This window comes from Cornus florida, unplaced genomic scaffold (assembly GCF_030987335.1).
Source record: "Cornus florida cultivar Cherokee Brave unplaced genomic scaffold, ASM3098733v1 CherokeeBrave_3.0.0_Hap2_Chr11, whole genome shotgun sequence".
Lineage (NCBI taxonomy): Eukaryota > Viridiplantae > Streptophyta > Magnoliopsida > Cornales > Cornaceae > Cornus > Cornus florida.
In genome coordinates this window covers 98392648-98461684 of record NW_026775581.1, presented here as the reverse complement: position 1 = coordinate 98461684, position 69037 = coordinate 98392648, and the positions used below count along the sequence as shown (strand labels likewise).

Below are 69037 nucleotides of genomic sequence, written 5' to 3'. Positions count from 1 at the left end.
GTTTTAGGAGACATTGGACTTCCATTCTGCACATCATCACCACCAGATCTGGAATCGTCTTTGCCAATTATATCAACTTGATTTCCATTCAAATCGTCATTTGGCACAGCTTTCTGGACCTCAGGTGCTTCTTGGCAGTACTTCTCATATTGGGCAGCACAGAAACTGCCTGTCTGGTTTTCTCTCTCAATTTGTACATTGATGGAACCATTTTTGTCTAGGAACAATGAATACAAAACTAAAATAAAAAATCCCATTTGAGTTCAATATCCATTACATTGTCTATTGAAACAGCTTAAAAAACCTCGCAAAATGATGAACAAAATCGCATGAAAAACCCAAGTAGAGCATTACAGTTGGATTGAAGGACATGCTTAAAAGTGCAATGAACAGAAGAATTCAAAGAGCCTTATTACTCAGATAAAATCAGAAAATAATTTAAGGAATATCACATAGAAATGGCGTGGTTAAGATAGTTAGTATTGAGTTTTACATTTAGGTTTAGTTAATTAAACCAGACAAACTTCTTGATGCATGCGCAGATACAAAGATATACAAGTTTAGATACGAGGGAAAAGAATAGATGAGAAAAGTACTTTCATGAATTTTGAAAATCTCAACCCATTTGAAGGATTGGCCCTCACCACTATGTATAAAGTTTTGACGAAGTGTAAATTCTGATTCCATAAAGCAATGAGAGGGGCATGGTTATGAAAATTCAAAACCTGCAAGGTATTATAAGCCACCAAATGTTTGTATATTATCTATATCGTACTATACCTACAAGAACCTTAGCAGCTTCTGATACTGCCAGCAAAATTGAACAAAGCTCTATCATGTCTTGTGGTCGGATGGTCCCAGCTAACACAGACCTTCTGCCATAACTAGCAAAACTAATCAGTTCTTCTGGACAAATGAGCATGGATAGTTCTAATGAAGTGAGTATAAAGTTAGCAAAGATATAAACCTGTAAGTGAACTTCGAAGTGCCCAGTGCTGCAGAAGTAACAGTCTGACAAATCGGGGGTACAGATGAGGGAGAGGAGGAACCAGAAGTGCTGACACGGTTAACCTTATAAACTTATATAACAAAACAATAACAATGCTCATCAGCCAAAAGCAAGAGTGAAACTATGAGCTAAAAGTAAGTGTGCTTTCTTTGGGTTTATCTCCTCAAGAAACACCCAATCCCTTTTTACTTTATCAACATTAGGATAAATAAGGAAAAATATTCGACTGAGTTTTGTTGTGAGAGAATTTTTCTATGCAAGAAACAAAATGACAGAGAGAAATTAAGTGATCTTTGGCAGTGTGCCACATATCTGAGACTGGGAATGGTAGTCTAATTAAGCTATTAATAAACTCCCTTACTTGAACTGAATTAGTATGCATTTACGACTTGCATTCAAAGAGTTATGGCACTTAAGACTACAAACATCTTGATTGTTTGCACTTGCAATGTCTCAATTCCTTTGGAGCACCATCATTGACTTTGATGATAGTATGTGACGGTATATTTGAGGACTCTGGCTTTCTGTTTTAAAAAAATAAAACATCCATAAAAATTCACTTGATCCACTCAAGAAGTCAAGCATAACTTGGTTCTCCACAAGTTCATCTTAGGCATAGAGACTTCATTTGTGGTGTGGCCCGGCTCAAAATGCACTAAATTGTTGATAGCAGTCCTACTATATAAGAAACATGTTGATAAGTTAATCTAAACGCATAAGAAAATGTAAGGATCTGCCTGACATGACAGCATGAGATTTGAAATCAGAGTAGTATAACATCCATGCAACAAAATTCTAAAAGAAAATCTCCATTTTACCTAATTGTTATACAAAAAGGCAGCTGCTATCTCATAGAAAAAAATAAAAAAAATAAAAAAAATAAAAAATTCCGACTGAAGATCTTTGCAATGCAAGATCATTTTTTTAAAAAAAAATCTACCAAAAAACCTTATTTGGGGTCTCCTTTTTTCGCTCCTAGTCAAATTTGTCTATCTCAAGGACATAATATATACATCTAATATGGTTCCCAAAGACAAATGATTGGATTTACTCCAGTTCTATAGTTCCTTTATTTCTTCCAAAATACTGAAATTAACATGAGAAAATAACAAATTTGAAGGGTTTTACTAGAGAATTCAACAGTACAACATTTCATCATTAATGGGTTAAAAGTAGAATTTGCAAAATTAAAGAATTAATGAATAGTTACAATAATTGTTCAAACAACATATCCCAAATATACATAATCAGAGTATGTGCTAAGTACATTCATCCATAGAGAAGCCACCACTGAGACAAAGCTAGGTCATTCTGTTGGTGGTTGGTGATGGAGGCAACTGGTAGTGAGGGGCCAAATTTCACAAACTCAATTCTCTTTGTTATGGCCTCCAACTTGGAATCTAAGCATCCCTTGAAACCCATCAGTGACTCACTTGATAACCCATTAAGCGAAGCCTCATTCCAATCTGGCATCACCATCTTGAAGCCATCTTTTCTCAGCACATCATCATCAGCACTTTTATGGATCACTTGGCGTTTCTTGCAATTTTCTTTGTAAACATCGATTAACTTCTTCACATTGCTAGGGTTTTCCGGCCACGTCTCGATCTCGCCTTCAGGCCCCACGCAGACCATACACGCATTGATGTCGCACAAAACAGAGAGTTCCATAGTTTTCTTCTTCAAACACTCTCTCCTTTTCTTAAATCTCGCTTTTGCTCTCGAGTCCACCTTCGTCCCCGAACAGACCATGGTTTCTTCAGATTATTACCAAATTTTTCCACAGACCGCACACTCATTCGCGTAGACAGAAGCCCAACTCGATCGGGTCTATATATAGACACACTCGGTCAATTCCCGTAAGACAGAAGCGTTGGCCACACACGCTCGATGTGACTGTATATATAGGCGGCTCGATGTGAATGTATATATAGGCGGCTTGATGTGAAGATAATCGGGTAGAGGTTCCTCTGTTCTGTATATAGACGTATATATACACATATATGTGTATCAAGAAAATCTCAGAAAATCTTTTTGATTCTCCTATTTGTGTAAGAATTATGAAGGGAACTTGGCTTTCAAGTCACAATCTTTTTTATCTAAAAATAAATTAATAAATAAAAAAATTGGGTCATGATGCCCTTTTGTTAAAAAGGCTATGAAGGGAGGCTTTTAAGAAATAAGAAAGGTTTTAGAGTTTTTCAATTAATTCTACATAATTCAAAGTCTCTAATATTTACACCGGTAATGATAAAAAAGAAAAAAATAATAATATTAGTACGATACATATACACAATCTTATTTTTAACAGGGGCGTACAAAAATTCGATCAAACCAAAAATTTAAATCGGATCACATCGGACCGGATAACCGAACGATTTAGTTATATACACACACACACATATATATATAATCCTACAATCCAAATCGCTTAAAAATTTGTAGCAACTATCAATCCTACGGTCCACTCTTAATTTTCTAAGTCTTATAAATTTAATATTAGATGATTCTTATTTTTTATTGATTTACATTAACTAAATTTTGTTGGTTTTTTGAATTGTGGTTAGATGTTTGTTGTTCAATTAGTAAGTCTGAATATATTAGGTTATTAGAAATTATGAATGTATTCACTCTAGTTTCAGAAGTGATAGAGAATAATGAATTAAAAGTTTTAAATATATTAGCAGTTATGAATCTCTTGTTTAACTTGGTTTATTGTTGTGCATTTGGAGTTTGAAATATGAATAATTCTGTAGCAAAAAAAAAAAAAAAAAAAGGAACTGTGAAACCAAACCAAACCGGTTTCTCACGGTTTGGTTTGGTTCATTTGGTCAAATTCGGTTTGGTTCTTGATTTTTTGAAACTGTTAGGATCGGTTTGGTTCTAAAAAATTCTTAAATCGGTCCAAATCGAACTGTGTACACCTGTAATTTTCAGGTGTAAAAAAATTATTTCTCATTTCAAACTAATGAGATCACAATAAAATAATTTTTTCATTGTGTCAAGACCCAAGTAACTTTTTAAAAATAAAACTCACCTTATAATCTTCCTTTACACAAAGTCTTAATTCACTTTATCAAAAATTGTTAGCCCCTTTTATCACACAAAACAATAAAATTTATTTTAAGCAATTTATTGCCCGGGAAAAAAAAAAAAAAAAAAATCACAATTCATCGAACATCTGATGAATGAAAAACTCATACCAAACACCACTAGGATTATAATGTGACATCAGATCAATAAACGAGAAAGGAATGAAACCCCTCTCAATGTTGAACCGCAATATTGACCTTGTCAGTACAGGCGAATCCGCCCCAATGTCTGCCTTCGGCTCCATTGCCGCCACTGCCAACAATGTTTCCCCCTCTTACACGAACCGCTCAAACCAATACCAAAGAAAGTGCCGAATCCCAAAAACGGGGGCCTTGTACCACTCTGTGTTCGGCGGAATCCCCAGTGGCGGTTCATCCTTCTTAATTAATTCGCTTCTAGGTGGCATCTCCTTTAAACCGCTCTGAGTACTCCTGATAACTTCTCTTTCTCTCACTTGCACCCTAAAAAGGAAAAACAAATACACTATGTTCTTAGCAAGTATTTGTTTCTCTAATTTACTGTGTAACTACAATGTTGCAACTTACAGGAATCAGCCTTCTTTTACTGAATTGCCCCTATGCTAGTACGCGAAACAACGTGCCATGATGAACTCTCATTGCGCATGTCTTTGGTCACTTCCAAAATGGCGGCATTAAATGATACATCGTGTCTACAGTTCTCCAACAAATCGACTCCTCAACTTATGCACGCACCCCTTACCAAACGGTAGCGCATGCGTGCAAGGGGACTAAATGTAGGGGACGTATCCTACGATTACACGTGGCACACCCTAACATTTGTCCTAACAACACTAAATAGATGGTTGGGACGTACTCCCGAGTTACACGCAGCACACTTTAGCACTCGTCCCAGTAAGTTTCACCCTCGCTCGAGATTCACACATGGCTCGAGGACAATGATCGCATAATATCTGGACGTTCCCATTAATATCTCGGGATGAGCTTGCGGGGTCCACATACTATGTACACCTAAATCATAGGTCTAACTAGTGAGGCGACAAAGTCACGTGTTCCAACTACAACACTTATAATCATATTAATGGTTCCTAACTACCGCCGTATTTAAAGGGATGTGCATTTAATGCAACATTGCCCAACCTTGAGCTAAACGACCAGAACAATGCTCCACAACCCAATAAGACCACCATGACTACTCTATCAAGGTAGCCCAAGCTCAAAGCCTTACTCTCGAGAGCCAAACCAATGGCTGGGACTACACATTAGGGCACCCGTGCACTGCACCAATGATTTTTTGATCTCCACAGGAAGTCACTGCGAAGACTATCATTCCGCCTCCATCACTTTCTGCTCTGTATTTAGATATTACCCAGTGTTACTTGTATTTATTTATTGTAATAAAGAACCAAACAACATCTTAAATGGATAGGCCTATCGAGTTCCCATCAACGTGGAACCTCTTAAATGGAATTCCATATCTCTCCCAACAACACTCATTTGCCACTTGGCACTCCTAGATCCATGGAAAAATATATTGAAAAATTTAACCATATACTTTCTTAATCAAAGTCAATACCCAAACTGAGGATCAAAGGCTATGGCTTCTCTAGCAACCTTGGCTGCCCTGCAACCCACCACCACCGTCAAGGGCCTTGGTGGAAGTTCCCTCACCGGAACTAAGCTCCATGTCAAGACATCTCGCCAGATCTTGAGACCCACCAACTATAGGTAACAAAATTTAGAGTAAATTATAAAAATATAAAATACATATATAATATATATCCAAACACACACACACACACATATATTATCCATTTGCAATTAGCTTTAGTTGATATTGGATTGTTAAATATGTAGAGCTGGTGCAGTGGTTGCAAAGTATGGTGACAAAAGTGTGTACTTTGATTTGGAGGATTTGGGCAACACCACTGGTCAGTGGGACTTGTATGGATCTGATGCACCTTCACCATACAACTCTCTTCAGGTATGTCACTCGATCTCTGTATTAATTAATTACTTAATTTTGCAAATTCTACTTTTAACCCATTAATTCTGAAATGTTGCACTGTTGAATTCTCTAGTTATACCCTTCAAATTTGTTATTTCCTCATGTTAATTTCAGTGTTATAGAAGAAATTAAGGAACTATAGAACTGGAGTAAATCCAATCATTTGTCTGGTATGGAAATTGGGAACCATATTAGATGTATATATAATGTCCTTGAGATAGACAAATTGTATGAGTGTAGGGCAAACATATGACGTTATGTATACAAAATGTTGGGCACTTAAGAATTAACACCTCCTTTGATTCGAATTGGATGCTAAATGTAAGCCGCTTCAAATCATTAAGAACCGACACAATTGCTCCTTAAGAACAGAGGAAAAAAAATTCTATTGTCTATGACTTGATATAATTATGAGGGGGAGAAGAAAGATTAAAATTTAATATACTGGATCACAATTGGTTAGTAGTAGCAGGCTCTGCTTGATGAGATTTTGTTGGTCGACGAAGATAAAGGTCCATGGCGAAGTCAAAAGCAAATTTTAAGAAAATGCATGGATTCAAATGTATCTGTTTTCTTCTTAGGGACGACAAAGACAAGTAGAGAAGTCACACTATGAGGACTAGGAGCAAAAAACGGAGACCCCAAATAAGGGTTTTGGTAGATTAAAAAAAAAAAAAAATATCTTGCATTGCAAAGATCTTTTAGTCGGATTCTTTTTTCTATGTGATAGCAACTGTCCTTTTTGTATAACAATTAGGTGAAATGGAGATTTTTCTTTTAGAATTTTGTCGCATAGATGTTCTATCATTCTGATTTCAAATCTCATGCACTCATGTCAGGCAGATCCTTACATTTTCTTATGTACTTAGATTAACTTATCAGCATGCTTCTTGAATAATAGGACCGATATCAGCTTCACATCGGCTTAGTTTGATTAATATTAACAATTTAGTGCATTTTGAGCCGGTATTAATGAGAGAGATGGAGAACTAAGATGAACTTGTGGAGAACTAAGTTATGCTTGACTTCTTGATTGGATCAAGTGAATTTTTATTGATGTTTTGGAGCTCAGTGGCTATTATACTTCCGTATGCCCTCGAGTTTTTAACTAGCATGTCCTGTACCTTCTTGAATGTAAGATGAATCTGTATAAGATAATTTTTTTACTTTTTATATTCATATACAATTTCAGAGCAAGTTCTTCGAGACATTTGCAGCGCCTTTCACCAAGAGAGGATTGTTGCTAAAGTTCTTGATATTGGGAGGTGGTTCAACCCTTGCTTACCTCAGTTCCACAGCCACAGGTGACATTCTACCTATCAAGAAGGGCCCGCAACTTCCACCCAAGCTTGGGCCTCGAGGCAAAATCTAAGAATCATGAAGCTCACATCTTTCGATATTTTGATTATGCTAGAAATGTATATTTTCAGAACATGCAAGTATGTTTGAAGCCTACCCAAGACCTCTGCTAATTATTTTGAATATATTTGTTTTAATTGTGATTTGGTGCGTTCCTCTTCAACTTGATTAATTTCTGTTTAAATTATGGGATTCTGGTCTTCTGCTCCAATGAAGCATGTAACCAACTTCTGGTCTTATACGACAACATAACCTTAACGGGTTATTTTTGACTAGAGTCGAGTCACTTGGTAACAATGAGTGTCTCTATTTCAACTCCTCCTGGATTTATCTGATACATTTTAGGATTTCCTAATCCCCTATTATGAAATAGTAGTAATTAATTCTGTCTCTAGAATTACTGACCTTGAAATAAAAGTAAATTACTGACCTTTAGCTGTCTCAACTACGATCTCCATTAGTGGAGATTTCAGAGAATATGGAGTTGAAATGGTCTAAGAATTCTATCTGTGGAAGTATTCAGACTACACAAATTTCTTTAGCTATAGATAAACAAAGTAATTTCTTGTTCTCTTTTGCTCTGGTCTACTAATTCTTTCGTATCTAAAAAAACAAGTAAGGAATCATAATTCTGCATTTCAACAAAAATCTACATGGCTCTGAGTATATGTATATTTGAAAACCAAGCTTCCTCAGTCTCCTTGTTTATTGATTTCTATTAATGGTGCCTTGTTGGACTTTCCATTTTTTCTTTAAGGTAAACTTATTAGTTACAATGTAGTAGTTTTGTTTAGTTGCATTGCATCACTATCTTTGAAGAAGTCCTCGGTTGATTCCTATGAAATGTCAGTCTCTCCTACATCCGAATTCTATGAATTCGAAGTTGTCTCTGCTAGGTTCAACTTCTCTAGCTCTTCTTTGGGGTTCGAAACTTTTCTAGTCCTCCAACCGGTGAAGAGTCTCTTGTTAGGTTCCTCTTTTGTCCTGCAACTGATGAATTTCATGCAAAAAAATTTGCAAGGAGAAAATCTTCTATTTGTTACATGACCACTGTGGAAGGCCAAGTGAAAATATTCTTGGAAGACTTTCCAGAACATCCTGTTTTTATATCCTACACAGCTAGAAAGGGGACAGTTTTTAATTTCAATGTACATGGATGGCCATCAGAGCAAAGGCTGAAAGCTAATGGAGTTGGAAATGATTGATTACAGAAATAACAGGATTGGTGAAACTGTGAAAAAAAAAAAAAAAAAAAAAAAAAATAGTAAAAAAAAAAATATATATATTTAACATCACAACACACAAATATATGTTGTTATCTGCATTCATAAATAGAGTTTATATTCTCAGGCAAAGATATCACACAGAGGTTACAGAGAAGAAAACAAATTAAATTTTCATCTCATAAATTATACTATAAATTTGTAAGTACAAGTGAATATTTCTGTGGGACTTGGTCTTGATGGACTGAGGGATTTTCCACACCAGATAAAGGCAATAGGCTTATAGCAGATAAATAATTTGTTTTAGTTTTTGGGAAGGTGCAGAAGGGTTCAAGTCTATCTAAGATATTGTGAGGCTATTTACCTAGCAGAAAGAAGAAAAAAAATGATAGATTTGGGGTTGAAAGAAAAGGTCATGATCAAAAGTGCCTTGAACTTGTTTTTGTCTGTCTAAGATATTGTGAGACTCGATTTACATTGAAAGGGAAGAATATATCACCAGATTAAAGATTTTGATTTGAAGTCTCTTAAAACACTAGTTCAATAAATAATTGTACATAATGCATGATTTGGCACACACATTATATATATATATTTTCTAGTCGGTATTCACACACTCCGCTTCTATTGAGGTTCGAACTCGGCCGATTTCAACGTGACAATAAATAAATGGTTCTCTCAAACGCCCCCACACCATATTAAATACGCTAAGTTTCTTTAGACAAAAATACCATTTCAACAATTTTCTTCTTGTCTTCACCACCTTTTTCTTTCTTGACTCTCCATATGATTAATTCATTTCCTTTTTTATCGTCTTCATCTTTTTCTCTCTGTATGTTAATTCTCTTTATATTTTTCTTTGAAATTTTGCTCTTTATAAAATATTTTTTCTACTAAAAGACCGGTCACAATGAATGAGATTTTTATCCTAATCTATTGTCTTAATATCATATAAGATTTTCACCTAAGGAAAAACACACAAAAAGAAAAGAGAAGATTTTCGATTTGCGATGGAATAATTCCACTTCCAACTTTAAAGCAATTAAGATCTGGGTTTGTGGAATTTCTATTAATTTTTTTTCTCTCATCTCTCATATATACACACACTGAGAAAGAAGAGTAAAGTAATATAGAAGAGTAAAGCAAGATGAGAGAAAATAATTAACAGAAATTCTACAAACCCAAATCTTTAAAGATTCAATTTCATCGTAATTTGAACAAATTTTGCAAATTGGGCCGTAAATTTGGTGCTCAATCGCGCCGGCTGTAGATATTCACGGTTTTCGCCATATCTTCGATGATGATTGCAGTTTGAACAAATTTTGCAAATTGGGCCGTAAATTTGGTGCTCAATCGCGCCGGCGGTAGATATTCACGGTTTTCGCCATGTCTTTGATGATGATTGCAGTTTTACGGCGTTCCACACAGAGGATGGGTATTATTTCTTTAATGGATAAAGAGAAAAAAAAGATCTTCTAACTTTTGTTAACAGCTATATTAATTTTAATGTATCTCATACAGTAACGTACACGTAAAAAAAAAAAAAAAAAAAAATTTGTAATATATCAGTCGCCATTATATTAATCAGGTAGGACTAATCGGTTGAGTTAATTGAGAAAATATACATTAGCCGGACCGAAGTTATATGATAACCCGTATCTACTTTGGAAGGTTAGTTTTGTTGTACCATAAATGGCTCATATTGCTTCTAATGCGCCACGTGTCGAAATATGACGAACACTAACATCATCCTTGGCATTATCAACTTTAACACACTAGAGAGTACAGACCACTGTGAGCTAATCTTAAACAAAGGCCACCAACTACCGATATCTCCCAAACATATTGGGAGTTTTCACACAAAAGATTCTACCAAACCAAACAGTAGAAAAGGACCAAACAATCGTTGAAGAAGAGACCGACGAAAACCCTAACCCTAATTCTCACTCCTACTTCGTCTTCTACCTTCGTATCTGCAAGAATGGAAGCCATTGGAGTGCTGATGGCGTGCCAGATGTCACCGTACCTCGAGCAAGAGCTCGAAAAGCGATTCAATCTCTTCCGATTCTGGAATTTCCAGCAGAAGAAGGAGTTCTTGAAAGAGAATTCCAATTCGATTCGCGCGATTGTGGGTAATGCCACGGCCGGTGCCGATGCTGAGTTGATCGACTCGCTGCCGCGTCTGGAGATCGTGGCGAGTTACAGTGTGGGGTTGGATAAGATCGATTTGGGGTATTGTAAGGAGAAGGGGATTAGGGTTACCAACACGCCGGACGTGTTGACGGAGGACGTGGCTGACTTGGCAATCGGATTGATTTTGACGGTGCTGAGGCGAATTTGCGAGTGTGATCGGTATGTGAGGAGTGGGTCGTGGAAGAAAGGGGACTTCAAGTTGACTACAAAGGTTCGTTTTTTATTTGTTTTTGGTTTGCTTCATTACGCTTGTTTGGTTGCTTAGAAAGTGTGTGAGAGGAAAAGAATAGAAAATTTGAGTCTTTGTTTCGTTGTTTAGGACTGAGGAAATAAGAGCCTCCACCTTAAGTGACTGCTATATTGTAAAATTGATTTCAATTTTTATTCTTTTTACCCAAAAAATCTTACAGATAAAAAGATAATATGTGTCAAAACTTCATTTCTTGTCATTTCCTCTGAATTTTCACCGATCAAACAACAGCTAGTGATTTCATTTTTGCTTTACCTTGATTTGCTTGATTTGCCTGTAAATAGTGAAACAGTGGCTATCTATTCGCCCATTCTAGTGTTTTTTGAATCAGTGGCAGAGCGGTTAGAAATAATTAGTGTCTGTAATTAGTATTGTTTATCTCTTATTAAAAAAATGTTTTGATAAAGTAAATGAATGTGAATTATTCATTGAGGGTTTGGGTTGAGAAAATCTTTAGGTGAAAAAATTGGCGACTTTCCTTGTGCAGTTTTGGATGTATCTGTATTTTCAGTTCTTGGGTCTTTTGATGTGTTGCAGGCATTTATTTTTCATCAATCTTTCAGACCACAAGCTTAGTGGGCTTGTAGTCATGGTTGTGTTTGGGAGTTTAAGCATCAGTTTCCTTTTTTTGTCATTTTGTTTTTCTAACAACCAAATTGGCGACTTTCCTTGTGCAGTTTTGGATTTATCTGTATTTTCAGTTCTTGGGTCTTTTGATGTGTTGCAGGCATTTATTTTTCATCAATCTTTCGGACCATGAGCTTAGTGGGCTTGTAGTCATGGTTGTGTTTGGGAGTTTAAGCATCAGTTTCCTTTTTTTTCATTTTGTTTTTCTAACAACCAACTTGTGATTGGGGTGCATTGTAGGGTGGACTTTTATGTTTTTTTTTCCTGTTTGACTTTGTGGTTATTTGTAAACTGGTTTTTGATGAGCTTTTATGTTTTTTCATTATCAGCCACCGTAAGCATCAATTTCAAGTTTTCTACCTATAACAAAGCAAGTGTCTAGTTCCAAATTTTAGTTGCATCCCGTCACTTGCAAGTAGCTATTGATAACTGTATTGCAAGAGCCAAGGAGTGTGAGCCTGAGCATGGCATTCTTGCAGCTAAGGGTCAGGGTAAACCAATGGAGCTGCACTTACACTTAACAATTAATGGATTAAGGAATGAGCGGTAAAATATTCTCAAGTTATTACATTGAAATACTTGAGGTAGTGACTGCCAAAATTGATCATCATAAGAAAGATGAGTGGCTGACAGCCACTTTCTAGTGTGTAACGGTGTTCTACCTTCCTTAAACATAGATGTTGCTAGTTGATGGGTTCATCAGATACCTTGGTGGCCTGTAGTGATGTAAGAGTATGGAGCTGAAGTTATGTATAGTTGCTTTGGCATGGCTGACTGCTTCATGTGATACTAAAGTTCAATTACTCTTTAATGATGCCAAATGATTGTATTTACCATTGTTGACGTTTTACTTGCTCTTGATCAACTGAGCTCACAATTGTTGTTTCTTATGTTTTCAGTATATTTCTTATCCTTTCTCATTTTTCTTGCAGTTCAGTGGCAAAACAGTAGGCATTATTGGACTCGGCAGAATTGGCACAGCAATTGCTAAGAGAGCCGAAGCATTTGACTGTCCAATCAGTTACTACTCCAGATCGGCGAAACCAGATTCAAAATACAAGTACTACACAAATGTAATTGACTTGGCCTCCAACTGCAATATCCTGATTGTTGCCTGCCCTCTAACTGCTGAAACTCGTCATATCATCAACCGTGAAGTGATTGATGCATTGGGTCCAAAGGGTGTCCTCATCAACATCGGGAGAGGCCCTCACGTTGATGAACCAGAGCTGGTATCTGCTCTGGTTGAAGGCCGGTTGGGTGGAGCTGGACTTGATGTGTATGAACATGAGCCTGAAGTACCTGAGCAGCTATTTGGGCTTGATAATGTGGTCCTCTTGCCTCATGTAGGAAGCGGCACGGTGGAAACCCGCCAGGCCATGGCTGACCTTGTCATTGGGAATCTGGAAGCTCACTTCCTGAAGAAACCACTGTTAACACCAGTGGTTTAATATTGTTACGAAGGTACAAGAATGTCTGAATGGTTGGAGGCTTCATCTTGCTTTTGTAATTCTTATCTTCTCTCAAATGTAGGGATCATTGTTTCCAGAGCCTTGACAAATATGTACTGGTAAAAGAAAAACATCTTATTATCCTCTTGTATTTCTCTTTCAAGACATATTTTCGTAGTATCTTAGACCATGTCTCGGTGGTTGCAGTTATAAATAAGTTGGATACTTCAATAAGTAGCTTATGAGCTCAAATCATCTGCTAGTTGGTGTCTCTAACTGTCTCGTCAGAAAGTTGTTGATTTGCTGGAGGCATGGTAAAAACATGGAAAAGGCACGACTCAAAAAGAGTCATCTTCAAGTTACTAATGGAAAATTCAAGTCCAAAATTTGGAATGGGAATGCTTAGGAGATGTAGCAGACTCGAATCTTAAGAAAGCATTCTGATCTTCTAAAGGAGACAGGTCTACTGTTGAACTTATATGAAAAATGGTAGGAGATTATCAAATCTAATGTTCTCTAAGCGGAATGATACAAATAATTTTCATTTCACACGGTAGTTACTTTACATTAGTTGTTATTGTGCAAGGATGCTAGGAGAGAGAAACTAGATATAAAATTTTACATTTGGCATATTTATTCAGGATTCAAACTTTTTAATATATTCAAGCTTCAATCTTCTCATGTTCAAATAAGAGCCCAAGCTTAATTTTACAAGGGGTAAGTACCTTAACTAAATCTAGGTAATTGTTTGGTTGGAAGGAAAAAAAGAGAACGGAAGCAAGGCTCCAAAATTGGGTGGAAGAGAGAAGGGAAAAATATAAAAATAAAAGTGAATTTAGATAAATAATAGTACCATTTTTATTGTACAATTATTTACAAAATTGTAAGTACAAAATTTCGCTCAACCAATTACGATCGAGAGAAAATAATACAACACACTCAACAAACAATAAAAATAAACAAGAACAATGTCTGTAGAAAAATTGAATTGCTTGCCCCTTTATTGAAGGTCTAGGCCTCTATTTATACACAAAAGTTGGTAGAATTATGATAGGACTCGCGTTACTTGTCCTCCAATTCTTTCCATATATGACTTTCTTTACAAATAGAGTTCTTTCCATTGTATGATATTTCCTATGTAGAATTTGCTTTGTATAAAAACTCCGGGTTGACTCATTTGTTAAATAGGACTGAGCCATATTTAATTATACTTGGGCCGAACGCGGTTTGGTGTAAGTGACTTGACTAATGGATCAAAACTTCAACAGTGGTGATGTTGGGCTGATTGGTACTCTTGTCTGGCTTTGGAAGCCTAACATAAATGATAATGGGTTAAAGAACAACGTAACTTGGGCTTGATCTGGATGGGCTTCTGAGATCTCTTAAATGCAGATTCGTATAATGGTGACGTGTCTCATTCTTATTGGAGGGAAATTTTTCCCTCCACACTTTGCCCCCAATTCCACTTTAATTGGGTTATGGCTCCTAATCAAAGGGGAATTGAAGTCGTGTAGTTGTCATTCTTGCACGAGGCGTTTCCATTCGCGTCTATTGTTATTCTGACTCAAGGGCTTCTTCAAGACTCGCTTTTGTTCTCAGTGTGCTCATTCTGTCTACTGCGTTCTTCATACTCTCATATCTCCAGGTTAGTTATTCTTTCCCTTCTTCCAATCTTACATTATGAGTACTTCGACTACTCCTGAGCGTATAGAGATCGTAGATTCTGAGTCCACGCCCTCGTCTTCCCCTAATCTCATTAGGGTTCCCCCTCCTAGGGTTTCGAACTTCCCTAAGCCTGTAAATGACTCGGTTAATCAGTCGGATGCTTCCCCGATCCAGGCTAAAACATCCACCTCTGGGTCAGATAATATCTTCACTAAGGAAGAAAGGAATGCAATTTTATTTATTCGTCATATCCCGTTCTCCATTGAATCCGTAATGGAAGAGTTTGAGATTCCCGAGGGGGTAGAAATTGCAGAATACCCTAAGGGCGCCGATTTTTGCGCCAGCGAGGGCGTCGGAGAAAACGAGTTGCTCCTCTCTGTTAGGCATCTCAATGCTCTTAGGTTCCCCCTTCATCCTTTCTATCACCTAGCCTTTAACAAATTGGGGATTGCACCACTGCAAGTAAACCCTAACTTCTTTCGAGTAATTTCGGCACTCCTCATTCGCCGATGGCTGGAGAGTCTTGACCTGACTCTAGTTGACTTGCTGATTACTTATTCCATTTCTAAGCACGGGATCGAACCTGGTCGTTTCTTTTTCACCTCCCCCTTGCACCAAAGGATATGTACAGACCTCCCTATTTCTGAGAAGAAGTGGAAAGAGAGGATGATAATCATTAAAGGGAGATGGGCCGTGCCCCAATCGAGCAAACTCCCAATCCCTCACAAGTTCGGGAAGTTAGGTATAGAAAATCCCCCCTTTCTTCATGAAGATTGTTCTGGCTGTTTCCCATGTCGAGTCTTATTCTTTCGATATATTTATAAGTTTCTTGGTATTTTTTCAGTGACATTTCCTTCTTCGGTTACCAAGAAAAGACTTTCCTTCCTGGAAGGGCAGGTTTGGAAAGACCCTCATTCGGTTGAGAACTTGCTTACTTCTGCAAATCTTAAAGCAGTTGCTTCTAGAGCTGTAGCCGCTGATCTCATGGACCTCTCACTTCCATCATTTGACAGCTTCCCCATGACTGAGGAAGAAAAACAAAGGGCTGAAGCCTTGAAGAGGAAAGCTGCAGAGAGTGCCTTGTTAGCTATATTGCGCTCAAACGAACAGGAGAAGGAGATTGACGAAGTCCCTTTGAACACAAAGGCGAGGCTGAACTCTTCTTCAACCACGAAACCCAAGGGTGCTTCCAACCCAAAAAGCAAAGAGAAGAAAGCTGAAGAGATTAACCCTGAAGATGAGATCGGTGCTTACGTCCTTGCTGAGGCTGGGGCACCTTGGACTCCTTCTTTCTCGAGGGCTGACAAGTCCATCATCCATGTTGGTGATTCTATGATCACTGACCCATCTGCAGCGCTGGCTGTTGCTTGGGGAATGTGGCTCCCCAAGGATGAAGAAATTATTGGTAGAATGGGATTGGAACAACTACTCCCATCTGCCCCTGTTCGAGCCATAGAGGTTTGCTCCTTCCTTCTTTTTCATTGTCATAATTATCTTACAAAATTTCTTACATTGTGATTGTCTCTATCATGATAACGCAGGGCCTGTATCACACCATAGCTCTTTGTGCCACTGCTGAGGCTCAATCTCTCTTCATTCAGAAGCTGGAGAAAGATCTCAGCAATTCTGAGAAGAAGGCATCCCATGCCATTGCAAATGCACAAATTGCATATGAAGCTCGGGATGTTTATAAGAAACGTTTGGCTGTTTCTGATGCAAAAGTAGAATCGCTCGAGGCTAAAGTCCAGCGTTTGAATGATGCCCTTAGCACCTACATCATTGCAGGGAGGCAGATGCAAGGTCGTTACTCCAGTTTGGTGCGCTTATCTAGTGCCAAGGCCTTCAGGTCCGACTTTAATCAGGGTTCAGGGGAAAAAACAATAGATCCCGAGGCTTTTGATGCTCATATGGGAGTGTCTTTCCCTTATGATGAGAGTCCGAAGGCTCAGGAAGCTGAAGTTCTTTTCGCTGAGATGGTGAAAGCTCATCCTGAGGTCCCTTCAGCTCCAAATGTCTCCACTTCTGTAACTGGCCCATCAAATCCTCTACCTGCAAGTCCAGCTGTGGTAGATGCTTTCGAATCTGCCCCGTTTGATCCGAAGAGGAAGTAGGATCGAGTAACTTTTTTTTCCTTTTTCCTTTTGTAATAAAACAACATTGGGAATGATAAACATGAATGATATAACCTTGTTTCTTAAGCTGTGTCACTTTTCTTCTACTTCGACTGAGTATGCTTGTATGCTTTTGATATCGCACACACTCTGTATTTTTTTTTTTTTTTTTTTAGTCCGAAGCAAAATAAATAAGATGTGAAGAAGAGATCTCCTCTAACGGTTTATCTGATAATAGAGGATTGTTTTTTTCCTTCGGTGATTTAACCGTCAAGGGAACCCTTCTTGAAATGGATTTGTGTGAAGCAAGTATATTTATACTTGTTTCTTCTTGTAGTTTTTCAATGTGGGATAATCTCGTGGCTTATATTACCGAACTTAGAATCAGTGAATATGAGCGTGAGAGTAAGGTTTGTTGAGCCAGACACTTTGCTACTCCCCGGCGCGGAGCCTGAGGGGAGTTTTGCCGAGCCGGACACTTAGGGTCCGAGGCGAATGAATTACTCTCAGGCGCCGAGCCTGAGGAGAGTTTTGCTGAGTCGGACACTTAGGGTCCGAGGCGAATGACTTATTCCCCGGCGCTGAGCCTGAGGGGAGGTTTGCTGAGCCGGACACTTAGGGTCCGAGCCGAATAAATTACTCCTTAGCGCCGAGCCTGAGGGAGGTTTGTCGAGCCGGACACTTAGGGCCCGAGGCGAGTAAATTACTCCCCGGCGCTGAGCCTGAGGGGAGGTTTGCCGAGCTGGACACTTAGGGTCCAAGGCGAATGAATTACTCCCCGGCGCCGAGCCTGAGGGAAGGTTTGCCGAGCTGGACACTTAGGGTTCGAGGTGAATAAATTTCTCCCCGGTGCTGATCCTGATGGGAGGTTTGCTGAGCTGGACACTTAGGGTCCGAGGCGAGTTGGTTCCTCCTCGGCGTTGAGCCTGAGGAGAAGTTTGCATATATATATATATATATATATATATATATATTCTTTTTTTTCTTTTTCAAGCAACTTATCATGAAGCCGAGGACTCAAAAATGATAGGAGGCCAAGAAAGCGAGTAACAGTGGCTGGGAAGTTTCCTATTTGTTTACTTTAGAGACTTTCCTCCATTGATACTCCCTTCTTGACAACCAAATGTAATGGACTACGTATATATTAACTACATTTCTTTTCTATTTTTATCCGATGTGAGACATAAACTAAATTTTGTCAAAAAGGTCAGTGTAAGGAATGCCTCTGGTATTGAGCTTGACAGCCTTTAATACCAGTGGGCCCTCCTTACACCACAATCAACTATTTGAATATTTCCATATATAACATAATGTAACTCACACTTTTTTGTCGATGTGGGACAAAGAGTTTTAACCATAGGCCAAAACGCATGCTATTTAATAACTTGCTTCCAACATTGCTTTGCATAAAAGCATAAAATTGCATAATCACAATGTAGTATGAAATTTTTTTTGCATAAAAATTGCATAATGCATAATGCGATGCAAAATTTCTTTGCATAAAAATTGCATAATGCATAATGCGACGCAAAATTGTATAATCATAGAGTGGTATGACCCCCATTTTTATGGAAAGAAACAAATGGAGTAGAATTGTACTGAATATGATAGAAGCAACATAAAGAAAAGCTTGGCTGACTGTGGGCATACGCAGCCTTATTTGTGAAGAATTCTTAACAAAATTGACAAACTTATCTAATGGAAATACCTTTTAAGGTGTATTGCATTCCAAGGACGCTCAATGGGACGTCCGTCAGCTTCGGCCAAACGATATGCTCCCTTCCCCACTACTTCGGTAACCCTGTAGGGTCCGGTCTAATTAGGTTCCAGTTTCTTTACATGAGCTGTCTTTTACTTCAGAACCTAATCGCCTACCACAAAGCTCCTGAATCTGACACGTTTGTTATAATTGTTGCGCAGCTGTTGCTGATATGAAGCAAGCCTGATTGCTGCAGCGTCCTTTTTTCATCCAGGAGATCGAGACTTTGTTCGAGCTGCTGACTATTGTTTCCTTCAAGCAACAAGGATGTCCGAAGGGGTTGGAACTGTGATACCCCTCGATTTTAGGACCCCAGGTGATCAAGTCCGGGCACAGATCCGAGAGATACCAAACAATTAATATGTAAATAAGCAGGAATAAAATTTGAATTAAGAATAAAATAACAAAACGCTGAAAGAATTCTAAAATAAAAATCCTCAACTTAAAATAATAAATTAATAACATTTAAATCCTTCAAATCTGTATAACTCGGGAATCTATCTAGTGGACCCCTAATAATTCCAACTGGTAAAACATTTACAGAATTAAAATCCAAAACCAAAATAAGAAAGAAAATCATATGTAGTCGGAAGAGTGAGTGACTGTATCTGCATCACCACAATTAAACCATAAGCCTGGTACTCACGAACACCTGAAAAATAAAGGTGGGTCAGGCCCACGTGCAAGTTCCATCCTACTACAATCCGTACATAAACCCGATACGCAGATACATTCTAGATAGCTCGGCAATATCTACAATAGTCCATAGATATATAAATACACACTATAGGATGCTCACTAGCTTATAACATAGTTCAGCCTGGGTAGAAGGTGATATATAAAATACGCTTTTCAGCGGCCAATTACCTAGACCTACCAGGGAACATTAGCTATATCTAGCTACTCAACTTTTGCCATATACGCACCCTAACCGTGATCAGGAGACTCAAGCTCGTATCACGGTACCATAAATATATATATAAATTCCTTCCTAATGCAGAAAGATAAAACAAACATCCGTTATGTCGTTCAACTGTTTTAGTTGACAGGACATGCATCCATGTAGGATTTAACTGTTTTAGTTAATCCATTCCGTATGTATGAAAGGGGTAGGACTTAGCTTTTTGATCTAATCCATCCCTGATATGTCACCGTCCCATACAGGTACATATAATGCAAATGCTTCACAAATGATGCACATCCATAAGAACATCAAGTATATCCAGAAACCAGCATAATAGAAAGCAGATATTGGTAAGATCCTATCATGCATCCAGTATATGATTATAATCATAATAACTCCATTTAAATTGCTATTCTAATGATATACAATTTAAAACATCCACATCCATATAATTGATCAACATCCATAGCATGATATAATGATAACAGAGTTAAAACTGAGCACATTATACTAGAATGCCAAAAATACCTCCATACTAGTACAGTTAATTTGCTAAAATAACACTAGTAAATAAACCTGCACCATATCCGACGGCATGTCAATTAATGCTTAAATTACACGACGTCCCTTTAATCCTCACTATAAATCCCGTGTCTAATATAATGACACTTAAAAACTACACGGAGTACATCTTATGAAACCCCAAAAGTATTCCCATACAAGTCCATTTAGTTTGCTAAAATAAATCTAGCAACTAAAACTCCTAAAACCCCTGTCGGCATAAGTCTTTTTAGCTAGAATTAAATGACGACCCTAACCACAGCATAACCAACCTTCCTGGATCTGAAACATGTCATTTATATCATTTATAAAACCCCAACAACTACTTTTATCTCAGTTCATCAAATTTGCTAAAACCGCTAGCAATACCGTCTTCCTTCCTTCCTGACAGCATGCACATTAATATTCTATTAATCATGATGTCTTCTACAATTAGCACCCCAACTTATACTAATTGTTTTAAGGGTCCAGTAGGTTAATTTTTAATCATTTACAACCTCTCATAACTCTCCAGAAATTACATTCAAGCCTTGAAGTCAGAAAAACTACCAAAAATACCCCCGAAGGGGTTACTATTCAGGGGAGCCGGCTCCCCACCTTGGGAGCCGGCTCTTTATCATCCAGAGCCGGCTCTCCCTCATGGAGAGCCGGCTCTTCATGCTTGGGAGCCGGCTCCCTCACTTAGGGAGCCGGCTCTTTCCCCCTAAGAGCCGCCTCTGCTCCCCTGTGAGCCGCCTCTGCTTTGTTGCTTCATCGCTGCTTCGTCCGGTTACCTTCTGTGTTTCCGGCGAAGCTCCCTATCCGATCCCCAACTCTTTGTTACATCTTTAGGATTTTATTTAAGTTTCTTACAGACCTAGAACCTCTCATACTCCAGTGTAAATTAAACGACAGAAATTAAACTCACAACAAAACAGTTTAAGCAACAACGGGTTTAACTTTAAAAACACAGAACAGATTTCAGAAATCATCTAGCATGCATAAAATCCGTTTTTAATAGTTTAATTAAGTTCTTGGAGTCTATATAAGATGCACAGAACACAAGTTCATGGGGAAAGAGATAGTCTGAAACTTGCCTTTAGGTTTCGGTTTGAAACCTTACAACGCCGTTGCTAAATTCTCCGACGAACTGTAGACTACCGGCAATTCTCCTACTGCTCCAGTTCCTTCTCACCATCAACCTCTTCTTCCCTCTGTGGTACACCTTCAGTCCATAGCTGAAAGCTTTTTCCCCAACCTCTCTGTTTCTCTATTCTCTAGTTACTCTCTCTCAGCCTCCCAAATCCTTCTCTGTAACTCTCTGCCTCACACTACGTGATTAGGGTTCTCTAAACCCTTGTAGACATATACCGTTCTGTATATATTGTCACATGCAAAACCCTAAACCTAAGTCCAGCCCAAACATAAGTCGGCTATCACAACCTCCTAAAGTAAAACCCTAATCCTAAAGTAAATATACGACACATACAAATTTAAAATCAATTAAGTCCACCTAATCACACAACACTTAATACAAATAATCCATTGCTGTAAAATAAAACAATTAATTTAAAATAAATTCACCAAATGCCAATTAAACAATTAATTTAAAAAAAATAAATAAGCAAATACAATTTAAATAAATACTTACCTAAACAATTAAGCAATCAAGCACACAATTCAAATAATTAAACAAAAATACAATAAAGTCCTTAATTAAAATTCTCAAATTATCCTTTTGAAAACTAGGGGTATTACAAGAACTGCCGCCTCGGTTGGGATCACAGCCTCGGATCCATAAGTCATGGCAAAGGGACTCTCCCCCGTGGGCTGCCGTGGTGTGGTTCGCTACGCCCAAAGCACCTGAGGGAGATTCTCGTACCATTTTGTTTTGAGTTTCTCCAGCTTCTTCTTTAAACAACTGAAAATGGTTCGGTTAGTTATTTGAGCCTGTTCATTCCCTTGTGGATGACTGACTACAGCTAGTTTTTGTACAATTCCATGCTCAGCGAAGAATTTTCTTGTACTTTTATTGTCGAGGTTCTTACCATTGTCCATCATAATAACTTTTGGGATCCCAAACCGGCAAATGATGTTGTTCCAAAGGAAACTTTTTACTTGCTCATGGGTTACACTTGAGTAAGCCTCGGCTTCTACCCATTTAGTAAAATAATCTGTAGCCAGTAGCACATACTCCTTTTGTTCCACGGTCTTGGGTAAATGGCCCACCATATCAATCTCCTATTGTGCGAATTGCCATGGATTTGCCATTGCATGCAAATCTTCGGCAGGTTGATGCTTCATGGGACCGTGGCGTTGACATTTGTCATATCTCCGAGTGTACTCTTCTACATTCCGGGCCAAGTACGGCCAGAAGTAGCCTTAAGTTAGAACTTTATGTGCAAGGGATCTACCCCAGAATGGTTGCCGCAATCTCCATCATGGATTTGCTTCAACACTACAAGAGCCTCAGTAAGGCTTAAACATTTCAGGTAAGGACCTGTAAATGACTTCCGGTATAACTGGTTGTTAATGATGGCATATTTAGCTGAGGTGAGTCGAAGCTTCCGTGCTTCGGGCTTCTGGTTTGGAAGAATTCCATGTTTGAGGTAGGCTTCCAGTGGATCAATCCAGCATGGTTCTCGAGGAATAACTGGAATCACCATTACTTCTTGCTGAAGATTAATGCTGGGTTCGTCCAAAACGTCAATTGGCATAATCCGAGTTAGATCTTCATTTGAGGATGACGCTGCTGTGGCTAATTGATCTGCTTCGGCATTCTCAACACGAGGTACCTGACAGAATTCGATTTGATCGAATCCCCGTGTAATATTCTCTACAGCTTCTTTATATGCCTTCATTCTTTCCTCTTTGGGATGGTACTGACCTGTCACTTGATTTATAACAAGCTGTGAGTCACTAAAAACCTTTAAACAACGTACCTGGAGGCTGCTGGCCAATCGAAGACCAGCAAGTAATGCCTCATACTCGGTCTCATTGTTCGTAGCAGGAAATTTTAAGCAGATAGACTGCTGTAACTTGGTGCCTTCGGGTGTTGACATATGTGATACCCCTTGATTTTGAAACACGGGTTGATCAAGTCCGCGCACAAAATTAAGGGGATATCAAAACAATTAAGGTATTTCAAACAAGTACAGAGTACAAAATGAAATAAAAGAATAAATAATACGCAGAAGAAAAACTAATAAATAAAAAATTAATTAATGATTCTCCAACAATTACAACTCGGGAATCCCATAACTCAAGGACCCCTTAAAACATTATTCAATAATCTAATACTACTTAAAAATACACAAGATGAATAGATGAATGACAGTCTCCCAACTGCGGATCCTCAACTTCGAGACTGGATCCTCTAATAACCTGAAAAATAAATCATGGGTTAAACCCTACGAGCAAGTTTTCTCTACCAGACCTCTGAAAACCAATAAGTAGATCATCTCTGATCAAAACCAAACCCAATAAAGTTTTAACCTTAATCTACCATGATATACATATATATATAAACAATTATATACAGTATAACAATAATATCTATAACTAAGTGCATTAATTCCAAAACCATTATCAAAGATTAAATAAATCACACTTAGTTCAATCCAAATTTCTTTTTAAAGAAACTCCTCTAATCTTAATTCCATCCTAGATAGCAATTTAATAATTTAACAATAACATATAATTATAGGAACATTATATTTAATTCCAAAACCAATAATGATTTTAAGTATTTATATCACACAACTAATATTTAAGTTTTGATAAATCATCCATGTCACCACCAGTATTATTTTATTAATATGTATAAAATAATACATTAACCTGTAAGTATTAGACTATTCAAATTTAAGAATATTTAATCCTAATCCAACTTATCCATATAATAACCATAGATGATATATTTTAATCATCTAACACATAGCAGTATAATTATACTTTGGCAAATCAACCATACCATTACAAATATATGTATTTATATATTGGCAATTCAACCGTACCTCCTTTATGTATATTTAGTTATACATTGGCAATTTAACCATGCCTCTACAAGTATATTTATTTATACATTGCCAATTTAACCATGCCTCTACAAGTATATATATTTATACTAATAAACTAGCAACCCATCCATACTTCCTATGTATATATTTTATTCATACAAATACTCAAGCAATATATTTACGTCTATGACAACTCATCCATACCTACAACTCAACTACGTATCAACTTTAAACTTAACAATAAGCTAATTCATACATAGCTATCTCATGCATATTATATGCATAAGATAAATTTAATACCCAATCCAGTATAATTTAATCAATCATACTCCTAGAAAAACATGATATACCAAATAAGAATAATAACATTAATTATTTTAAATGATATATACATATATATATTATTTAATATATATATATATATGTGTGTGTGTGTGTGTGTATAATACCTTCCTTAATAATCATTGACTATTAAAATTATATATATATATATATATATATATATATATATATATATACGTCCTTCCATACTAATCACATATTAATTAATTCATATATATACATGTAATATTTATATATATATATATCTACACTTCCTTCCATCCCCAATTAATAATTAAATAATATAGATTAAACCCATTAAATATCGTAATGATATTGTACGGCTCTCAAAACACCACCAACGCATCCTTTAGTGGTTGCTTCCAACCCTAAAAAGCTTTAAAAAAAATTCTAAGAATTCGCTAGACCCCATAGGAGCTTTTTGAGGCCTCAAACACACCCTCACGCGCCCCTACGCGCCGCCAAACGCGCCCAAAGCTTCTCCACGCGCCACCACTAGCAGCCACGTGGCTTCACGCGCTCTCACGCGCTTGATTACTCCTCTGGATGATGTGGCGTCTTTTGGTTGGCTGCTTCTTTCCGTTTTCGTGAGCCGCGAAGCACTGAATCATTCGCTCCCCATCAGCGCATCTCAACCCTCCAAAACTTGCGTGTACCACACCTGAGTGATCCGTATCACACCGGATCATATCTATTGATCAAACTGCCTCTCGCGGTCTCTGATCAGTGGAGCACTGAAGCTCCATGCACCGCGCTACACCAGAGCTGCCGCCTCATCATCAAACCATCTCAGCCGTTCATAACCCGCGTGCACAGTAACACCATGCATCACGCCGCGCTGGATTGCATCATTATTGATGCGCCGATATACTCCCAGTATGTATACAGTATATATATATATATATATATATATATATATATAAATTTTTTTAACAAATATAGGAAAATAAATTTTAATAAATTCCTAAAAAATATATAAAAATACCAGAAAATTCCCAAAAAACTACAGAAACTCTGGGAACCCTAATTAACCCTATTGGGTCATAGATCACCCAATAAATTGATTAATAAAATATATGCAACACATATGTATATTAAATAAAATCCAATAATCCAAAAATCAACGATAACAATTTATGCTTTTATTCATTCTGATCTAATCATGATTTTTTTTAGACAAATAAATTAATTTTAAACATTGATACTCAAGGTGATAAACTTATGGGTCCTAAGAGCAAAGTTAGAAAAGAACTTGCCTGAAGGCTTCAAAACGAAACCGACGTTTCAATCTTGGATTGTCTCTTTCAATTCCAGCGTCTTCTTTCTTTAATCCGGCTTCCTCCTTGTTAACTTTCTCTTCTTCTTCTCTCTCTGTCTTTCTTATTTTTCTAACGTGTAAACTTTTTAACCCTAAACCTTATGTATATATTTATACACATTAAAACATAAATCCTATTCCTAGTAGGATTATCAAATAAAATAATACTTTTTAAATAATATAATATATATAAATATATATATTATATATATATTATATTACATATACATATATATCTTACATAATTAATCATCGGTTAATTAAATCATAAATCCTATATATATGTTGTGCGCTGCCAGAATAGGCGAACTAGTTCGGTTATCATAAACTCGTCTAATAGAGTTCGAAAATGGGAAGCGGGTTAGTATCTAAGGCATTTTTTTGTGAATGGTCTGATGTGGTTTAGCAATAAAGAGGAGGTTATTACCTCATGATATGGGTTATTCATATTTTGTTTGATTAGGAAATTGCCTATTGTTGGTAATGATATAAATATGTATTTTGCACCATGTGTGTAAAGGAGTTTTTATTTGTTTTACTGCAAGAAAATACAGTAATAGGGATAATTCTAACGCATGTCAGTTGGTGATGTTAGGTTGCAAATAAATGCAAATTGTATAGATTAGCTTAACATCGTCTTAATAAATTCTGAGATATGAGTATGTGTGGATGGGTTAATTCCACACGGATAAAGGCAGAATGAAAATTTGGATTAAATAACCAGAGTTTCATGTCATGGATTCGTGAATTCCAAGGACGGAATTCCTTTTGTTAAGGGGAAAGAATGTAATACCCCGATATTTTAAAAGAATTATTAATTAAAATTAATTACTTTTATTTTATTTTAAATGATTTATTTGATTTAATTTGTATTAATTGTGTTTATTTTATTTTTTATTATTTGGATTTGTTTTATTGAGTGCTTGGATTAATTGTTTTATTTACTTATATTTTGTGAATTATTGGTATGATGATTGATTGTTTGTGCACTTAATTATTGTTTGAATTGTTAGCGTGTTGATATGATGTGACTTAGTTGTACATTCTTGTTTGTTTATATACTTCATGTAATTAGTTATTTTAATTTAAGTGTTTATTTAATTATTTAATTTATTTAAATTAATTAGATTGGGCTTAAGGAAAGTTGGACCAAAGGATATGGTCTTGGACTTGGATGAAGCCTAGTTAGGTTAATTAATAAAGGCCATGGTTATATGATTATTTAAAATGATCATTTTTGTATAATTATAAATATATATTAATTATATATATAAATGATCATTTTTGTATAATTATAAATATATATTAATTATATATAAAAATGATCATTTTAAATAATCATATAACCATGGCCTTTATTAATTAACCTAACTAGGCTTCATCCAAGTCCAAGACCATATCATTTGGTCCAACTTTCCTTAAGCCCAATCTAATTAATTTAAATAAATAAAATAATTAAATAAACACTTAAATTAAAATAACTAATTACATGAAGCATATAAACAAACAAGAATGTACAACTAAGTCACATCGTATCAACACGCTAACAATTCAAACAATAATTAACTACACAAACAATCAATCATCATACCAATAATTCACAAAATATAAGTAAATAAAACAATTAATCCAAGCACTCAATAAAACAAATCCAAATAATAATAATAAAAAAAAATAAACACAATTAATCCAAATTAAATCAAATAAATCATTTAAAATAAAATAAAAGTAATTAATTTTAAATAATAATTCCTTTAAAATATCGGGGTATTACAACATAACAACCCCTACCCCTGCACTTGTTTGATTCGAGGAACCATCGACCTGAAGCTCCCACTGTGGTTCAGGGGGTTCCGACTCTTCGGGAGTGTCTTCATATTTGAGAAGAAAGTCTGATACGGCTTGTCTCTTATGCGACACCTTCGGTTCATAAGTTATGTCAAAGTAAATGAGCTCGATGGCCCATTTGGTAATTCTCCCAGATAGATCGGGCTTAGAGAGTATACCCCGTATAGGATAGTTGGTGAGTACCACAATGCTGTGAGATTCAAAATAATACCGAAGTTTCCTTTTGGCATAGACCAAGGCTAAGATGATTTTCTTTGTTTTGCTATATCGTGTCTCCGCATCTGTCATTATCTTACTTGTGTAGAAGACTGGATATTACTTCTTTCCTTCATTTCTAATCAATGCTGCACTTGTCGCAATACTAGAAATCGCCAAATACATAATAAGAACCTCCCTGGGTTTTGGAGTGGATAGAATTAGTGGTTCGGCCATATAACCTTTCAACTGGTTGAGGGCCTCCTGCTGCTGAGGTCCCTATATATCTTTATTCTTAGATCTTATAATATCGAAGAATGGTTTGCACTTCTCTGACAATTGGGATATAAACCGGCTGAGGGCTGCGATCCGACCAGTAAGAACTTGTACCTCTCTGGACTTACCTCTATCCCTCTTTTATTCACTATATGGCCGAGGAATTGACCTGATGATACCGCAAATGAGCACTTAGATGGATTCAGTTTCATGTTGTACTTCTTCAAGGTATTGAAAACTTTCTGGAGATGCTTCGGATGGTCTTCATTCTTCACACTTTTGACCACCATGTCATCTATATATGCTTCAACTGTCTTTCCCAACAGATTGTCAAAGATCTTATTGACAAGACGTTGATAAGTAGCCCCAGCGTTCTTCAGTCCGAATGGCATGATCCTGTAACAATAAGTCCCCTTTTCTGTAATGAAAATCGTTTTTTCTTCATCTTTAGGGTTCATACGAATTTGATTGTATCCCGAGTATGCATCAAAGAATGTTAGCCTCTTGTAACCGGTGGTAGCATCAACCATCTGATCTATCTTGGGCAGAGGGAAGCTATCTTTAGGACAGGCTTTGTTAAGGTTGGTATAGTCTACACAAACCCTCCACTTTCCATTCTTCTTTTGTACGACCACCACGTTTGATAGCCATTGTGGATATTTCACTTCTTGAATGAAACCTGCTTACAACAACTTGCTCACTTCTTCAGCTATAATGCGATTGCGTTCGGGGGCAAACCTTCGGTGTTTATGCTTAATCGATTTGAACTCCGGATCCACCTTCAGGCTATGGCAGGAAACTAAAGGATTGATTCCTACCATGTCCGAGTGATCCCATGCAAAAGCATCTGCATTGCTCCGAATAACATCAATTAACGCCTCCTTTTCTTCGGACGTGGAGGAAGAGCCTAAATAAGTGACCTTTTGAGGGTCGCCGATGATAACTTCCACGGCTTCAAGGGTCTCCTCGGTGGGCTTCGCAATTTCCTCTTCCTCCTCTACCTTAAGATACTTGGGCAGAGGGCTCTGTAATTGCTATTTGGGTATATTTTTGGAAGCCACACCTGGTTGCTGCTGAATAGACACCTTCTTTGCTTCAGCCTGTGTCAACATATAGCATTCCTTCGCAGCGACTTGATTGCCCCATAGATTAATCACTTCTTTTCCGTCCGGAGATAAGCACCGCATCACCTGGTGAAGGGTGGACGGAACTCCTCTCATCCGGTGTATCCAGCCTCTTCCCATGATGAGATTATAAGAAGGATGGATCTCTGTTAAAATAAAATTCTCCTTCAGAGTCCTCTTCGCCGCAGTTACGGACAAGTCTATTACTCCAAGGGGATCTACTCTTGTGCCATCGAATCCCATCAACGGGCTGGAAGTAGGTTGAATAGATGATGACGGGATCTCTAGCTGCACAAAGACCGTCTTTGTGATGATGTTGGCTCTACTTCCTGGATCTATCAAAACCCTCTTGATCATATAATTGGCCACTAAAAGACTGATGACCAATGGATCCTCGTGGGGGAATAGAACCCTGGATAGGTCGCCATCTCCGAATCCAATACTGATGCTACCCGAAGCGATAGCATTGACCGAGGATATCTTCCTGAGCTTGTGGGCTGCCCTCAATCTGGATCTGTGTACCCCCTCGGACTCTTGATCATCTTCAGACCTGCCATGTGTTGCATGAATGACTTTTACTTGCATACCTTCCACCTTGCGGGGATAGACCTCGCGGGGCTTTGCATACTCCTTTGTCATGAGGTAATACGCCAACTCACCTCTGGCGATCATATTCTCCACCTGTAGCCTAAGGGATCTGCAATCATTGGTTGAATGCCCATAATCTCGATGATAAGTGCAATACTTGCTTTTGTCCCTTTGCTCCAGGGGTTGCTTTATTGGCTGCGGGGTTGTGAACTTCATCTTATTCTTTTGGAAGAGCCGAGTCAAGGTAGTTCAGAGAGGTGTAAATCCTTCCTTTACCCTTTGCCTCTTATCAGGTGCTTGGGTGATCGGCGTTAAGGTACGTTGGCTTTTCTGAATCTTTGAATTTGGAATTCTTTCTCGAGGCTTGTTTTCCACCGTCACGAGGGTGGCGTGCTGCGCTCGGTGGGCTATATTTTCCTCGAGCCAAATATAGATCTGGGCCCTGGCATTAGAGTCTGCATGTCGGGAGGAGAATATTTGACCAAGGAAGTGTAGAACTTCGTCCCCTGAATCATCGCAAGTTTAAATGTTTCTAAAGCAGTCGCGGGATGACAATCTGCTATTTCTGAGGCTTCTATGTTGAATCTTGATAAGAAATCCTGCAATTTTTCCCCCTTCTTTTGCCTTACGGTGAAGAGGTTGGCAATGCTCTTCTTTTGCTTTTTATTTCCGCAATAGTGTGCCAGGAACATAGTGCACAGAGTTCCATAATCCGAGATGGACTTATGCGGTCTATTCCTGAACCACTTTAGTGCTGCTCCTGTCAAGCTAGTAGGAAAAACTCTGCACATCCAAGGGTCATTACGATCATCCAAAGCCATCTTTTAAGCGTAATGATCTAGGTGCCGAGAAGGATCCCCCGTTCCATCAAACTGGGTGAAAGAAGGCATGGTAAATTTCTTGGGCCTCTCAACCAGATACACATCGTCAGTGAAAGGAGTTTTGACCAAGGAATTTTTGCGTTCTCTAGCCATCTCAGCAGGTGTCTGAATCTTCAGGAGTCTTTTCTTATCAAAGGCATCCTGAACACCTGCACCATCTAGAATTCCACTGGACCTAACCGTGAGCTTATGGCTAGATTCGACTTGCTCGTCCTGCGTGCGACGAAGGACGTTGTCTGAAGCCACAACCTCTGATCTTGCCCTCTGTTGTTGCTGAACCTCATTCAGCTGAGCCTCATTGGGTCGTGCCCCATTAGGTGGAAGCCCAGTAATTGGAGGAATATTCTGATTAGAAGGTGCTGCTGTGTCACCCATTGGTGGTGGTGGTGCCAACTGAGCCATCGCCGTTTGCAGAGTGTTATTCTGCTGTTGAAGCAAGGCGATCTGAGCCACGCTTGATTCGTTTGCCTGACGAAGTTTGTCAAACTGGTGTAGAAACTCTTCACGCATCTTCTGCATCAACTCTGTCTATTGATCCGTTGAAGATCCTCCGTTTGGCATTCTGGATGGTAGTTGCAGGATTCACCTGTGAAACAAGAGTGGGAATATATTTGCACATGTTCCCACAGACGGCGCCAAAGTGTAGGTGCAAAATTTCGCTCAACCAATTACGATCGAGAGAAAATAATACAACACACTCAACAAACAATAAAAATAAACAAGAACAATGTCTATATAATAATTGAATTGCTTGCCCTTTTATTGGAGGTTTAGGCCTCTATTTATACACAAAAGTTGGTAAAATTATGGTAGGACTCGCGTTTCTTGTCCTCCAATTCTTTCCATATATGACTTTCTTTACAAATAGAGTTCTTTCCATTGTATGATATTCCTATGTAGAATTTGCTTTGTATAAAAACTTTCCTTCCGGGTTGACTCCTTTATTAAATAGGACTGCGCCATATTTAATTATACTTGGGCCGGATGCGGTTTGGTGTAAGTGACTTGACTAATGGATCAAAACTTCAACAGTGGTGATGTTGAGCTGATCGGTACTCTTGTCTGGCTTTGGAGGCACAACATAAATGATAATGGGTTAAAGAACAACGTAACTTGGGCTTGATCCGAATGGGCTTATGAGATCTCCTAAATGCAGATTCGTATAATGGTTATGTGTCTCATTCTTATTGGAAGGAAATTTTTCCCTACACAAAAATTATTTTGTAAAATCATTATAACCATCTTTAGAGCGACTGTACCCCTGTTCCCCTCTCTCTCGTTTCCAATGGAAAAATAAAATAAAATAAAATAAAATTTAATGTAACCATCACTGCTCAATAGACGGTTAAGTTAGTTTGATAGTTCTAAATTTTCAAAATACCCATATTTGAAGCAAAATGGCACCTAAGGCTGTTATTCTCTCTCTACAGTCTCTATTTCTCTCCGCCCATGGCGATATGAGAGGAAGGACGAGATTTAGAGAGAGAAGACTTACTGAACAAGAATCGTTGAAGAAGAGGCCGACGAAAACCCTAACCCTAATTCTCACTCCCACTTCATCTTCTACCCTCGGTCGCTGCAAGGATGGAAGCCATTGGAGTGCTGATGATGTGCCCGATGTCAACATACTTCGAGCAAGAGCTCGACAAGCGATTCAATCTCTTCCGATTCTGGAATTTCCCTCAGAAGGAGGAGTTCTTGAAACAGCATTCGAGTTCGATTCGCGCGATTGTGAGTAATGCCTGGGCCGGTGCCCGTCCTGAGTTGATTGATGCGCTGCCGAGTCTGGAGATCGTGGCGAATCACGGTGTGGGGGTGGATCAGATTGACTTGGGAAAGTGTAAGGAGAAGGGGATTAGGGTTACGAACACGCCGGACGTGTTGACGGAGGATGTTGCTGACCTGGCCATTGGATTGATTTTGGCTACGATGAGGCGGATTTCCGAGTGTGATCGGTATGTCAGGAGTGGGTTATGGAAGAAGGGGGACTTCAAGTTGACTGCAAAGGTTCGGTTATTATTATTATTATTTGGTTTGGTTTATTATGCTTGTTTGGTTGCTTAGAAAGTGTGCAGAGATGAAAAGAATTGACAATTTCTTTGTATTATTGTTTAGGACTCAGGAAATGAGAGCCTCCCCTCAATTGACTGCTATTCTGCTTGATTGAATTCAATTTTAATTCTTTTCCCCCGGAAATCTTATAGATAAAAGATACTATGAGTCAAAACTTCAAATTCGTGTCTCTTCCTCTAAATTTTCTGCAACCAGGGTAGAGATTTCATTTTTGCTTTTCTTTGGATTTGCTTGATTTGCCACTAAATAGTGAATTAGTGATGTCTGTAATTTGTATTGTGCATCTGTTAAGTTGATAAACTGGTTTTGATGAAGTACATGAATATGAATTATCTATTGGGAGATAATTGGTTGAGAAAATCTTTAGGAGAAAAGATTGGCAACTTCTCAAGTGCATTTTTGGATGCATCTCATGTGCACTTTTGAATGTATCTGTGTTTTCAGTTCTTGAGACTTTAGATGTGTTGCTGGCATTGTTTTTTGTCAATCTTCCTGACCCAGAGCATAGTGGGCTTGTAGTCATGGTTGTTTAGTGTACGTCATCTTGTTGGAGTTTAAGCATCAGTTTTCTTTGTTTCATTTTGTTTTTCAACAATCGACTTGTGATTGGGGTGCTTTGTAGGGTGTTCCACTCCATATATAATATCATATTGTTGTGGCTGTCTTATTGCTGATTTTTTTTTTTTTTTTAGCTTTTTCCTGTTTGAATTGTGTGGTAATTTATGTAAACTGGTTTTTTTATGAGCTTTTGTGTTTTTATTTTTAACATTTTATTATCAGCCACCATAATTTTTAGCTTAAAGCTAAGAAAAAGTAAGATAGGGAAGGTTTTGACTTTTGAGAGCACCATGATAAAATGGTTAAATGCCTTTTCGATTTGTTTCTGTTGCAAATTGGAAACCTGGCTTCATCATAACTTAATAAGGGATTGTGCTAGTGTGAGACATTAATATTTCAGGACGTCTCGTGCACTGTTTCATGTCTTAAATTGGTGATCATATAACCGTGAGCTGCTGGTGATTGAGGTTGTTTGTAGTTCTAAACTTTTAGCATGGACTGGCAAGCTTAACGTTAATATTTCAGGACATCTCGTGCACTGTTTCATGTCTTAAATTGGTGACCATATAACTTGAGCTGCTGGTGATTGAGGTTGTTTGTAGTTCTAAACTTTTAGCATAGACTGGCGAGCTTAATGATTGAAAAAATGTATAAATAAGCATCTTTTTCTAGTGTCATACTATAACAAAGCAAGCGTCAAGTTCTGAATTTTGTTCCATTACGTCACTTGCAAGTAGCTGTAGATAACTGTATTGCAAGGAGTGTGACCCTGAGCATGACATTCTTGCAGCTATGGAAGAGGTTAATGTTGTATACTTATTGCAAGTGCTTATCTCATGGTCGACAAAAAGTTCTCCACCCTCTTGCCTTGGTCCTATTCTACTCAAATTCTATCCACCTTGTCTTCATTCTTCATGATTGAAATTTTCATTAGAAAAATTTTCGGAATCCATCTTTGACGATTGATGAATGTATGAGAAGTTTGAGAACTTATGATGAGAATTGCCCATGGTCAGATTTTATATTTTTAGATTATAAGTTAATCTACTTGATTTAAACTAATAGCAGGGGTCTGCTAATCTTTAGGATCCGTGACAGTCTAGAGCGTGTGAAGTGACTTAAAAGAGGTCTCGTAGTGCATTATTAATCTATATTCAAAATTTTCAGGACACTACAGCTTTAGATGAGCCAAGAAGATTTCTATTCGATGTCGAGAGTCGGGGTAAATTAATGGAGGTGCACTTACCCTTTACTATTATTAGATTTGGAGTGAATGGTAAATTACTCTCGAGGGGATACACTGCAATACTTGAGGTAGCTATTGCCGGAAATCGATGATCTTAAGAAAGATGAGTGTCTAATAGCCACTTTCTAATGTACTGCAGTTTTCTACCTTCTTTGGACATTGATCTTGCTAGTTGATGGGTTCATCAGATATCTTGGTTGCCTTGTAGTGTAAATAATGTAGAGCATGGAGCTGAAGTTATGTGTGGTTCCTTAGGCATGGCTGACTGGTTCATGCAATACAAAAGTTCAATTACTGTTTAATGATGCCATATGCTTGTATTTACCATTGTTGACCTTTTACTTGCTCTTGACCAACTGAGTTCCCAATTGCTGTTTCTTTATGTTTTCAGTATATTCTTATCCTTTCTCATCTTTCTTGCAGTTTAGTGGCAAAACTGTAGGCATTATTGGACTCGGCAGAATTGGCACAGCAATTGCTAAGAGAGCCGAAGCATTTGGCTGTCCAATCAGTTACCACTCCAGATCGAAAAAACCAGATTCAAATTATGAGTACTATCCAAATGTCGTTGATTTGGCCTCCAACTGTCATATCCTGGTTGTTGCATGCTCTCTGAACGATGATACTCGTCATATAATCAACCATGAAGTCATTGATGCATTGGGTCCAAAGGGTGTCATCATCAACATCGGGAGAGGCGCTCATATTGATGAACTTGAGCTGGTATCTGCTCTGGTTGAAGGCCAGTTGGGTGGAGCTGGACTTGACGTGTTTGAACATGAGCCTGAAGTACCTGAGCAGCTATTAGGGATTGATAATGTGGTCCTCTTGTCTCATGTAGGAACCGGCACGGTGGAAACCCGCGAGGCCATCGCTGACCTTGTCATTGGGAATTTGGAAGCTCACTTCCTGAAGAAACCACTGTTAACACCAGTGGTTTAATACTGTTGTATTGCATGAATGTATGAATGGTTGGAGGCTTCATCTTGCTTTTGCCATTCCTATGTTCTCCCAATTGTAGAGATCATTGTTTCCAGGACGTTGACAAATATGTACTGGTAAAAAGAAAAACATCTTATGATCCTCGTGTATTTCTCTTTCAAGACATCTATTCGTAGCATCTTTAACCAAGTCTTGGTGCTAGCTGCAGTTATAAATGAGTTTGATACTTCAATAAGCAGCTTATGTGCTCAACTAATCAGCTAGTTGACGCCAAACTGTGTCGTCGGAAAGTTGTTGATTTGCCGGAGGCAGGGTAAAACCTTGGAATAGGCACAACTGAAAAAGAGTCATCTTCAAGTTACCAATAGAAAAGGGGATGACAAATTCATGTCCAGAATCCGGATGGGAATGGAAGGGCAGATGGGGCAGGCCCGATGGCCCCAATCCTAAGAAAGCGCTCTTATTTTTCAAAGGAGACATGTCTATTGTTGAACCTATGCTAAAAAATAGTAGTTACATATGGTTGAAACCCAGGTATTCAAAAGGGAGACGATCAAATTTACTTATCAAAAAAGAAAAAAAGAAAAAAAAAGGGAGATGATCAAATTCAGTGTTTACTTAGTGGAATGTACCAATAATGTGTGTGTATATGTGTATGTGGTATTACTAAGGAAGGATGTTAGGAGAGATAAATTAGATATAAAATTAAACCTTTGGCATATTTATGCAAGATGATTGTTCTCTCCTCAAACTTCTATTTATTAACGCTTATATCTTTCAAACGAGCATCCAAGCTTAACTTCACCAGATAAAATTGATTGTTATATAATCCTTTTTATGGCAGGGACTCGCATGTGAAAATTGAGATTTTTTTCTGTGACACTTTAAAGTTCACCAAAGGCACTAGACATCTTAAATTGAGGTTGAGTTGTGAACATTTCATAATTTTAGAAATATCAATTTACCTATCATGAAAGGTTGTAATTTAGTAATAATTTTTAGTTTTCAAAATAGAAGGTAAATGATTCAAATGAAATGGATGGGTGAAAGCAAAATGCCCTCATCAAAAACTATAATCCCATCCCTTACATGAAACTTGTCTATATTATCGTGTTTGGGTGATTAATGAAAGAAAAAAAACGCTCTTATCGTCATTGGGTGATTAATGAAGAATAAAAAAAGAAATGATTATAATTATGTTTGGATAAGAATGAAAAGGAAAGGATTTAAATAAATTTACTATTATACCTTTTTATATTTTAAAAAATAAATTTATAAATATATATATATATTTAGGGCAAATCATTTCAGCCTCCCCAATCGCCGCTTCCATCTCTGTTCTCGTTCTCAACTCTCAACTTGCTCTCTCTTTTTCTCTCTGCAACTGCGAACTACTAAATCTACTAGAATCAGAAGTTCAAAACCCATATATTTCAGTCTATCTATCTGTTGCAAGAATCCAAAGTTCAAAACATATTACCTATATCAAAACCCATATCGGCATATCATTTCAGATTGTTCCAAATTTCAAAACCCATCTCTTTCAGTTTCCATCGCCCGCTGTTCCAGTTCGGGTTCGCCGTTCGCAAGCTTCAGCGGCTGTCTCTCAACTCTCAAGCTTGCCCCCCTCTCTCTCTCTGCAACTGCTAACTTGTATGTATGGGTTTTTTTTTAATTTTTTTTTCTAAATCAACTAATCAAGCTCTGTAATTCTTGTTTTGCAAACTAAATCCTTGATTTTGTGTGAGTAAATTTGGCATCAGAAAATATTCATCAAGCCTCTCCTTCACTTTCCTTCCATTTCCTCCCATTTTTGGGAGGATAAGCAAAACACTGTTCAAGCTTTGACATAACCTTCCAAAACCTTCCCTTTCCTTGCAACAATTTTTGTCAAACACAAATTTTTAATCCCCTCCATCACCTCCCCTTCCCTTTCCTCCCTTTTCCATTGCACCAAACTGATTAAATAAAGAGCAATAGAAACATAAACAGTGCAATATTGCAAAAACAAAAAAATAAAAAATAAAAAAATAAAGAGCAATAGAAACATATATACACATAATTAGGAAAACGCTTGGTTGCTGTGGGTGCTGTTGTAATCCTATCAAATGGACCGCATTGGCGTGTTGATGTTGTGTCCAATGTTGACTTACCTGGAAGAAGAGCTCAAAAAGCGATTCAAACTCTACAGACTATGGGACGCTTCTTCACAGAACGATTTTCTCAGAGGTAATTGCGATTCCATCCGAGCAGTGGTAGGAAACGCTGCGTTTGGGGCTGACTCGGAACTCATCGAATCGCTTCCCAAGTTGGAGATAGTGTCCAGTTACAGTGTGGGTTTGGATAAAATCGATTTGGTGAAGTGTAGAGAGAGAGGAATTAGGGTTACCAACACCCCCGATGTGCTCACGGACGATGTTGCCGATGCAGCAATTGGGTTGACATTGGCGATTTTGAGGAGGATTTGTGTGTGTGATCAGTTTGTGAGAAGTGGCTTGTGGAAAAACCGCGATTTTGAGCTCACTGCAAAGGTTTGTAATTTCCTCTCTCTCTAAAAGTGATATACAATCTCCAAATTATCTATGGGACTCTTTGATTAAATTCATTTTGTTCTTTATGAATATAAGAAGGTTTGAATATCAAAGAGAAAATGTGCCAGAGTACATGTTGTTGTAGTATATCAATCACTAAAGTAATGGCTTGTTCTGTTCTGAGTAGAGAATTTTGGATGTTGTATCTTCCATGTTTGGCTTGTTCTGTTTTGAGTAGTGCAAATACATATTCCTTTTCTGTTTTATGACTTGGAAAAAGTTGATGGATTTTATACTTATGTCTGGATTACGTTATGACCTCATTTTAGCGCTATGCGTTTAAATTTGTGAAATCAATTATTATACATATCCTTTTATGTGGTGTGGTGGAATAATGACTGTAAACCATATTGAAAGGGAAATTTTTATAAATATATATATGTGTGTGTGTGTGCATACACACATTGTATATGAATCAAGGAAGGGATATAAAAATAAAAAATAAAAAAATCTACAACAATGCGTAGTGGAGCTCACTGCCACCCACAATCTTCCCCTTTAATATTACCATTTCTGCTGTTGATTCCCATTAGTTCAGGGTGTTGGGAAGAACAGAGGGGTTAGATTTAACCTTTAGCGTTATTTGCTAATACTAGCTGTCCTCATATTTGAACATGCGTTTTCACACTTGGCGCCTGACCTCTTATAACAACAACATTGAGGTCCTTTCACTTGAATAGAGTTTAATCTTTGAGCTCTCATTTCTTTTTTTGCCGCCTTTTCTTGATGTGTTTCTGCTTTATTTACTATTTATTTTCTCTTCCAGTTCAGTGGTAAATCAGTTGGCATTGTTGGATTGGGCAGGATCGGTACTGCCATTGCAAAGAGAGCAGAAGCATTTGGCTGCCCAATTAGTTACTACTCCAGATCCAAGAAACCAATTGCGAATTTCAAATTTTACTCAAACATAGTTGATTTGGCGAGTAATTGTCAAATTCTCATTGTTGCTTGTGCACTGACCGAAGAAACACGCCACATTGTCAATCGTGAAGTCATTGATGCATTGGGTCCAAAGGGAATTCTGATCAACATTGGACGAGGCCCACACGTTGATGAACCTGAGCTTGTGTCTGCACTACTTGAAGGACGGTTAGGTGGGGCTGGGCTTGATGTGTTTGAGAAAGAGCCAGAGGTACCTGAACAATTGTTTGGGCTCAAAAATGTTGTTCTTTTGCCCCACGTTGGAAGTGATACTGTAGAAACTTGCAAAGCTATGGCAGATCTTGTGCTCAGAAACTTGGAGGCACACTTTTTGAACAAGCCACTGTTAACTCCAGTTATTTGATTGTTTTAAGAAGGTATATTAATATGCCTGCCTGTCTGAATTATTATTATTATTATTTTTTTATTATTCAGATTTCTTTTACTTGCTTGACTAGCATGCTTTATAAAGTGAACATTTGTTTACATTTGCTCTGGAATCCATCATTTTTTTTTTTTTTTTTTTCATCTGCTCAGTCTATGTCAAATTTTTTGACCTTGACATCTAATGAATCTATGAAACAACATGACTAGTCAGTGATTGCTTCATGCTTATTGTCTAGAACTTCCTTCAGTTGGTACTCAGCAGCTCAAATCCCTGATCCGTTGCTATCTGATTTTTATTATTATTATTATTATTTTTTCTGTAATTGATTGTCTTGTGCTTTCATAGTAGATTGAAGACTCTTTGAACTTGTGTTCTCCTGCTATTATTGTAATATTAACCTGTTAGTTTGTCCCAGATTTTTTCAGTCCTCTAAAACATTGCAGTTCTCCATGGTAATTGTTTTGTTTTCTAAATTGACAGGCCTATTATATGTATGCTCAAGGATTTTTATCAATTATTGTGGGTCAACGAATAGTGCCAATGATGAGACATTACACACAATATGATGGGAGTTTCAGGTGTAGTGAGTTAGGTGAAAGAATCAATTTGAGCTTGTAAGGGATTAAGAGGATGGTAGAGTCAGGGAGCTATTGATATATCGAGGAAGAATGGTTTCTCTTTTTGAGACTTTTGTTTGATGATTGCCTCTACAGGGAGACCGGTTAGGAGGTGGTCATTACTTCTCCCTTTAATGAGTCAGGAGTCAGGAGAGGTCTTAGCTGCTAATGGGGAAACAATAACCACCCATTGGAAAAAAGTTCATCACGAGAAAATGGGCTTCAGGTAGCTCAATGGCATAAATGAGCCAATCTGTAGAACTGGACATTGCAGGACTAGTGTGGCTAATAAATGTAACAAAGTATTCATTTATTGTGCCCAGGTTGTTTATTAGTGGGATACATCAGTCATTTAATGCAGAGGGAGTGAATTACCTGTTAAGAGGAGTCAATAGTCTCTTCCTGCTTCTAGAGGTAGGGTGAGGTGGGTTACTCCTCCACAAACCCTAACCTTTGGCCGCCAAGCCAAAAACCTTCCTAGGATCACATGGACCAACATTTAGCACACAGAGTTCCACATAGGTTGGTTTTTGCACTAAGCTTAAGGGTGCACGCGAATCCGTACACGAATCCATTAAAGCCGTCAATATGATCCAAAGCAATCCAAACCATATGTTTGGTTGGGTTCTAGTTCTGATTACAAAAGTAGTGGACCCGTTAGGATCAATTCGGTTCACTGTTTAAATGTCACCGAAAAAAAAAAAAAAAAAAAACAAACAAACAAATCAAATCAAACCAAAACAAACCGAGTTGTAATACTTGTACATACATATTTGTTTTCATTTGATTTGTTCATAACTATATTTAACACAAGCTTGCATCACATAGAATTAGGTTATATGCATCCCTTTTTTCTTAACCTTGACCCTTATTCGCTTAAACATTGTAATAAATTGTATTCTAGTTTTTGTAGACATATTTTAATAATACATATTACATTAGAAACAAGAAATGCAATTTGAATAGGCAATAGAAGGAAAATTTATTAAATCATCAAAGTTGTTTTCAAGTAATTAATTTTAAAGTAACGTAATTATTATTAGATTATGCTTTAGGTGACGTTAATCTGTGAAAACCAAACCGATGTACGGATTGGTTAGGTTTATACGGTTTTGTCAGTTCGGTTTGGTTCCAAATATTTTTCGTACTGTTAGGATTTGTTTAATTATGCTGTACCCTCTAAACCGAATCAAATCAAATTGTGTGCACCCCTATACTAGGTCTTGACAGACTTAGGTCAAGCTCCCACCCTAGAATGTTCAAAGGTGCCTTCAAGTAAGGTCTTTTCAGTGAGGAAGAGCTACTTGCTACTGTGTTATGGGGAGGTTTTTTTTGCAAAGAGCTCATTAATCTTTCAAACAGAGTTTTATCTGTAGGGAAGAATTTTTCAGATAGTATTTTGAGCAAGGTTTATCTATAGAAAAAAACTTCGCGTTAAGTACTTCAAGCGAGATTAATAGGGGGAAAACTTCTTGCTTGAGCCTAATCCAAAGAGAGAAGGTCTATGCAGTTATATTTTCACTACCGAAACTGATATGAGGAAAATATTTGTCTTCAAAAATGCTCATTTGAAGTCTATGGACCACCGGGCCGGGTTGAGTCGGGTTTGCGTTCTCCTGATGATATGTCTACATCGACATAAGATATTAGGCAATGCATTTTGGGGTATGTGTGAGTCATCATACGACGTCAACATGTGAGGTTCATGTCATATATTAAATCATATACCCACATACCCACAACTGTCAAAGGTCTATTGTCAAGAAATTAGTGCATTCAGCATATTTCTACTGATTTCCTTTAGGTTTGATAATTTTAAAAAAAAAAAAAATTATAACCTTCAGCATAATGCAATCATACCTTTCAGATTGCACAAATTGAGACACACCACTTAACTTTACTACCCAGATATTTTCAATGTCTAACTTGTCAAATTACTATCTGATCCACCCCATGTTCTTCTTGCAAGTTTTGCAAAAAATTTCCTGATTCTGAACTAAGCAAATGCTAAACAAGTCCATGGGATATAACAGTAATATATGATTCATAATCCACTGACTCTGCGATTTATTTTTTTCCTCCCTATTTAGAATTCCATTTACACATGATGGTATCATCGATATGGAAGGTTTTCCCTAATACAGTTTATTTACATAAAGTTGAGGTTGAGTCATCCATTAATTCTGTCCATTTTTTTTGGTGGGGGTGGGGGAGATAAAATTCTACTTTGGCACTTCAAAAACCACATCCTTCGTGAGCCAAGAATGGCTTGGCTTGGATAAGATCACCAATCACTCGCCCCAAAAATGTTTGAAACAGAGACCTCTCTGGGACAGCCAAGTGGTCCCCTCCTATTAGATGCTCACATGAAAACATACATAATCTCTTTAAGTTGCCAAGAAGGCTGGGAAATGGTAAATTTTGATATTACAGCCCCAGATATTTTTCATAACTGACTTGTCAAATTATATCATTTAATCTATTCTCTCCCCTTTTAATGTGTGTGTGTGTGTGTTTCAATCCATTTCCTCTGGAAACGAACTGACAATTTAGATTAGGTAGGGAAATAAGTGTATTAGAGATAAGAGAGATGAGTTGGGAGATAAGACACAATGAAAAGAAGTCTCAGATATCTGCACACAAGATTACTATCTACACACTCACGCGCGCGCGCGCACACACACACACATATATTATATGGGTACAAAGGAGGCATTGAAATGCTCCTCTATAGCATTACAAGGCTCATAAAAACACAGAGGATGATCCAAAAGACCAGATTTTAGCATGTGGATGCCAGTTGCTTTCTTCTTCCTTTACCCCTGCATTTTCTGAAAACAGCCTAGCTTGTACCTGCAGAGAAGGGATTGCACTTCTATCTATTACATTTCCCCTCTCTCGAACTTTCTTTGCTAGCTACCTTAAGAGAACAAAAAAAAAAGAAGTACTTTCTTTGCAGCCAAACATGCATCAAGGAGAAGATGAGGGGGAAGAAGAGGGAGAAGAAGAAGCCCCTCTAAAGATAAGGAACTTTAGAGTCTCCAATGTGAAATAAATGAAAGTTCCCTTTGAATGAGTGATGAAACAACCGAAATTTGAGCCCACCACACATTGCCATCCGTTCCCATATCTCTTGTCAAAGTCCTAAAATGATCAACAAAAATCTTTCAGCAAAAGATGTATCAAATTAGAGAGAGAAAAAGATAAATAGAGAGAGAGAGAGAATATTGGGTGTACCTTTTTGATGTGGGTAGCAATAGATTTGCAGTCAAAAACATCATAGAGATCCAGAGCTTGAGAAGCAGAAGACATTGCTTGGATCTGCATCTTCTCTGGCATGTCTGTGTCCTTTATCAAAGCTTTCCCTTCCAACATCTCTCTAGATCTCCACAAACCACCTCCTAATCAAAAGCGCAAGAAAAACCCAGTTGGGATATGCTCTATCTAGCACTTATCTTCAAAACCCAGAAAGGATTTCTCTCTTTTTTTCTCTCTCAATCTCTCTCTCTCCCAGATACCATGTAGGAAACTCAGATTATAAAAGCACCTCTCTCCCTCATATATTCATCCCTATTTAGTGAGTCAGAGTCACCTATTACAAATGTAAAAGAACCATTTGATTGCAGTTTGGTGCTGGCACATTGACATGGTCCAACTTTTTCTTGTCTTTTTCTTTCCTCACGTTATATGGATCCGTTAACCTTATTCTAAGCATTCATGACTCTCTCTCTTTCTCACAATGTGGATAAAGCTGGTGAGGTTGAAAATATTCCCAAGGTTTTGGTGAATTTAAATTATTATTGACTTGTTGGTCGGACCTTGTTGACCAGAGATTTTAATAGTCCAACTCAAAAGTAACAGGGCACGCTGGACACAGGTTAAATGACCCTGTAATTATTATAAATTGATCCTATGAATTGTGATGGCCTATGATCTTTGTTGTATTGGCTTGTAACCATCCATGTGCTTCACTAATTTTGACTTTGCTTTAAATTTCCAAGCCTAAAAATAACCTAGCAATTAGCACCGATTCTATGGTTCATATTCTCCTATTATTAGCAATCAATAATTTGTACTATGGTTTTGGGCAGGTTTGGTACGAGAAAAGAACTAAAGAAAAGAAAAAAGATAAATGGATGGTATTGCATTTTTTGCAGAGGGGAAAAGAAGCAAGAAGTAGGGCCGCAAATGAATTAAGTCAAGGCGAGTTTGAGTCTGTTTGGGTTCGGCTGGTTCATTTATGGGCTAAGCTTGAGATCATGATGAGTTTAAAATTTTGAGTTCGAGTTCGACTTGTCATTATTTTGAAAAACTAAGGATTGGTTCGAACTTGGCTTGTTTAATAACAAAAGTTGTTCGGGGAGGTCATGAACACAAACGAGCCTACACAAGCTCATATAGGCTCGTTTGTGTTCATGAACATAGATCTATATAGGCTTTTGACTAAACTCATGAACATAGATACAACACCCATGTAACAGTAATGTGACACAATTCAACATTTTACATCGTATTGTAATACTATTAAATTGAAAATTTAAACACCTTAATAGAATTGTCAAGTTGTTACTTTAAAGTTGTTGTGCGATTGCATTATCGGATTTAAATGCACTGAACTGCACCTGACCTAAAATCGCTTAAGAGAGGATCCCGATTTGGAAGAAGCACATTACTAGGCATGAATACTTTTTTTTTCTTTGAAAATGAGGTATGAGAGATATTCAAATTGTATTTTTCATAAAAGACAAATACTATTAGGCATGGCACATGTGCCAGCATAAATCAACCCTACTATCAGGCAAACTCATCATCCTTATAAACAAGTTGATAATTAAGAGTCGAGTTTGACTTATTTACTTAATAAATTAATATAAATTCAACCTTAACTAACCAAATTTAGGTTGTTTATGAACAATGATTCATTTGGATTTGTAAAAGTGGTATATCATTTTTGTATCATTTTTCACTGGTTTACACTGTTTACTTCTCAGTTCTCACAGTTTGGAGAACGGAAAATCAATTAGTAGAGTTATATTTTATGATGAATCACATTTTGTATTCATCCAATTTTTTTGTTTTCTTTATCTATTACTTTTTTTATTTTGTAATTAGAGAGAATATGTTCATTTGTTATTGAATCACATCTAGAGATTAAGTATTTTTTATCTAAAAATCAATCAAGCTAACAAATTAGATCTATTCACCTGTTCTAATTCGTTTTAAAAGAGATCATTTTTTTTTTTTTTTTTTTTTTTCACACAAAAGAGATCAAATCACACCAGCGTGATAACAAAGTAAAACGAATATCAATATGGATCATGTAAGTAGGTCCTAAAAGAAATCTAAAGAGAGAATAATGTATAATTGATTGCATAAAAATTTAAATTGGCATATGCACAAAGTTGACATCCGTAGCCAAAGAGCTTCTGGTATAACCTTTCCATCTTCAAAGAGGGGGGAAAATACACTTTAATACTTACACAATTTTCACACTGCGCAACTTACAGCTACACCAAAATACTGATCATATAAGTAGGAAGTACTAAAAGAATCCAAATTTTAATAATTGATTGTATAACTTTTCCTCCTACTCTTCCTTGTACACAGGACGTCCCGTGGTACGTGAGGAGATCCGAGTCCGTACTCTAAACTTCTCCTCCTACAAGGACTCATCTAGTACGTGTTTGGATTCTTGATTAATCTGATCAAGAATTGGCGAATTCTGCCATGTCTCTATTACAATGCGAACTATGAATAGGGTTGTAGATCCTCCAACATTATCAAAGCTGTCTGTACTCCGTATGTAAGACATGATGTCACGAATTATTTCTTCTTGAATTCTAAGATCATAACCACTTACCATTCCCTTGATAGCGAGGAATTGAGACAGATCAAACCACAATGTGAAATAGTTTTGTGTCCTCTTAGTAATGTACTTGCATAACTTCGTTGTCGTTGTTGCTATGCACTTGCATCAACTTTTGTTGTTGTTGTAATGATACTGGTTTGATCAAATTGACATACTCCTAATCCGAATACACATAATTATCTAAATCGTGCTAAAGAAATAAAAATAAATATGAAAAGAAGGAGAAAAGAGACAAGGATACTAGTTGGATGATGAACATACCGTCATATGAGAGGTCCTTTTGGAGAAGATCCTTTGTGAGGCTCTACTAGGTGAGGAGTTGATGATGGGTCTGGTGGAGTGTCAAATATTAAAGAGAAATCGCATCAACTTCGTAATGAACTTCGGAATTTTTTTTTTCTTCTAATCAAATCCCCAAAACTGGTACACTATACAGAAGCCAAAGTATATTATTGAATATATATATATATATGTGTGTGTGTGTGAATACAGCCTTCAATCTTATTAGGGTTCGTTTTTCCCTCTTCAAGCAAACATATATATGTATTTTCCCCTTTGATTTTATGAACTAATAGAGACTTCTCAATGCTTTGTTTTCCTTTCAATTTTGTAAAGTAAAAAAGAGAGAACCGTGAATCAGAGCGAGAAAGAATCAAGGAAGCAGAAAGAGAGAACCGTGAATCAGAGAGAGAAAGAATCAAGGAAGCAGGAAGAAGTTGAATAGAGAAAAGAGATAGAGAGGGTCGTTAAAACATCTTCAACTTCTTTTCATATTTATTTTTGGTATCTTCAGCGCAAATAAAATATCAACGATTACGTGACAGTTACACGTAAGATTCGGATTAAGAGGAAGCCAATTTGATCAGACTCGGACTAAGAGTACGCCAATTTGATCAGACTCGGACTAAGAGTACGCCAATTTGATCAGACTTTTCCTTATATCATCCCAATTTGTATTTGTATGTAATATGTACCTATAATACATAACTATTAAATTTCTTATTCGAATCATATTCACTATTTCTTGCCAATATATATATATATATATAAGCAAGATCTTCATATTTGTGTAGAAAACTATTACCTGAAATAATTATTTTAGTCGCACTAAATAAACTAAATAATAATAAATTTTTAAGGGAGGCAATATTCGCACCTTACTTTTCTCCATGTTTCCCTCTTTTTGTTCAATTGAATGGAAGAGAATGGAAAAAATTGATAATTTAATTTGATTTATAGGATAAAAGGAAAGATAAAATTTTAAGTTATTTTTACTATTAAATCCATCCCTTATTTTATTTATGAAATTAATTAAATATTTATGAAGGGTGATGTATTAATTTAAATATTTTATAATAGTCTCACTTGTTTCTATCCTATCTTATGGGTGAATGAAAATTTGTGAAAGAGGAAGGATGACTCATCCTTCTTATTATCCTTTCTTTCGTTATATCATCTTTACCGAACGAAGTAAATTTGTTCATTCCTTTATATTTTCCTTCCACCCCTCTTCTTTCCTTCCTACCAAATAATAAAAAAATGGCAAGAAGATTCTTGAATTCATTAATGCACCATTCCTTAATTTATAATATTCTTTATACAACTTTAACTTCTTTGTCTTTTACCTTCTTTACTATTTTTTTTTCCTTTCTTTTTGTTTTTTCCGAAGGTCCTCTCACAAAGATTAATTTATTCCGAACTAATAATAATTTTTTTTTTTTTTTTTTTTTTTTTGGCATTCAAAAGAAATAATTTATTCCATAGTGACTTTTTTTTTTTTTTTTGGGTACAATCAAGAGATATTTACTCAACAAAGTTAACTATTTTTTTTTTTATTTTTTGGTCTTGTCAAAAGACACCTAAAATATTAAAGATTAGAGATGATAAGAAAAAATCTGAAAGGGTAATTGTGTCATTTAAAAATTAATAATTATTTTCTTGTATAGTTAGGATTAGAATTGCCATTTTATTTAAAATTGTAATGCAAATGTTGAAAAGTGGAATGCGGATATGTCTCCCTTTTTTAATTGAATAAACTCACTTATTTTAGTCCATATTCAATGTCTCAATTAATTGTATATTTCAAATCAAATAATAATTTTTTTTTTTTTAAATAACCCGGATGTCCCCTGAACCCTTAAGGCGCCTCAACAACCTGACTAATCCTGATAATTCGAAAAGGCACCTCCTTGCCCGGTCCAAGTAAGTCATTGCAGGTAATCGACGGGTCTTGATAGTAGGAATGGGCCTGTCCCAGCCTACCCATCGTCGAATCAGCGCATACATAGAATACACACAGTAACAAACACAGTACAGACGTATTTGTTCGGGGGCGGTACAGAAACCCTAGACCCTCTGAATCTTCACTTTCCAACCCTATAAACGAGTCTTTTATTCATATTACAACCTCTGGTAACCGACATTCAATCGGAAAGCAAGAAAAAATAGTTAGGTATGAAGCTATTCGACGACAGTGATAGCTCCGATGACGACGTCGGGAAAATTTCGAAGATCGAAATCGACGAAGAGTTCGCTCGCCGGTACGAGCACAACAAAAAACGCGAGGATTTACAGAGACTTGCAGAGCTGAAGAAGAAAGGCCTCGCTGGAGAAGAATCGGACAGTGACAGCGACGACTCTGATGAATCGTCATCAGAAGACTTCGATTTAGGTAAGAAAGATGATTTGAAATTTTTTGATGCCTTACTTAAAGTTAAAAACAAAGACCCAGGTCTTGAAAACAAAGATGCTAAGTTGTTCGAATCCGAAACCGAAGAGGAGAGTGAGGAATCAGAGGACGAAGAAGGTTTAGGGAGAAAGAAAGTGAAGCCCATGTATTTAAAAGATGTTACGGCGAAGCTTTTGATTGAGGAGGGTCCCGAATTTGAAGAAAACGAAGAGAATGAGAAAGTGAAGAGCTATGCGGATGAGCAAGAGGAGTTAAAGAAGGCATTTTTGGATGCGGTTGGGGAGGCTATGGATGATGACGACGGAGAGTTGTTGAAGGAGAAAGCAAACGATAGTAATGCGGATGAGGATGATAGTGATGACGATGTTGAGATTCAGACCAAGTTGGATGAGTATTTTGGTGATGATGATAAATTGGATGAGAATGAGAAGTTTTTGAAAGATTATTTTAGAAATAAGATGTGGGTTGACGAGAGCAAGGGTGAGAATCCATTGGTTGAAGATGTTTTGGGCATTTCAGATGACGAAGAGGAGATTGAGAAGCAAGACGATTACGAGAGGGAGTTTAATTTTAGGTTTGAGGAGAAAGCAGGGGATAGGGTGTTGGGACACTCGAGGGTTGTGGAGGGTTCGGTGAGGAAGAAGGAGAATGCCCGAAAGACACAGAGGAAGAGCAAGGAGGAGAGAATGGCACACGCGGAGGTAGAGAGGAAGGAGGAGCTAAAACGCTTGAAGAATTTGAAGAAGAAAGAGATGAATGAGAAGCTCAGAAAGATTAGGGAAACGGCAGGAATCGGTGAAGATGTGTCTTGCTCGTTGGATTTGGATGATCTTGAGAAGGAATTTGATCCTGAGGATTATGATAGAAAGATGAAGGAAGCATTTGATGATGATTACTATGAGGCAAACGACGTAGATCCTGAGTTTGGGAGCGAAGATGACAGTGAAGCTGAGAAACCCGATTTTGATAAAGAAGATGAGTTGCTTGGACTTTCCAAAGGTTGGGACTGTGTGTCTGGGTCTGGTGATGGGTTCATAGCTGCCAGAGAAAGAACTTTAAAACGTAAGGCAGACAGTGGAAGTAATAATGACCAGGTAGGAGGAGAAGAATTAGTGCCTAAAGATGGTAAGCAGAAGAAAAAGCAAAAAATGTCCTCTCTCGAGAAGGAGGTTCTAGATAAGGAGTTGGAGGAGTACTATAAGTTGGACTATGAGGATACCATAGAGGACCTCAAAACAAGGTTCAGGTACAAAGTGGTCAATCCTCAAAAATTTGGACTAAGTGCTGAGGAGATCTTAATGATGGATGACAAAGAATTGAATCAATATGTTTCTTTGAAGAAGCTGTCTCCTTATAGGGAGAAGGAATGGAGGGTGGCTCGAACTAAGATTCACAACCTAAAACAGAGGAATAAGCTGGTTCTTGAAGAAGAGAAATTGAATGGCCAGAAGACTGGTAGAAGGACCTCTAGAGATGATGGTCAAAGAATGACTACAGTGACTGGTGCAGCAGAACATGGGAAAGCACAACTGGAGGAATCAAATGACGATATGAGCAAGCTATCCAGGAAAAGCAAGAGAAGACGTCGTCAAGCCGAATTCAAACTATCACAGTCAAGGCTTTTGGCATATGGGAAAATCCCCTCTAAACCTAAGAATAAAAAGCAGCAGTGAAAATTGGCTTTGGTTTAGGCGGATGCAGTATTGGAGGTGATCTCTTCCATGAGAATTTTAACTTTTTGGTAATCATGATATGTTTTTTGAATTGGTAGATAGATTCTTTAGCAATATATCTGCAACATTTTCTTGAGACACTGAAAAACTCAGAAGACAGTTAGAATCTTTGATGCTTTTGATTTGAGAACTCTTCGTTGTTAATTTCTATTTTACATTTTATAGCTTCAAGTGCATTATGTGCTCTTAAGCTTCCCATCTTCCTCTCATCTATTTGATGTTATTAATTGTTTAAAGACCTGGCAAATTTGTAAAGATTCTCATATATCACCTTTGACGCACTGTTTGGTCACATGATTCATAATTTGATTTCTTGCTGGACTTCTCTAAATTCATGTCTATGGAAAAGTTTGTTTTCAAGCCGTTTAATCATTTATTGGCAGCAAAGGAACAAAAAGATGTAAGAAACGAAATTATATCCAAAATCCGTGCAAAAAAACTATTGTGAGGATATGTAAATGTATATTTTATTTTATTTTTAATTTGGTGAGTAGAAAGGTTTAAACTTGTTGCCAGCTAATTATTGGTAATTGCAGGTTTTTTGGGGTAAGCCTGTAAGGTGAATCTAAATTGCAGGTTTTTTGGCCAAATATTGGCAATATTTCTCAGTATTTTGGACTAAGGTGAACCCTAACTATTGTTCATCAACTACAAAAATGAAACCCCAAAATGAGCCCACCTCTCTTGATCACTTTTGATTAGATGTATGTGCTTTGCCCTTAAACTAAGAATTGTATTCAATGTTATCAGGTGGTGATAATAGTGTCACTGTTTTATGCAAATGGTAAGATGCTTGTCGATCATAGAAACAATTTTTTGACAGGGAGGGGTGTAATTTTGTGCAAATAATATTTTAAAATTTTGTCTGTGTACTGATAAATACCCAGTAATAGCATTTTTAATGAAATAATGAGACTTATAGTTTGTCTAGATTTTTTGTGTTGCTGGCAAATCTTTTTTCTTGTATTCTGGTAAAGTTTCATGCCCAGGATAGAAATTTCTCATTTGTTCCTGCATGGGCTTGTATTGTAATAAATATTTTCCTGCCCAATAAAGAAAATATTGTCCTTGCTTTTTGGCTGTCTAGATATTTGGTGTTACTGGCAAAGCTTTTTTCCCTACAGGTTGGTCTTGTATTCTGGTAAATTTTCGTGCCCAGGATAGAAATCTCGAATTTGTTCCGACATGGGCTTGCTTGTATTCTGATAAATATTTTCCTACCCGACACAGAAAATATTTTCCTTGCTTTTTGGCTGCTATAACTTGTTCATGTTGATGACTGCTGACATGAATCATGATCAAACTACAGAGAATCTGTTAATAGTTTTATTTGAATAGTCCAATTGAACTAACCTTCTATAGAACTTTTGTGCATTCAACTTAGATTTGCTTTTTGGCTGCTCTAACTTGATCATGTCCATGACTGCTGACTTGAATCATGATCAAACTGAGAGAAACTGCTAATCATTTTATTTGAATAGTCCAATTGAATTAACCAACTAACTATACAAGTTTTGTGCATTCAACTTGGATCTGCATCCCACCAATTCTTTCTTCATTCAGTGTCTGTTCTCTGTATGGATTAAGGGCACCCCTATTCCAAACCTGTCTCACAAAAAAATAAAATAAAATTCTAACAATTCTGACCTTCATTCGGTTTGTCTGTGCTCTGTAGGGATTACGGGTCGATTTGGGATGGGGCACCCCCATTCCAAACCCACTCGGCCGCATAGGAGTCGGGCGTATCAGGGAACAATGTTTTTTAAGAAAATTAATTCAAAGTTGAACACATTTAAGGTAGATTTTTGTAAAAAAAAAAATCTAAAAATTAAGAATAGACAAATACTTAGACAACCGTAATAACAAAAATGCTTTAAATATTAGCATAAAAAATGAAAGTAAAAATAAAAAATACAGGCAATAAAAGAAAATAAATTTTTTTTTTTTCCTAATTGGTACTCGCACACACATGCCTCCACCAAGGTTCGAACCCCTTACTGACTCGGTAAAGAAAATAATTCTTTCTATGCACAGATGCTATCAAATCCCATATACTCCTTCGCCTCAATCTTCTCGATCATGTCTATTATGCCAAATCCACCTGTTTGGAAGGAGGGGAAAAAAAAACAATTGCTTTTTAACACCCAAAACAAATAAAATGAACCTAATTGCACTTAGGAGTTGATAAATCTAACAATCCCACTCTCAATCTATGAATAAAATAGCATTTTGCATGTAGCTACTGTAAATGATACTTACCTAGTGAGATTGCGCTCGCAAATATTGTGAAGGCGAGAATGAAGATGATCAAAGATGCTCTGCCTAGTATGGTGATTATCTTTCTAACCACATGCTGACCTACAAAGGCAGCAACGGTGGTCACAACCACAAAGTAGAGAGCTGCCATCACACAGACAATACACAAACATACACATTAATTATGTACAAATCTTCCTACCCACTTGGTCAAGTGGGTATTCTGTAGCATTAATCAAAACCTTTTGAAAGCAGAACGCAAATTTGGCAAAACAACTTACCATAAGGAACTGGAAAACGTTTCAGAAGGTAATATTCTACAACAGACATGGATGAGGAAAATAGCATGGCAAAGGTAGCGGTGGCACTTGACACCTACATATAAAATTCTTAACTAATAAGTCCAGCGACGATTTACATGAATATGTAAACATTGATTGAAGGCTATGAAGGGGGTGATTGATCACAGTTTGAAGAATAATAACTTCAATAGATATTAGACACTAGAATAATTCCAGGTTCTTTCAAATGTCTTTGTTAAGGAGCATCACTGAACATATGATATAGTGCAATTAAATTTCCCCTTTCAGTCACTGATCGTCGTGTTTTTTAACTACCTCAAGAAAAAAACATTGATCTGATATAGGAATGAAATGATCGGCACTGCTCTTTTACAAAATACTTCAGTACTGAAATGGAAAATAAAACATGAACTGAACTGCATTCATCACACACCTGAGGAGGGATTCCCAGCTCCAGAAAGAGTGGACCCAAAATGAATCCTCCACCGAGACCTAGCAGCCCACCTACAACACCAGCCAGAATGCCACAAGAACAGTAAAGAACCAACTGGTGCAGTTGCCAGTTTGTTCCTGTTTCTCCCTTTGACAAAATCACTCTCCGCCCTTGGTATAAGCTTATTGCCTCATATGCAGATGCTCCAACAGCCACGGGGATCTGAATGGCAAGGAAAAGGGATCATTCACTTGTATGCATTAGAAACAGAAGTTATAGATAATCCTATATTTCATATGGCAGTGCCGTCTCAACCAAAAGGCCTACCAACATTTTCACCCATTGAGACGAGAGGGAATGCTCTTTTTGACTCGCATTTTATCAAAGAAATTACCTGCAGCAGATCTAACACCCAATATGTCGCAGAACATGTCGTCGTGTAATTCTGTATCAAACATGTATAGATTTCCTATCAACTTAGATCATAAATGTAGGAAGACACAAATAAACCAAAATTACAGGGGAAAGAAAATGACATAACAAACTAAAACCTTGGCAAGCTGCAGTGCAAGGATTATGACCCAGACAGCAACGAGAATACCAAGTTCCTTCCAGTAGACATTCTCAATAATAGAGACCTGGGAACATTAAAAAGTCAGGTCTTATAAACCATGAGTCATATATGTACAGACTGTAAATGTGTCATACCTTTGATGTTTTAGATTCCTTTGATTCCATTTTAAAGCCATTGCTGGGACTTCCAGGTAGAGGTTTATATTCCACTTCTTCACTACCGATACCTGATAATAGACAAAGATGGTATGTCCCATTTCACAATTTTATACAAAATTAGCCCATCAAGGAATCTTTTAGCCTTTAAAGATTGAACACGGGACAAATCAACTCACCATTAGATGTCAAGCGTCTTGCAACCTCCTGGAAATCGGAAACAAGTGAGACAAGAGAGGTATGAACATTTGAAGTTTTATAACACTGATTCATATAGAGAACAAGTGAAGCTTTATACAACCTCTTTAGATATGGTCTCTTTCTTCCATACTTCAACACCCTTGAAGAATGCCTTAGTTGATGTTCCTGCAGGTTATCTCAACCAATGAAGAATATTGCCCGATAAGATAACAAGTGCCGAAATTCCAATTTAAATAATGATTACCTAAAAAAATAATAATCAGTAAGACTGTAACCATCCAGTCAGCAAACATCACATTGAAAGCAACTCCAATGCTGATCCCCAGCACCAACATTGGTTGGAAAAGAAGTGCAAGGTCATAGTCAATGATCGGCAGGTCAAGTGTTGGATGCCTTAGCTTGAGGTTGTATAAAACACTTGCAGCTGCTGCACCCATGATCATACCTGACCAAACAAATAGTATGACACACTCCAGGCTTTGTGCTTCAATAATATGGTAAATTATATTTATTAGAGATATAAATATATTTATATGTAATTGTGAGTTAGTAGTGAAGGTTCTGATTAACAAAAGCAAGATCTACACAAAAATGAAAACGATGAAAACATGCTATTAAGCTACAACTGAAACACACCCGGTCTTAAAAATCAATCAAACAATACAAAAGGCCAAAAAGGTGCTGGAAAAGAAAACACCATAACAAACTGCTGCATCCTATAAGAATGGTCACATAGTTGCAAAATGCGAAAAAAATTCAGCACACTGCATGCACAACTGTAATTCGTCTATAGGTACACGAAAACTCTGAAATGCTAATAAATAAGATGAATTGCTAGTTAGCTACCATGCTATTTGGTTTTAATCTCCTATTCCTCAATCCTCCCAGATCCAGGGAATAGAAATACAATGAGTCTATAGTCTGCATAGAAGATGACTTCTCTAAAGGATTCTACTACTACCAAAACAAGTGAAATATTTTCATCCCTAACTAGAAGTTTAGAATTACTCTTACATTTTGAAATTGCCGTTGATGATTTCGTATCAAACCCAATGATCAGAGTAAGCATGGGAACATAGATGCCACCACCACCTACACCACCAACACTCCCGAACGCTGCTCCAAAGAATCCAATTATCGTCCCCACAACAATTCTCCACCCAAATTCCATTTCCTGTAAATCCAATTTCACAAATTAAGAATAGTTTCCACTAACATTGAACTGAGAGCGGCAAAAAAATATACTTCTACTTCAATATCATAGTGACACACACACAACCACAAACATATGCAAAGTTAGCTTCAGAAAAAGAAAAAAAAAAAAAAAAAAAACCGCTGAAATTGGAAATATTGCAAAGAAAGAAATGTGTGAAATCTTTCGAAACAAATTTTTGCATTGAAAATGGACTTACTGGCCAAACATGTTGATAACCCAATCGACTTTTTTGCCATAAGAAATTGACTATATTTGTAAAGTAATTCGAATCACCCTCTTCTGGAGTCCAAATGTTACTCAAAAAGTCATGCTTCAAACTACGCTCTGCAGAAACAAACACAGAAGCTAGAACAAGAACACCAATCCCAGCCATCAAATAGCCAAACACCCACTTCATTCTCTCTCTAAAAGGGTAAATTTTTTCTTCTACATTTGTTGCGCTCTAATCCTCAATTCAACCACAAAGATGATAAGATTTCAAAATTGAACTAAATATATCAAACCCTTTTGAGATTGTTCTCTTCCTTTCAATCACCTAAAATAACCATTGGATGTTGAAACCCAAACCAAAAAGAAAAGCACTAGTTTGCTAACCTTTTAGAGAGAGAGACAGAGAGAGAGAGAATTGAGCAATGAGCAAAAACCAGAAGCGAAGACGTTAGTTCTACGCAAATGAGGGCAGTGCGAGAGAGTGAAACGTTGAGTCACTTGCAAAGACGCCAAAGGTACATTGGAGCTTATCCGATTTGTAGGCAACGTTGCTCTTGCGCTGCTTCTTCCAGGCTCCATCTTTCACTGTTTCTCTCTCTTTCCCCGTTTTTATGTTTTTTGTTTTTCAACTCTGCTTATTTGTCTTTTCCAGCAGTTGTACTTTTTGCTAAGATCAAAATAAATTTAATTACAGAAAGGGACATGAAATTTGAAATTTGAAATTTGAATGAAATTTGGCATTCAATTTTTTTTTTTTCCTTTAGTAATAAAGAAAAAGGTAAAGTGTAAAAAATTCCTTAATTACGTTTAAATTTGTAAATAACTCTCTTAAATTATATTTTGTACATGAAACTCTCTAAATTATCATATTTAGTTGCAAAATGCCCCATTATCTTACATATTCTCATTAAATAACCATAATACTTTTTTTTATTGAATTACACTTGATATATTTTTCTTGTTGAAATAAATTATGAAAAAAATTCATATTAATTTGATGAAATATTCTCTATTAAATTTGCATAAGTTTGGCTTTAATTTTTTTAATTAATTATTTAAATAAAAATCTTAAATAGAAAACTTTGAAACAATTTAAGTAATTTCTTAATTTTCATGAATATATTGCATTAAAAAGAAGATATTTTTTATTATCGTAATTTATTAATTTTTCATGAATATTGTTTGAAATGAAGATATTTTTTTATACCAAATTTTTTAAAAGCTAGTATAATAAGTTAATCATTTTAGAAAATGATAGTTACGAATCTATTTATTTATTTTCTATTTTTATAATCAATTGATACTAATTTTGAGTATAATTAATATTTAAATAAGAGAAAATATAATAAAAAATAATTTAATAAGAAATGACAAATATAATAACAAAGGATAAAATAGTATTTTGTGATGAATTTGTCCTTAATTGCAACAAATCAACAGTTTAAGGAACAATTTTTAATTTAGGGGAGTTAATTGCAAAAAATTAATAGTGCAGGAGAGATTTTTTACACTTTATCCTAAAGAAAAAGTTAAAATTACTTCTGTAAAACAAAGTTTAAAGAGTAATTTTTTGGATAATGATGATTGATGAATAACACCCTTAAATATAAAACTAGTTTTAAGTAGCTTAAACTTGTCTCAGATATTTGAAAACATTTTTAGAAGAAACTATTTATTAAGACCCCTTTAACTCAATTTTAAAAGATTACTTCAAATACTATATAGAAGTTTTTATAAACATTTTAGTTTTTTACTATGTACAGACCAGAAAATTATTTTCTACAAAATTAAATTAAGTAAATCTAAACTTTTCTCCGATGTAGTTTTCGTAAGACAATTTTTGAAAGAAAATTTGAAAACTTGTCGGACTGTTATTTTGTCAGGAGTCTATCATTGTTCTTTTCAAAATCTGTCATTATTTTTCAAATTATTTGTTACTTTTACTCCTTATAAATGTGTACCAATAATGAATAAAAAATATTTGAATGAATAGATTTTAGAGAAGAATTTTAAATTGCAAACGCATTCACAAACTCATTAATTTACTTGAGAATAAAAAAATGCTTTCGAATTAAAAAATTTAAGGGACAAGTGCAGAAGACGTCTTTAAAATATATTCTGCATAGCACTTTTATTCCTTATTTTAAAAAGTTTGCAAAAAATACTCCTAATCTTTTCACATTATGTAAAAATACTCTATCTGAAATAAATTAGTACTGTAAAATGATTCAATAAGGGTAATTCAGTCAATTTAAGGTTTAAATTTGTCAAAAGAACCTATTTACACCTAATTGAAACTTTAGGGGTGTTTTTTGCATCTGGGGAGCATCCTCTAATAGTGTCTTTTTGGTCATTTTATAAAATTATTTATTTTTATATATTTAATAAAATGGTTCAGTAAGAATAATTTAGTTAACTAAGGTTTAAATTTGTCAAAGGGATTTATTTGTACTAAATAGAAATTTTAAGAGTGTTTATTGCACATGAAATGTGTGATATGTATTGTAAACATATACTTTAGGGTACTTTTTGCACTTGACCCAAAAATTAACCAAACAAGACTTTAACTCCCTATTAGGTTTAATTTTTCTTTTTAAAAAAGTAAACCAAACTGGCCTTTATTTCAAGGATCCTTTCTATACAAGTGTCATACAATGCAGATTCTGCTGAGACTGAGGTGAAAAATTTAAGGGTAAATTTCGCAGTCATTCTTTAAAGTTTGAGCAAATTATGCACAGTAAATTTGTGACATTCTCTAAAATTTGAGCAAATTACAAACAGCAAATCCGTTTGACCGCTGCGAGATGATGACTTTAAATGTGAAAAATCAATAATGCTCTATTTTTTCCTACAAAAGAAGGACAAAATTATCTTTTCATAAAATTTGGTCAACAAGTCTAATAGAAAGAAAACACCTACCAAATCTCAATGGGAGGTCATGTAATAAACATCGAATGATCTACCTACGTGTAATTTGTCTAAACCTCAAAGCAGTGAGTGTAATTTATTCAAATTTTAAAGAGTATTTTCTATTTTCATTGTATTAATATAAGTTATATTAAAAGTCTGCGTCTTTAGAAAAGTTTAGTACTAATTAACCGACAAATAAGTGTCTAGAAAAAGACGGAATATATAATAAAAATGAAAAGACTTTAAGAATAAGCAAAGAAATGGGAAACGAGAGATGATTAAAGTAGAAGTTGGTTATCTATTTCAATTCAATCTGAAAATTTTCATCAGCCAGCAGCAGATCATGACTACTACTACCAGGTCAGGAGAAAACTCATCCAAGACAAATCCAGCTCTCCACATTTTCCCAGAAGTATCTTCATATGCAATAATTGTAAGGAAGGAGATCAAACTCACATCTTGTTCATCCCAGATAATCATAGCGCTGCACGGCCACAATCCTGACCTCACCAGTACTGGAGGTGCATTAATCAATGAACTCACTATTCATCTCAGGCAGTATCAAAGCATAGATCTCCACAACTACAAACAAAGAAATCCCCCACACGATGCTTGAGTTTCACAAGACACTATATGCCTCCACTTGGTTCATAAATTCAGTTAAAGAAAGGAAAATAATTTCCTCTCACAAAATGAGGTTAATATTTTGCTTTCCTCCTTATTTCAAGGGTAACTAAGCAACAGGAGTTTAATACCAGTTGAAATGACAGCAATAGGGAATAGTCTGTTAGGTAGTAACTAATGTGAGCAAAATCTTTCTGAATTATGAAACAAAAATGTTAAATCAAGGACAATCCAGACAAACCCATACCTCTGCTATTGCATTAGTGTTGTGTCTAATGCCTAAAATGTAACATGATCTTACAATACATTTCTTGCACCTACTTCTCACCAATTCCTCTCCAACTATCATACTATTTTACTATCATATATTGATGCTTAACCCTCCTAAAACTCATTGTCAACATTCAATTTGTGAGAGACAGAACACACTCTTAAATTTTTTACATATAGCTGAAACCAAAAACCACTTTTACCATAAGAGATCATTCTCAAAGAACAAGATACAAGTAACACTTCCACTGAAAATCATAAGCAACAAAAGAATAATTCGAGTAAAAATGTAGCATAATATTTCATTTCAGCTTGAACAAAAACTTTGCCAAACTAGTCAACATACCCCCACAACACAACAACATTATGTACATGTAAAACTATGGTTTTTTCTTTTTTCAATTCATATATAAGTTTCAACTAAGATGGGTCTTTCACCTTCTTTTTCTTTCTCTTCCGCATCTCCACCCTTCTTCAATTTCTCATCCTTGTCCCCATTGCCCTTCTCACCGATCTTCAAACCTTCTAATCCATCGACACAAGCCTCCTCTCCTCCTTCCGCAACATCAGGTCCCACCACCTTATCACCCGTATCCGAAGCATCAGCACCACCAACTACCACCTCGTCTCCGGTCACCTCCGGCAATCCACCGCCCTTCTCGGTGGCGCAGGGACCCGGTGGGTCAGCACCGGGCTCGATTCCGACCAGAACGTCCGATGATTCTTTAGTGGTTGGCCATGGATCGTTGATGCAATCATCCTCGTCGGAGGCGGAGAAGATAGAGGCGGCGCGTGAGCCGACGGCGGTCGCGGCTTTGAGGAAGGCCTCTTTTATGGAATCAGGCGGTAGTGCACAGTCTTCGAGGCCGGCGTCCTCGAGACGCGGTGGTCGAATCTTGTCTAACAAACCCTCTGATACTTCATTTGTTGCCTCCATTTGACTGTCCTTAAACGACGATTTGGAAACCCTAACCCTAATTCAATGAATCACGGACGAAAGAGAGCTAATAAAAGAGAGTGTAACAGTGGTTGATTTGAGCACCTCCATTTTTGCTGATATAAATAGATTGGAATTTGGGGGAGAGAGATGTCATTTCCGTGTCGGACCCTACTGGTGAGGATGTAGGACACGTGGTGATGATAGAATAGGGGACCGGGATCCCAACGCAACTGACTGTCGGGTCGTGGATAATGAATCAATCTGAGCAGACACGTGGATTGTTCAGGACACGTGTCAATCACACAAGCATTGAGTTCGCACAAATTAAGATTTTTTTTATTTTTTATTTTAATATGTCTCACTCAAAAATTATTACATGATTGAAATGGACAATTAGATAGTTTCGATCAATCAGATACAGTTTATGTTTATATACGGCAGCATAAACTAAAAGGGAACAGAATTACAATTATTACATACATGATCATATAGACCAAGATGCTTGTAAAAATTCTGCTCAACTTTAGTAGAACTTTTTATATAGCGTCACTAAACATGTTCTTTAGGAACAAAAGCTTAAAAAGCAAAATATTGAAATTTTAAGTTTGGATAAGAACATAGAAAACAACAAAGTTCCTTCAATTGAAGTAGTTGAGATGAGTAATCTCCATCATTCCATATAGTACGATTGGAGTATTCAAACTCTAGCATAAAATCAAAAAGTACAAAATTACTGCTTTATTTGCCACTAAAATCACATTTTTATATAAACCACAAACGTATAGGTAAACACAGACATGGAAGTTGAACAATAAATAGTAAAAAAGATAATTAAGTGGTCGTTTCTGATGGACTAAAAATACAAATTGGAGATTAATAACCATCCTGATCACTTGTTATAGTTACTGCACAACGAATGGGAAGATATGAATGACAATTGTATCTGCATTCCAAGAAGCAAAGCCAACCCTGAACTCTTCTAACATTCACACCCTGTAGATCTTTGATGCCGCCCTCCGTCAGCAACGTCAATGGTGTCAGGAAGATATCTTTAGGAAAAGAAAATTCAAAGAAATCAATTAGTAATCCTTGAATAATTCTGTATCCCACATAATGATATATTATCATGACACAATTAAGAACCAAGTAGATAATTAATAACCAAGTACAACATTAGAGAAACAAATTGTAGTTTCTTATGTAAAAGTTACAAAGAACCAATATTACGGTCACAACTAAAGCCTACACCATTCATTCCTTGTAGACTTGAAGCGCTCATGTCCATCACAATGATCATGGAAACTAAATAATACATGTGTTGGGTGGAGTAAAGCCTAATGTTCTAGATTTAAAAGGTTTAAAGTCTATCCCGAGAGTTCTCTCCCATTCTTATTTGCTCAATAGAGAATCCGCCGCGTGAGATTAAACGGCTGAGGGCGTGAGCTCAGAGCACCTTCACGATAGCTTTTTCCTTTAAAGAACTGCAGTCCTTTAAAAAACTGCAGAAAGCACTCCTTTCTAATTTGATAGACAGGTGGAGTGCCCTAAGGATCAGATAACAATTCTAGATGTTAAATTGCAGCTGAGTCATAATGTCTAACTGCACTGCCACCAATCAATAACGACGATGACTGCCATGGTAAAAATAAGCTCTCTCCAACTAGGAAAAAAAAAAAAAAAAGATACTCTCTCTCTCTAGAACTAAGGGTGCAACTTGGGCGGGTTGAGGGGTTAACCCAAGCTCAACCAAACCCGACCTTCACTCAAGCTACCCACTCCAAGCCTATCCCACGTTCAAAATTTACAACTCAGGTTAAGCTGAGTTATAGAATTCAGGATGAGGTTAGCCTTAGGTAGGGTTACTCCTATGCATAAAAGATTCTAAAACTGAATGTAAGCATATAAAACGTTATAAACAAGACATTAATATCTCAGAGGATTGAAATACAATAACGTAAAGAAAAATAAACTGAAAAAAGTTGATTACGATTACTGATTATATATATATATATATTTATATATAGATAATCTTAAAAATTATGAATATATAACAGATCATGTTAGAATTCGAACCAAATTAAGTTTAGCTTATAGTTTTCACTCCAATAGTAATTGGAAAATTGATTGCTCAGGCATGTGAAATATTTATATATAATATATATGTGGGTTAGGCTTGTGGTTGGTTTGGGTTGGCCCACCCAAGTTACACCCTATGTAGAGCAAAACACTCCTATTGCAAAGGCGATTCTTCAGGCTAGAACACTTGCTATTCAATGCATGTTTAAAGTAAAGGTCAATTCTGGACAGGGCGGGAAGGTGAGGTGGGGTGATGTCGGGTGTGGGAAGTTACTAATACCAAAATATCCTACAGATTAGATGACTCAGGTGCATAGAATCCTCACATTTCTTCTTCAGGCTCGTTCTTGAGTGCATTTTTGGCTATACACTCAAAAGCAGCTTCCACATTAAATCCTTCTTTTGCGGAAGTCTCGAAATAAGGTATGTTTCCCTTAGAGGCACACCATGCCCTTGCTTTCTTCTCAGAAACCTGCAATCAAAAAATAAGGCCTGTAATTGCAAGAATAACAGCAAGTTCAACAAGGAACACCAACAGATCACCTTCCATGAGGAGTAAAAGGATGTCAACGGAAGAGAAACCACTTACCACACGGCTATTGCCACCATCAATGTCTATCTTGTTCCCCAATACAACAAATGGAAAGTTTTCCGGGTCAGATGGGCTGGCCTGAACATCAAAACCACAAAGAAGAGATTTTAATCATAGATTGGCAGAAACTTGGAATCATATGAATCGTCAAATGAATCAATAGTTACCTGAATCAGAAACTCTTCCCGCCAGTTGTTGAGATTGTCAAATGATTTCATGACATTCACATCATTTACAAGAACACAGCAGTCTGCCCCACGATAAAAAGCCACACCAAGGCTTTGGAACCTTTCCTGCCCAGCCGTATCCCATATCTGAAAAAAAAAAAAGTGTTTGCTTCAAAGGACAAAGTGAAACCATCCCCATACATTCACCTCCATATTAAGGTCAGCTTTTAGTAATATGCTGTCATTTCAAGTATGAAATATTGGAAAATGAATTTTTACAGATTATGGGCATGCCGCCTTTCACCTTATATACAGACTTCTTAGATACACACAAACATATATATATATATGTGTGTGTGTGTGTGTGTACGTATTTGTGATACATGGAGTACAATAAATTTTAATAGAATAGTTGCTTGGTAAGAATAGAAACAGCAGGGCTCCAAACTAATTGAACTTTGAAAGGTGGATAAGCTACCACCCAGAATTTATCCTCAGCTACCATAAACAGACTTTGTGGCACAGCAATGTAAAATTTTGCTAATTCTTTTTCCCTTTGCTGGAGGTAATAAATGGGAAAAAGGAAAACCAAACGAAACTAGAGAGGGGCAACTATTTCTTATATATATAAATATATATACATACATACATGTACGTATTTGTGATACATGAGTACAATACAATTTTATAGAATAGTTGCTTGGTAAGGATAGAAACAGCCGGTCTCGAACCTAATTGAACTTTGGAAGGTGGATCAGCTACCACCTAGGATTTCTCCTCGGCTAACCAAAACTGACTTTGTCACACAGGCATGGAAAAAATTTGCTAATTCTTTTTCCCTTTGCTAGAGGTAATAAATGGAAAAAAGGAAAAACAAACAAAACTAGACAGAGGCAGCACAGCAGTGACAGCACAATCTTAATATATTGCCATAACCATGAAAAGCAAAAGATAACAACCATCCAGCTGTCCCGAGTACCTGTGAACCCATTGAGCCCCTTCATGGGCAATACCATCAAAATCTCCTATGAGCCAGTTCAGATCACTGTCAAAATCGAGAGAAGATGATGGTATCTCAGCTGTAATTGATAGTGCCCAACTAAGAAAAAAAAAAATTTAATAGTGAAGGCAAAATACTTTCTTCAAAATGCAATTGACAATCAACTGAATTCTGAATACGCCATGACAGTAAAGAAAATAAACCTTTGGTCAAAGTCTCCCCAATATATAAAAGCTGGAGTTCAAGAGACATTACACAAGTAAGGTCCATATGGAGGAAGCAACAGTTACCTAAAGGTCCTAAAGAAGAGATGAGGAATCTATGTGGTTTTTTATTCCTTTTCTTTTCCCTTCTACATTCCCTTAATCATTTTGACTAAGTACTAGAATGGCATTAAAAATTGCTACTTCAAATACTAGATTAAGTCATATACTTTCGAAAATTACACAAGTAAATACTTCAAGCACCCTAGGCTGAAGTATTGTGATAAAGAATCTAGCACAAAGTACAGGCACTACAATGAGCTACCCAATGTTTACCAATATGCAATTCACATTCAAAACACAAAAATCCGGCTGTTCTCTTTCATCCTTTAACTGAAAGTAAAAATGTTGACTTCTACACCATTCATTATTTTAAATGATGTATGTATTCATTGGCAAACTTGCAGAATTTAGTATAGAAATACAGAGAGATCCAATTAGGGAAACCAATCATCAGTTTAGAGCTCTCACCTGCAATGTGAACAACCTATCTTCAAACTGAACTTCCTTTGTTAGGAAATCAGCTCCAATTGTCGCTTTGTACTGATTACTAAACTTTCGATTCACATACCTAAACACAACAATTAAAATGACAATCACAAATCAGAATAATACAACCAAAAATTTATATAATCACTTGACCAAAGCTCTAGGGTTCTGAGCATACTGATTCATCAATGACGTCTTCCCAACTCTGCCAAAAATAAAAACAAATCCAAATTAATACAAAATTCCAATGTCTAACTATACTAAACTACAGCTCATAGAAATTGAAAAGCTTCAAAATTAAGTAAAATGTTCGTCATTCAAATATGAGACCCTTCTCTTTAATTTATTTTAAGTAATTTGAACGCAAGCAAAAAGATGACTTTTTAATTTGCTGAAAAACAATGGGCAAAAAAATTAAAGAAAAGCCCCTAAAGCTAAATCTCGTTTCCCAATGCAGGGTATCCAATAAACTAAATATCCACTTATCTAATCTCAAAAATAAAACAATTCAGCTTTGGTAATCTAAACAACACGTGAGAAGATTCGAAATTTTCCTTTTTTCTTATCAATTTACTCAGGAACCAAACTGGGGAGATCCGGAAGTCTGAGATGAGAAAAAGACAGACTTACCCGCTGTCTCCGAGGATTATGACCTTCAGAAGCATACGCCTTCGAGAAGCCATGGATTAAATCTGAGGGGTGAAAAAACAAATTAGGGTTTACGATCAAAAGAGGGAGAAGAAATCGAATCGTGGATACTCTGAATTTTGATCTGAAAATCTTACGGAAACACAGTATTTTTCTCTCTCCTGTTCTTTTAGGGAGTGAAAAGAACGAAGAAGAAGAACAAAAATGGATACCACTATTACGATCTGTCAATCAATCGAAGCACAGCCGGGCTTTGGTTTTCAAAGATTCCCAAATTCCGTATGTACCCACCAGTTCTGGTGAGATTTTCAATTAAACCACTTTCTTTTTCTTTTTTCGTTTTCTTTTTTTTTTTTGTTTGGAAAAAAAAATGCTAATAAAGCAAAGGATAGGGAGATATTTGTTATTTTGCAAATAGAGTAAAGGGCTGTTTAGAAACGAAAAATTGTCAAATAATGAAGTTTTTGTGCCTACATAAGTTTTTTTAGATTCTTTTTAAAAATAATTCAATTAAATGAAGAGACACTCATATTTTGCCCCTAGCCGGGATTCGGAAATATGAGCTAAGGATCAAAATCCTCACCGGTAATTAAAAAAAAGCCTCGCAGTTCCTTTTGTTGCGAATGTAGTGGTTTACAATGCACACTCACTTTTTAAAATTGAAAAATAAATAACAAAAGTGTAAAAATAAGTTCTCTTCTTTTTTTTCTTTTTCTTTTTTAATTACACTTATTTTTTCTAAAGTTTTGTCAACGTACATTGATATAATTCTTATTTGTCAAATTACACTTATCCCCCTTAAAATTTGTATGTAAGTAACACATGTTCCCTTGATTAATAGTAATAATTTTATAATTTTCAAATATTAATTATATTTTAGAACACATGTTTATTGTGATAAAATACTATATATATAAGGATAGAAACGTAAATATAAAGACAAGTGGGACAGGAGAGGTAAGTATAATTTGACAAACAAGAGAAAATATTGGTTCATAATATAAAATTAAAAATAAAAGAAATGAAAAAACAAACTCATGGGACAGTGTAATTTACCCTTAAAAAACAAATTATTTCCCAGTCTTTTTTTCAAGCTTCCAATTTTCACAATTTTCACTTAAATGTATTCACAAACTTCCTTTTAAAATTTCACCATGCACATTTTGAGTTGTTTACTGTTCTAATTCAGACTTCACTACTTTTATGTAATGTATTCACCAACTTTCTTTTCAATTTTCACCGCACATTTCCAGAACGTGGACACTGAAGGCACGTCTGGCACTTATATAAATTTTCATAAATAAACGGCAATAACCAATCATATATCATGTAAATTTATGATAATGAATAATTTTCAAAAAAAATTATGACAATAAGCACGTCATTATAATATTAATTTATATATGTAACAGAATAATTTGTATGATAAAAATAATTTGTTTATATCCCTTTCCTTCAATAGAAAAAAATGATTTTTATATTTAAACAAGAAACTGATTTATTTATTTTATTATTATATTAGTTTTGGGCTCACATGCATAATATAGTCTGCATCAATTGTCAAATTTTTAACTCAACCCTAATTCAAACAACAAAATTATGACAGTGATTAGAGTATTTTACTTTATAATTTTGCATTTCAAAATGTAAGACAGTCACATTTATTTTGATATGAAGTTGAATTTTAATTTTTGTGATTAAGTTATGTTAAATATTTTTAAAATTTTTAATATAAATTGGATAATGCTTTTTATAAAGTACCAATGCGAATTTTTACCCTGTATGTTTTCAACCTTAATATATTTTATGTACTTATAGTCTGATTTTAATGTAAATTTTGTAACTTATATAAATTTTTTACGGCCTTAGAAAGTTTTGAAATCTCATGCGCCCTGCACCCATGTGTTTAGTCTACAGTTTTTTCGGCTGAGAACTTCAGAGAGAAAAAGTAGAGAGAGGAAGGAAAGATGGGAGGGTGACGGTTTGTTAGAGAGAAAAAGTAGACATGGCCGCTAAGGTAAGAGGGGCTGTCAATTCGTCTCCGGTATCACAGATGGCAGAAGAAGTCCTTTTCTTTTTAATTTTGGTAGGGCGAGTCAAAGGATAAATTGGTCATTTCGGGAATGAAAAATGGTATGAATTGACAATATTTTTATTTTGCTTAAAAAGTGGAACTTGACATCATTGGTTTGAAAGTTACACCAAAAGTCGATTTCTTTATTTTGTGGTTGTTTTATTACCAAATGAGGATGAAATAATTCAGTATTTCCTCTTTTGTTACTGTTCTTATATATTTCACTACATATTTTTCTTACTACTAATATATAGAGTTTCAAAAGATAAATACTTTTCTTAAAAGAGTTTGATCTCACCTCCTTGTTGTGATCTACTCTCTTTTTTTCTCTGAATTAACAATGTTGTTGCTTTAAAAAAAAAAAAAGAGTTTGGGCAAAGATCTGTTTCATTGAATACCATTTATACCGTTTTAACTCACCTGATTTTTACTTGGTATGTATGTGTGAGAGTGTGCTATTTCATTAATCTGCTATTTTCTTATTTTATTTTATTCCCTCTGTTTTTCTATATACATTGTATTTGAATTTGGTAAGAGGAAAATAAATGGTCCTGAACTTGGGAATCAAAATGAATCCCAACACCACTTTGTGCCTGTACTTGTCCTTCAACAAGGTTATATATTCTTGCTTTCTTTCAATAAGCTCAATCATGGTAGCAGTTATATATATAATATATCCTAGCTCTATGGTTGGTTTACATATACAGTACTTCCTTATTGATAGACATAGGCATGATTTATTAGTATAACAACGTTACATTACATTTTCATTAATACATTACAACTGATAAAAAATCTGGTGATATGCTACTCAGATAGTCACTCATGCAACTCGTAAAAAATGTCCACTTTTCTTTTTCTTTTCTCTCTCTATCTTCTTCTTTTTCGCTAAGCAAGCAAAGAATCGTTCACTACGACATCAAGCCCGGTAATATCCTCCTCGATGCAAACTTCTTTCCTAAGGTTGCAGATTTCGGTCTAGCAAAGCTTTGTAGTAGGGAGAACACCCACGTAACTATGACAGGATATAAGGGGACTCCTGGTTACGTTGCAGCAGAGTTTATACTGAAATGTGATGTTTTCGGTTATTGTACGTTGTTGTTTGACATATGGAAAGAGGAGGCCGAATGCCACGGTCGGTAGCCTTAATTGGTTTCCCAAACAAGATTGGGATAAGTATGAGAAGGGTGAGTTTGCAGAAATGATGGTAGATTGTGGGATTGAAGAGGGGGACAGAGAGAGAATGTGT

General features: G+C 36.4%; 12 protein-coding genes across 14 annotated transcripts in view; 5 read left to right on the top strand and 7 right to left on the bottom strand.

Moving 5' to 3' along the window:
• Positions 1-1391, bottom strand: part of LOC132281649 (protein tesmin/TSO1-like CXC 5) — a 2423-nt gene extending 1032 nt beyond the window's left edge. Inside the window, exons 1-4 of the mRNA XM_059783335.1 lie at positions 1371-1391; positions 968-1071; positions 781-875; positions 1-217 (exon numbers count right to left, since the gene is read on the bottom strand). The exon at positions 1-217 is cut by the window's left edge and continues 170 nt beyond it. Of these exons, the coding sequence (XP_059639318.1) occupies positions 1-217; positions 781-875; positions 968-1071; positions 1371-1391 (437 nt within the window). The remainder of the gene's footprint in view (positions 218-780; positions 876-967; positions 1072-1370) is intronic.
• Positions 1392-2135: 744 nt separating this feature from the next.
• LOC132285105 (agamous-like MADS-box protein AGL103) lies at positions 2136-3038 on the bottom strand. The gene has a single exon (XM_059787267.1). The coding sequence runs from the start codon at positions 2759-2761 to the stop codon at positions 2279-2281; it is 483 nt and encodes a 160-aa protein (XP_059643250.1). The 5' UTR covers positions 2762-3038; the 3' UTR covers positions 2136-2278.
• Positions 3039-5637: 2599 nt separating this feature from the next.
• Positions 5638-7590, top strand: LOC132282868 (photosystem I reaction center subunit VI, chloroplastic-like). Its single transcript, XM_059784679.1, has 3 exons — positions 5638-5808; positions 5938-6064; positions 7281-7590. Exons 1-3 carry the CDS (start codon positions 5678-5680, stop codon positions 7458-7460), a joined length of 438 nt encoding a protein of 145 aa, XP_059640662.1. The 5' UTR covers positions 5638-5677; the 3' UTR covers positions 7461-7590.
• A 2866-nt stretch (positions 7591-10456) lies between these two features.
• LOC132286569 (hydroxyphenylpyruvate reductase-like) lies at positions 10457-13376 on the top strand. The gene is made up of 2 exons (XM_059788920.1): positions 10457-11074; positions 12673-13376. The coding sequence occupies exons 1-2, from the start codon at positions 10652-10654 to the stop codon at positions 13189-13191; spliced, it is 942 nt and encodes a 313-aa protein (XP_059644903.1). The 5' UTR covers positions 10457-10651; the 3' UTR covers positions 13192-13376.
• A 16911-nt stretch (positions 13377-30287) lies between these two features.
• LOC132281646 (uncharacterized) lies at positions 30288-30701 on the bottom strand. The gene has a single exon (XM_059783332.1). It carries the CDS (start codon positions 30699-30701, stop codon positions 30288-30290), a length of 414 nt encoding a protein of 137 aa, XP_059639315.1.
• Positions 30702-32156: 1455 nt separating this feature from the next.
• Positions 32157-35818, top strand: LOC132286570 (glyoxylate/hydroxypyruvate/pyruvate reductase 2KGR-like). Its single transcript, XM_059788921.1, has 2 exons — positions 32157-32768; positions 35062-35818. Exons 1-2 carry the CDS (start codon positions 32346-32348, stop codon positions 35578-35580), a joined length of 942 nt encoding a protein of 313 aa, XP_059644904.1. The 5' UTR covers positions 32157-32345; the 3' UTR covers positions 35581-35818.
• Positions 35819-36881: 1063 nt separating this feature from the next.
• LOC132282745 (hydroxyphenylpyruvate reductase-like) lies at positions 36882-41697 on the top strand. Of its 2 annotated transcripts, XM_059784519.1 has the most exons (3): positions 36882-38111; positions 38938-39469; positions 39961-41697. In XM_059784519.1, exons 1-2 carry the CDS (start codon positions 37689-37691, stop codon positions 39454-39456), a joined length of 942 nt encoding a protein of 313 aa, XP_059640502.1. In that variant the 5' UTR covers positions 36882-37688; the 3' UTR covers positions 39457-39469; positions 39961-41697. The 2 variants fall into 2 exon arrangements, with proteins under 2 accessions (XP_059640502.1, XP_059640501.1); XM_059784518.1 differs by lacking the exon at positions 39961-41697 and having other exon boundaries at positions 38938-39578.
• Positions 41698-42700: 1003 nt separating this feature from the next.
• Positions 42701-43743, bottom strand: LOC132282746 (dynein light chain 1, cytoplasmic-like). The gene is made up of 2 exons (XM_059784520.1): positions 43335-43743; positions 42701-43241 (listed from the first exon to the last, which is right to left on the bottom strand). Exons 1-2 carry the CDS (start codon positions 43470-43472, stop codon positions 43068-43070), a joined length of 312 nt encoding a protein of 103 aa, XP_059640503.1. The 5' UTR covers positions 43473-43743; the 3' UTR covers positions 42701-43067.
• Positions 43744-48153: 4410 nt separating this feature from the next.
• On the top strand, positions 48154-50548 carry LOC132283548 (uncharacterized). The gene has a single exon (XM_059785511.1). The coding sequence runs from the start codon at positions 48421-48423 to the stop codon at positions 50326-50328; it is 1908 nt and encodes a 635-aa protein (XP_059641494.1). The 5' UTR covers positions 48154-48420; the 3' UTR covers positions 50329-50548.
• Positions 50549-52133: 1585 nt separating this feature from the next.
• LOC132284347 (sulfite exporter TauE/SafE family protein 3-like) lies at positions 52134-56354 on the bottom strand. 2 transcript variants are annotated; one of them, XM_059786445.1, is made up of 12 exons: positions 55722-56354; positions 55324-55483; positions 54554-54754; positions 54410-54474; positions 54288-54315; positions 54088-54179; positions 53931-54017; positions 53774-53824; positions 53380-53601; positions 52926-53019; positions 52648-52788; positions 52134-52489 (listed from the first exon to the last, which is right to left on the bottom strand). In XM_059786445.1, the coding sequence occupies exons 1-12, from the start codon at positions 55920-55922 to the stop codon at positions 52413-52415; spliced, it is 1419 nt and encodes a 472-aa protein (XP_059642428.1). In that variant the 5' UTR covers positions 55923-56354; the 3' UTR covers positions 52134-52412. The 2 variants fall into 2 exon arrangements, with proteins under 2 accessions (XP_059642428.1, XP_059642429.1); XM_059786446.1 differs by having other exon boundaries at positions 52648-52746.
• Positions 56355-59815: 3461 nt separating this feature from the next.
• Positions 59816-60599, bottom strand: LOC132282875 (uncharacterized). The gene has a single exon (XM_059784687.1). It carries the CDS (start codon positions 60474-60476, stop codon positions 59943-59945), a length of 534 nt encoding a protein of 177 aa, XP_059640670.1. The 5' UTR covers positions 60477-60599; the 3' UTR covers positions 59816-59942.
• Positions 60600-61202: 603 nt separating this feature from the next.
• On the bottom strand, positions 61203-65971 carry LOC132282874 (ras-related protein Rab7). Its single transcript, XM_059784686.1, has 8 exons — positions 65852-65971; positions 65697-65758; positions 65245-65271; positions 65049-65148; positions 63315-63461; positions 63145-63225; positions 62882-63027; positions 61203-61528 (listed from the first exon to the last, which is right to left on the bottom strand). The coding sequence occupies exons 2-8, from the start codon at positions 65747-65749 to the stop codon at positions 61459-61461; spliced, it is 624 nt and encodes a 207-aa protein (XP_059640669.1). The 5' UTR covers positions 65750-65758; positions 65852-65971; the 3' UTR covers positions 61203-61458.
• Positions 65972-69037: the final 3066 nt, after the last annotated feature.

Coding starts and splice junctions, on each gene's coding strand:
- LOC132285105 (XM_059787267.1), bottom strand. CDS start 2,761: ATGGTCTGTTCGGGGACGAAGGTGGACTCGAGAGCAAAAGCGAGATTT.
- LOC132282868 (XM_059784679.1), top strand. CDS start 5,678: ATGGCTTCTCTAGCAACCTTGGCTGCCCTGCAACCCACCACCACCGTC. Junction 5,809..5,937: donor TTGAGACCCACCAACTATAG/GTAACAAAATTT, acceptor TTAAATATGTAG/AGCTGGTGCAGTGGTTGCAA. Junction 6,065..7,280: donor CACCATACAACTCTCTTCAG/GTATGTCACTCG, acceptor ATACAATTTCAG/AGCAAGTTCTTCGAGACATT.
- LOC132286569 (XM_059788920.1), top strand. CDS start 10,652: ATGGAAGCCATTGGAGTGCTGATGGCGTGCCAGATGTCACCGTACCTC. Junction 11,075..12,672: donor ACTTCAAGTTGACTACAAAG/GTTCGTTTTTTA, acceptor TTTTTCTTGCAG/TTCAGTGGCAAAACAGTAGG.
- LOC132281646 (XM_059783332.1), bottom strand. CDS start 30,701: ATGGCTTTGGATGATCGTAATGACCCTTGGATGTGCAGAGTTTTTCCT.
- LOC132286570 (XM_059788921.1), top strand. CDS start 32,346: ATGGAAGCCATTGGAGTGCTGATGATGTGCCCGATGTCAACATACTTC. Junction 32,769..35,061: donor ACTTCAAGTTGACTGCAAAG/GTTCGGTTATTA, acceptor TCTTTCTTGCAG/TTTAGTGGCAAAACTGTAGG.
- LOC132282745 (XM_059784519.1), top strand. CDS start 37,689: ATGGACCGCATTGGCGTGTTGATGTTGTGTCCAATGTTGACTTACCTG. Junction 38,112..38,937: donor ATTTTGAGCTCACTGCAAAG/GTTTGTAATTTC, acceptor TTTCTCTTCCAG/TTCAGTGGTAAATCAGTTGG.
- LOC132282746 (XM_059784520.1), bottom strand. CDS start 43,472: ATGTTGGAAGGGAAAGCTTTGATAAAGGACACAGACATGCCAGAGAAG. Junction 43,242..43,334: donor TTGCTACCCACATCAAAAAG/GTACACCCAATA, acceptor TGATCATTTTAG/GACTTTGACAAGAGATATGG.
- LOC132283548 (XM_059785511.1), top strand. CDS start 48,421: ATGAAGCTATTCGACGACAGTGATAGCTCCGATGACGACGTCGGGAAA.
- LOC132284347 (XM_059786445.1), bottom strand. CDS start 55,922: ATGAAGTGGGTGTTTGGCTATTTGATGGCTGGGATTGGTGTTCTTGTT. Junction 52,789..52,925: donor ACGTTTTCCAGTTCCTTATG/GTAAGTTGTTTT, acceptor GTGTGATGGCAG/CTCTCTACTTTGTGGTTGTG. Junction 52,490..52,647: donor TGCGAGCGCAATCTCACTAG/GTAAGTATCATT, acceptor CCTTCCAAACAG/GTGGATTTGGCATAATAGAC.
- LOC132282875 (XM_059784687.1), bottom strand. CDS start 60,476: ATGGAGGCAACAAATGAAGTATCAGAGGGTTTGTTAGACAAGATTCGA.
- LOC132282874 (XM_059784686.1), bottom strand. CDS start 65,749: ATGGCTTCTCGAAGGCGTATGCTTCTGAAGGTCATAATCCTCGGAGAC. Junction 65,149..65,244: donor AAGACGTCATTGATGAATCA/GTATGCTCAGAA, acceptor TGTTGTGTTTAG/GTATGTGAATCGAAAGTTTA. Junction 61,529..62,881: donor AACGAGCCTGAAGAAGAAAT/GTGAGGATTCTA, acceptor CTTTTCCTAAAG/ATATCTTCCTGACACCATTG.